Source organism: Oncorhynchus kisutch, linkage group LG6 (genome assembly GCF_002021735.2).
Source record: "Oncorhynchus kisutch isolate 150728-3 linkage group LG6, Okis_V2, whole genome shotgun sequence".
Classification (NCBI taxonomy): domain Eukaryota; kingdom Metazoa; phylum Chordata; class Actinopteri; order Salmoniformes; family Salmonidae; genus Oncorhynchus; species Oncorhynchus kisutch.
Genome location: NC_034179.2, coordinates 16,140,753 through 16,202,913, shown reverse-complemented (window position 1 = coordinate 16,202,913; position 62,161 = coordinate 16,140,753). Strand labels below are relative to the sequence as shown.

At 42.2% G+C, this 62,161-nt stretch overlaps 2 protein-coding genes and 2 long non-coding RNA genes across 4 annotated transcripts; 3 read left to right on the top strand and 1 right to left on the bottom strand.

Annotated features, from left to right (window-relative positions):
- Positions 1–12,378: 12,378 nt before the first annotated feature.
- On the top strand, positions 12,379–29,703 carry LOC109892399 (thrombospondin-4-B-like). The gene is made up of 22 exons (XM_020484900.2): positions 12,379–12,699; positions 19,400–19,597; positions 20,078–20,325; positions 20,850–20,949; positions 21,268–21,350; positions 21,454–21,505; positions 21,744–21,895; positions 22,020–22,157; positions 22,697–22,774; positions 23,065–23,217; positions 23,392–23,496; positions 23,651–23,758; positions 24,152–24,311; positions 25,421–25,539; positions 25,696–25,748; positions 26,101–26,294; positions 26,907–27,085; positions 27,188–27,236; positions 27,350–27,546; positions 28,223–28,395; positions 28,510–28,649; positions 28,846–29,703. Exons 1-22 carry the CDS (start codon positions 12,621–12,623, stop codon positions 28,905–28,907), a joined length of 2,820 nt encoding a protein of 939 aa, XP_020340489.1. The 5' UTR covers positions 12,379–12,620; the 3' UTR covers positions 28,908–29,703.
- Positions 29,704–31,586: 1,883 nt separating this feature from the next.
- LOC109892397 (fructose-1,6-bisphosphatase 1) lies at positions 31,587–49,043 on the top strand. The gene is made up of 8 exons (XM_020484898.2): positions 31,587–31,890; positions 33,493–33,655; positions 33,734–33,826; positions 47,041–47,181; positions 47,596–47,733; positions 47,911–48,030; positions 48,235–48,419; positions 48,818–49,043. Exons 1-8 carry the CDS (start codon positions 31,721–31,723, stop codon positions 48,831–48,833), a joined length of 1,026 nt encoding a protein of 341 aa, XP_020340487.2. The 5' UTR covers positions 31,587–31,720; the 3' UTR covers positions 48,834–49,043.
- A 286-nt stretch (positions 49,044–49,329) lies between these two features.
- On the bottom strand, positions 49,330–53,470 carry LOC116374350 (uncharacterized). The gene is made up of 3 exons (XR_004210195.1): positions 53,320–53,470; positions 51,981–52,101; positions 49,330–51,788 (listed from the first exon to the last, which is right to left on the bottom strand). It is a non-coding gene; the product is annotated as an uncharacterized LOC116374350 (long non-coding RNA).
- LOC109892398 (uncharacterized) lies at positions 49,482–57,256 on the top strand. Its single transcript, XR_002255618.2, has 3 exons — positions 49,482–49,608; positions 54,102–54,327; positions 54,499–57,256. It is a non-coding gene; the product is annotated as an uncharacterized LOC109892398 (long non-coding RNA).
- The last annotated feature ends 4,905 nt before the right edge of the window (positions 57,257–62,161 follow it).

Below are 62,161 nucleotides of genomic sequence, written 5' to 3'. Positions count from 1 at the left end.
AATGTAGAAAATAGTACAAATAAAGAAAAACCTTTGAATGAGTAGTTTTTTTTGTCTGGTACTGTATATCAAAACTCAGACATTTGTATAAGTTAGACCTGATCCTCATTCAATTATCTGTCAGACATGTTTGTGTCAAGCCATTGTGTAACTGCAACATATTCTCATTTAGTCATACATCAGTGGAGGAAAAGGCTACTTCAGTAATGCGAGTGTTGGGAAGTCATTTTCTGTACCGTAAACTGCAACATCTGTTGGACATTTTACAGCTTTTCCATGGGAGGTGAATCGTCAAAGCATCAAAGTGTTTATATGGTAAATAAGTTTACCTTGCTACTTCTGGATTTATTGTGCATGTTGAGACAATATCCAGAACACACTCAGCTACACACACACACACACACCACACCACACCACACCACAGACACATACACACCTACACTCTCTGAAGGTTTTACAGGAATGCAGTGACATCATCAACACCACAATTTATCCGTGTGTAGTTCCCCCCATGTCTCTTTATCACCCCCCCCCCCCCCCCCCCCCAATTCAGACCTTAACTCTTTTATTGTCTCAGTCCTCCTGACTTCCCTTCAGACCTTAAACCTTTTATTGTCTCAGTCCTCCTGACATCCCTTCAGACCTTAAACCTTTTATTGTCTCAGTCCTCCTGACATCCCTTCAGACCTTAAACCTTTTATTGTCTCAGTCCTCCTGACATCCCTTCAGACCTTAAACCTTTTATTGTCTCAGTCCTCCTGACTTACCTTCAGACCTTAAACATTTTATATATTTTTTATTATTTTTACATGTGCTGACATGAAATCAGTCAAGACTTTTACACTTGCAGCTTTCCCATGAACCGAACACTGACCATGTGTAACGCATGCTCCCTTACCCCATTTAACATCTCATATAAAATAACGGGGCTTGGCTGGGCCGGGCCAGGGGAGTGGAGTGCTATTTTACTGCCTGGGGTAAATTGCTCCCATTTGTTCTGAGCCCTGGCCCAACTAAATAGGTTTCTCATCCATCAGCAGGGTGTTTGATGTGAAGGCTCCTGCTGGGGTCACACTGCTAGCTGACAGTGCAACCGCTATTGTACATACTGTTGTTGGAAGAGCACAAAAACACCTGGTTTCTATTCTCAAACAGACACATGCAGACACACATGGCCGCATGATTATACACATATGTTTACACACACAAACACACGGCATGCCTTGTGTTCTGTACTGCACGCTAGGTTGATTGTAATTGGTCAATTTAGGTTAAGTAATGTTATAGAAACAGTTCGGTGGATTTGAAGGGGAGGTCTATGCAGATTCTTATGTTTACATTTGTGTCATTTATCAGATGCTCTTATCCAGAGTGATTTACAGGAGCAATTGGGATAAGTGCCTTGCTCAAGTGCACATCAACATATTTTTCACCTAATCGGCTTGGTGATTCAAACCAGGGATCTGTCGTTAAGGAGCCCAACGTTCTTAACCCCTAGGCAACCTGTCGTCTTCTACAGTGATCCACCCTGTACCCCTCTGTCTCCCTCTCACCCAAAACCAGTTCACACAACAAGGTGGTATAGAGAACCCACTAACTACCCCCCTCCCTAACCAACCCACCACCCTCCCTCCCTGGAAGAAATTCATTCATTTCCTGAACCTCCGCTTCAGAAAGAGTGGGACGTCTGTCTCTCTGTAAAAGGCATTATCTTTCGGCCTCTCTTTCCTGCCAAACAGGAAATAGAGACTCCAGTTTCATACAGCCTGGGCCGAACGAAGGAATGCATTTAAATTGGCATGTCATAACCATGACTTAACATTCAAACAAGGTGACCAGATTACACCAAGCTCCGCTCAAGGAATTGCATGTCCCCAATCGTTTCATTCTGTACAGAACCACCATTTTTTTGGTTTCGTTCCACTGCTCTGACCAGAAAAATAAAGTTCTGAAATGGTTAGAACCCCAAAAAGTACAGGTTTAAATTGTTCCTTTTGAACCTGTGAAATTAACAGTTGTTTACATTTAGCTCATTAAATGACTTCACCAATCAGTGCGGATAGAGCAGGAAAGCTAGCTGTTTACATGCGTGATGGACAGAGAAGTGGAGCCTATGGCGCAAGATGCGAGTGAAATTTTGCGGGTGGGGAGAGATCAAGAGAGGGTTCAGGAGGAGGATTGAAGTGCTGGGCATCTTGTTATGACATGCATTATGTGAATTAGGTCCACATAATTATACCATTTTAATGTCCTTTGAGCTAGCTAGCTAATGTGCTTGTGTGTGCAAAGCAGCACCAGAATTAAAAATACGTCTTAGTTAATAAATCCAATGTCAAACGTGATAATAGCACTGAATTTTTTTTATTCATTCATCTCTATCTAATTCAAAATTTCTCTCCCTATCTTCTGAATCAAGATTGTAATGTCAGTACAGTAGGCTATACTTCAGAGGGGGAGGGGCAGGTAGCCTAAACACACACGGGTAAAGATTTTCAGCTTACAGGCAGACACTGGAAAAAGTTTGTGAGTGACAGAGTGAGGGCTTTGCATAGGTGCTTTGTTGTGGAACTAGAAACAAATGCCTGGAACTTAAAATAACGTTATTAAGCGGTTCCCATGCTTTAAAATAATAGTTATTTTCCAGGAACAGTTTTGTTCCAGGTTCCATTTTTCTTCCCTGAAAAAAGTATTAATCTTCCGGTTTCCGGTTCTGTTCCCTGAACCGGTTCCAACCCCGGGTTCCTTCACTTTTCCTCTCCGTGATCCATTTATTGTAATGAACAATTTACCTCATAATTTATCATAAGAAACAATATGCCTCATTATTTATTATAAGGAACAATATACCTCATCATTTATCATAAGGAACAATGTACCTCATCATTTATCATAAGGAACAATGTACCTCATCATTTATCATAAGGAACAATATACCTCATCATTTATCATAAGGAACAATATACCTCATCATTTATTATTAGTAACATTATAAACCGGGAGGTTTGATCCTTGAATTCTGATTAGCTAAAAGCCATGATATATCAAACAGTATACAATGGGTATGACAAAACATTACTTTTACTGTGCTAATTACGTTGGTAACCAGTTCATAATAGCAATAGGGCACCTCAGGGATTTGTGGTATATAGCCAATATACCATGGCTAAAGGTTGTATCCAGGCACTCCACATTACGTCCTGCATAAGAACAGCCCTTAGCGTTGGGATATTGGCCATAACCACACCTCCTCGGGCCTTATAGCTTAAATATACCTCATAATTTATCATAAGGAACAATATACTTCATAGCACCATCACACACTCATACTACACAAGCGGCCAAAGCACAATAACACACTGTCTGATATGCAACCGTCCTCACTCCCACGCATGGCTTCACACACTATCTATCAACTTCACATTGGGGGAGAAAGTACTTCTGGGAATCCTAGATTCTAGTAAAATCCTTGAATTCAAATAATTTAAGTTTGTGAACTCTATGGGAACAACATCATGTCCCACGCATCCAACCTAATTCCACCCCAACACACAATAGAACCCCTACTACACACACTATAAAACACTGTCCTGAATCCTGAATCCTGAATGATATGTCAAACTGAATATGGTCTACCCTGGGAGACAACCAACACCTCAGTGATACCAGCCTTCAGCATACTGGTGGATGTCATGACAACACACCATTATGACTCTCTAACTCACATCAACACCAAACTTCCCCCACACTAAGTTTCTTTTGATCACAGCAGAGACTGTTCCCAGTCAGCCCACCAAGGTGAACATAGTGATGAAAGAGATTCCTTTGTGTTGCTACTGGGCTGTTCTGGTGTGTGGTTTTCCGCCCGACATGTAACCAAACACGTAAAGACAGTTTTGCCAGATTGTGGACCAATTAACCAGTGTCAAAATGGTGTGTGTGTGTGTGTGTGTGTGTGTGTGTGTGTGTGTGTGTGTGTGTGTGTGTGTGTGTGTGTGTGTGTGTGTGTGTGTGTGTGTGTGTGTGTGTGTGTGTGTGTGTGTGTGTGTGTGTGTGTGTGTGTGTGTGTGTGTGTGTGTGTCTGTGTGTGTGTGTGTGTGTGTCTGTGTCTGTGTGTCTGTGTGTCTGTGTCTGTGTGTATCAGAGCCAGATTGTGAAACCAACGTCATAATAGTTTCCATGTGGCGTCTACTCTCTCCTCCTATTTCCACTCTCTTCCCAGCAGTAGTCAGTCATGTGCCCTGTGGACTGACAAGGACTACAGTGTACTACTGTGCCATTTCCCATTTGAATTCATTGGTGGACTAAACACATCCAGCCCAGACATGCTTGGCTCAATAAGGCATTATTCATCATAGGCTTAGAATGAAAGATGGGATGGAGACGCACACAAATGCATGCACGCACACACACACAAACACACATACACTCTAAGATAATGTACAGTACTGTAAGCAAGTAATGGCAGATAAGCAAAGGTGTGTTTTGTCCTCACATCTTGGGCCAAATACAATTCTTTGATGTAGGCCTTAAAGCTAGAATCCTTCATTGCTACATAATTTTTGGACTTAATGGATATTTACCCATTAATTCTTGAGGAATATAACTTATAAATGCATTGTGAGCTTAGTTCAACTGTCGTACACCACTAGAACCCGAAAAATAAGCTGTTTTCACACAAATATTTGTAATCAACATAAATGTAAACAAAGACGGTATAAAACATTGGTTAAAACTATCATTTTGATATCATGTAGTCCTTGCATCCATGGCTCTCGCTATGAATTTGAGAGTGGCTCCATTTCTCCAGGCCTATCTCTCAGCCTTTTACTGAAACAGAGGTTTGGTGTGCTCTTTGTTATTGTTTCAATTAAGGATTCTAGCTTTAATCTAGCTTTAATCTATGCTAAGCATCTATCAGATGCTTAGCAGGCTCTGCTCACACTTACTGTGGAGGCCAAACCACACGAAATTGCAGGGCGCCAAATTCAAAACAACAGAAATCCCAAGTCAAATGTCTACTATTTGCTGATGATCTGGTGCTTCTGTCCTCAACCAAGGAGGGTCTACAGCAGCACCTAGATCTTCTGCACAGATCTGGGCCCTGACAGTATATCTCAGTAAGACAAAAATAAAATGGTGTTCCAAAAAAGGTCCAGTTGCCAGGACCACAAATACAATTGCACACAAACTATACACACCAAAGCCTAAACATCAGCGCCACAGGTAACTACCACAAAGCTGTGAACGATCTGAGAGACAAGGCAAGAAGGGCCTTCTATGCCATCAAAAGGAACATACCAATTAGGATCTGGCAAAAAAATACTTGAATCAGTTATAGAACCCATTTCCCTTTATGGTTATGAGGTCTGGGTGCCGATGACCAACAAAGATTTCACAAAAAACAACAAACCCCAAATTGAAACTCTGCCTGCAGATTTCTGCTAAAAAATATCCTCCGTATACAACGTAAAACACCAAATAATGCATGCAGAGCAGAATTAGGCTGATACCCGTTAATGATCAAAATCCAGAAAAGAGCCGTTAAATTCTACAACCACCTGAAAGGAAGCGAATCCCAAACCTTCCATAACAAAGCCATCACCTACAGAGAGATGTACCTGGAGAAGAGTCCCCTAAGCAGGCTGGTCCTGGGGCTCTGTTCACAAACACAAACAGACCCCCCAAAAAGATAATTACACATTGGAAAGAATGAACAAAAAACTGAATAAACTAGAATGCTATTTGGCCCTAAACAGAGAGTACACAGTGACGAAATACCTGACCACTGTGATTGACCCAAACTTAAGGAAAGCTTTGGCTATGTATAGACTCAGTGAGCATAGCCTTGCTATTGAAAAAGGCCGCCGTGGGCAGACCTGCCTCTCAAGAGAAGACAGGCTATGTGCACACTGCCCACAAAATGAGGTGGAAACTGAGCTACACTTCCTAACCTCCTGCCCAATGTATGACCATATTAGAGACATGTATTACCCTCAAATTACACAGACCCACAAAGAATTCGAAAACAAATTTTGATAAACTCCCGTATCTACTGGGTGAAATACCACAGTGTGCCATCACAGCAGCAAGATTTGTGACCTGTTGCCACAAGAAAAGGGCAACCAGTGAAGAACAAACACCATTGTAAATACAAACCATATTTATGTTTATTGTTTTCATTTTTATACTTTAACTATTTGCACATCGTTACAACACTGTATATTGACATAATACTACATTTGAAATGTCTTTATTCTTTTGGAACTTTTGTGAGTGTCATGTTTACTCGTAATTTTTTATTGTTTGTTTCACTTTTGTTCATTATCTATTTCACTTTCTTTGGCAATGCAAACATATGTTTCCCATGCCAATAAAGTAACTTAAATTGAAATTGAGAGAGAATGATGGCCAAGAGAGAGAAATACACAGAAAGACAACAAGATGGTAGGAAGACAGAAAGAGAGAGAGAGAGAAAGAGAGCACGAGAGAGAGAGAGGGTGAGGGGGTCGAGGGTGGTGGAAGGTGATGTACGTGCTGAATGGTGCCTGTGTGAAGTTAGTGGAACAGCTGCTGGCTAGTCTGTGGGCTGACTGACTGGATGGGTCCATCTGGTAAGAGCATTACCTGGGTCCTCTTACCACTGAGGGGGCCTCCATTAGCTAGTCTTGGACAATCCTTACTGAGAATTTCAGTGGGCACTAAAAGGCTGTGTTGTTTATTAAATTATACATTTCCCCTCACATGTACTGTAGTTGTTTTGAGAATACCTTGGTAGGTACACCTTGTGCAATAATTACGCTTCCAGGAAAAGTATAATTTCTCCACTTGTCCACAGTGGAGAACATTTTGAGTGATTTCACAGACAACTTCATTGATTGGTAGATAGACTTTATGGCCAAGCAAATGGAAAAGGTGTGGGTATGACAGCATACTAATTATCTAAACTGAGTCCTATTGGTCTCTTACAGGACATAAAGCAATCATGTAGGACCAGACATGTTTCCGGACCATGTAATCAGTGCAGGAAAAACTCTAGGCTATAACTAAAACCCAGAGTTTTTCCTGGTCAGGTCACCTACATATAAAGGATAAATTATCTGTCTGGAATGTGTCCTATCGTTGGCTAAGAGCAGACCTGCCTCAGGTTAGGTAGGTTTATTCTCAGGTTACACTAGCCTTTTTCTTAAACAGCCTCCTAAAATTACAGCTAAAGATGGAATAAATCTGCATCAGTAATACCGAATGCATTACATTTTAAAATCCTAATTTACATACATTGGCTGAGAATATATTTTCCAGTCTTCTTTTGACCCTCAAAAAATTAAGCTTTGTATAATTCATACTTTCGACTGGTACAACCTGGAAAAACTTGGAACCTAAACCGACAGAGTAAGATGGATGAGATCCTCCTCACCATAGCACCTAGGGGCTTAACTCAAGTAAGTCAACTTCTATTCTTACCTGGACTGCCTTAGAAGATCATTCTAGAAACAAATTGGCTCACACGTTTAAAGACAAATACCCACAATCCCATAGGATGTGGGAGGATTATTAAGCCTTTGACTTTAGAGCTGAGTCTAATGACGGAGTAAAGACCAATGTGGAGGCTGTAATTTGGGGTTTGGAGTTGCCTCCCCTCCACTGGACCAGCCTAAGCTCTGATACATGTCTTAGTCTAATTAGAAGATGAATAAACTCTCCTCATGGCTACTGATTACAATTGTGCAACTTCATTCATTTGAGAACATCCCCATCACAACACAACACATCATAACGCAGCACAACGCAACACATAACACAACACATAACAATGCAGCACAACACATCACAGCACAACACATCACAATGCAGCACATCACATCACATCACAGCACATCACAACCCAGCACAGAGTAATGACACTATACAGTACAATAGCAGCAAGACGTACTGTACTATGTGTGTGTATATGTGTGTAGGCTAACGCTTGATAAAAAAGGACATACTGTAGGGATAAGAAAAGGGGTTTAGGGATGAGAAAACCTGAGCTGCACAATTTCACATCTGTCTCCAGTCTAAGAATAGCAGCAGCCTGTCTGTCTCTGGGGTTTGGGTTGATACAAACCCAGTTACACGGTTCAGTCTGAGCTCACCAACCACACTATGACGTGACTCAGTCCAGGGTCTCCAGCAAACGGATGTGGGCTGTCCAATAATTAATTATATGCTTAGCCTATCACACTGGTGCCTTTCGCTGATCCAGAACCTCACTTCTGTGGAAGGCCTTTGTGATAACTCAACCAATCAGAGGAGAGTTTAGTCTGTGGGTGTCCTACAGAATCTCTGCCAACTACTTAGATGGAGTCCACACCAGAAAACACCAAAAGACTGCGAGTGACCACACAAAACACATGTGGTATCTGGGTACAGAAACTGTCTCGCTTTCTCAATGCTGTCTGCTGATGAAGCTTCTATCTTGCTCCTTCTGTTTGTACATTTAAGGAGCAGTTTTGCACTGCTGTAGACATCTTGAACAGACTTCAGTTTAAGACTGAATCAATGAAGAATGCACTCCTGACCACACATCTAGCTTCTTGTTATGCAACACAGTAGCAGTGCAACCTACAACTTCTTATATATACACATTTCCTGGTTTCCTATCTCCATCTGTGCTACCACTCTTAGTCATGAGTTTCTTCAGCGACTAGCTAGGTGTTCACTGCGGGAGTCTGGACTAGCGGAGTACTTGGAAACCACCTCCGGTTTGTTCATGTCTGCCAAATGTGACAAGTAGTTTGGTGCCAGATAGTGTGACGACCTCCGGCCGTGTGTTCCGGACTGTCTTGCGGTATGTTGACACTAGTGACTCTGTTGGGCCCGGTGACTGTGTTGTGCCCAGTAACAGTGTTGGGCCCAGTGACAGTGTCGGGCCCAGTGACAGCGTCGAGCCCAGTGACAGTGTCGGGCCCAGTGACAGTGTTGGCCCCGGTGACAGTGTTGGCCCTGGTGACAGTGTCGGGCCCAGTGACAGTGTTGGCCCCGGTGACAGTGTTGGCCCTGGTGACAGTGTCGGGCCCAGTGACAGTGTTGGCCCCGGTGACAGTGTTGGCCCCGGTGACAGTGTTGGGCCCAGTGACAGTGTCGGGCCCAGTGACAGTGTCGGGCCCAGTGATAGTGTCGGGCCCAGTGACAGTGTCGGGCCCAGTGACAGTGTTGGCCCCGGTGACAGTGTTAAAGCCACAGTCTGAGATCTGGGAATCTATTCAATGATCATTTCAATGAATGATATATAAACATTGATAATTGAAGAAAGAACTTATAAATGCTTCATGAGCTCAGTAAAACTGTCTTATCCCGCCAGAGAGGGCTGCCTTGCTTCTAGCTCTTGGTAAACTATGCAGTATTTCGTTTTTTATGTATTATTTCTTACATTGTCAGTCCAGAATTTCTTTTGTGTTATTACATACAGCCGGAAAGAACTATTGGATATCAGAGCAGCGGTAACTCACCAGCACTACCAGTATTACAACCAGGAATACAACTTTCCCGAAGCGGATCCTTTGTTCACACCCCCAGGGCAATTGAACTGATTCCAGAAGCCAACCAAAAACAACGCCGGCGGAGGAGAGGTACTCGGAGTGGTCTTCTAGTCCGACTTGTGGTGCACACCCCACCCACCACTTCCGAGTATATTACTTGCTAATGTTTACTCTCTGGATAATAAAGTTGACGAGCTCAGGGCAAGGGTTTCTTTCCAGAAATACATCAGGGATCGTAACATACTCTGTTTCACGGAAACATGGCTCTCTCAGGATATACTGTCTGAGTTGGTACATCCAGTTGGGTTCTCAGTTCATCACACAGACAGGAATAAAAAAAGTAGGACTGGGGGTGTGTGTTTCATGATTAACGACTCATGGTGTAATTGTGACAACATACAGGAACTCATGTCCTTTTGTTTACCTGACCTAGAATACCTCACAATCAAATGCAGACTGTATTATCTCCCAAGATAATTTTCTTCGATTATAGTCACGGCCGTGTATATCCCCCCTCAAGCCGATACCACGACCGCCCTCAAAGAACTTCAATGGACTTTATGCAAACTGGAAACCACATATCCTTAGGCTGCATTTATTGTAGCTGGGAATTTTAAAAAAATTTAACAAAGCAAATTTGAGGAAAAGGCTGCCGAAGTTCTATCAACATACCGACTGTAGTACTCGCGCTGCTAAAACACTCGACCACTGTTACTCCAACTTCCGCGATGCCTACAAGGCCTTCCCCCGCCCTCCTTTCGGCAAATCTGACCACGACTCCATGTTGCTCCTCCCTTCCTATAGGCAGAAACTCAAACAGGAAGTACCCGTGATAAGGACTATTCAATGCTGGTCTGACCAATCGAAATCCACACTTCAAGATTGTTTTGATCACGCGGACTGGTATAAGTTCCAGGTAGCTTCAGAGAATAATATCAACGAATACGCTGAGACGGCAAATGGGTTTATCGGGAACTGTATAGGAGATTATGTACCCACTATGACTATTAATACATACCCTAACCAGTTAGTCAGAATTTGTGGGGTTTTGTTTGTCCACCCGCCTCTTGAGGATTAACCACAAATTCTCAATGGGATTAAGGTCTGGGGAGTTTCCTGACCATGGACCCAAAATATCTATGTTTTGTTCCCCGAGCCACTTAGTTATCACTTTTGCTTTATGCAAGGTTCTCCATCATGCTGGAAAAGGCATTGCTCGTCACCAAACTGTTCCTGGATGGTTGGGAGAAGTTGCTCTCGGAGGATGTGTTGGTACCATTCTTTATTCATGGCTGTGTTCTTAGGCAAAAATTGTGAGTGAGCCCACTCCCTTGGCTGAGAAGCAACCCCACACATGAATGGTCTCAGGATGCTTTACTGTTGGCATGACACAGGACTGATGGTAGCGCTCACCTTGTCTTCTAAGGACAAGCTTTTTTCCAGACGCCCCAAACAATCGGAAAGGGCATTCATCAGAGAAAATGACTTTACTCCAGTCCTCAGCAGTCCAATCCCTGTACCTTTTGCAGAATATCAGTCTGTCCCTGATGGTTTTCCTGGAGAGAAGTGGCTCATTGCTGCCCTTCTTGACCCCAGGCCATCCTCCAAAATTCTTCGCCTCACTGTGCGTGCAGATGCACTCACACCTGCCAGCTGCCATTCCTGAGCAAGCTCTGTACTGGTGGTGCCCCGATCCCACAGCTGAATCAACTTTAGGAGACGGTCCTGGCACTTGCTGGACTTTCTTGGGCGCCCTGAAGCCTTCTTCCCAACAATTAAACCACTCTTAAACCACTCTTGATTTAGGTGTAATCTTACTGGCAGGAATATCCTTGCCTGTGAAGACCTTTTTGTGCAAATCAATGATGATGGCATGTATTTCGTTGCAGGTAACTATGGTTGACAGAAGAAGAACAATGATTCCAAGCACCACTCTCATTCTGAAGCTTCCAGTCTGTTATTCAAACTCAATCAGCATGACAGAGTGACCTCCAGCCTTGTCCTCCTCAACACTCACACCTGTGTTAACGAGAGAATCACTGACATGATGTCTGCTGGTCCTTTTGTGGCAGGGCTGAAATGCAGTGGAAATGTTTTTTGGGGGATTCAGTTCATCTGCATGGCAAAGAGGGACTTTGCAATTCATCTGATCACTCTTCATAACATTCTGGAGTATTTGCAAATTGCCATCATTCAAACTGAAGCAGCAGACTTTGTGAAATGTAATATTTGTGTCATTCTCAAAACTTTTGGCCTCCACTGTACAATGTAGAAAATAGTAAAAATGAAGAAAAACCCTTGAATGAGTGGGTGTGTCCAAACTTTTCACAGCTCATTACATTTCTCCAGTCCCATCCCTGAGCTTTATAGCAAAACCAAGTGGCGGGGCTGCCTTTTTCCTGATAAAATGAATTTCGGATTTCAAATTTGGGTTTCAGATCGCTCATTTCCTGTAGATTAAAAGGAAGCCGGGATGCAGGGGAAAGGTGTTACATCTGAAGCCCTGAAAAGCTGAAAGAATCCCTAACAGTGTTTGGGAGGAGGAGGTGTGTGCCAATAAAATGCCTCCTGACTGCCAGGAGACCGACTTTATTGCTGTACTATTAACACACGTTTTTTTCTCTAAAGTCTGAAGAGTGGCACAGATCAAAAAGTTGCACATTGTTTAGTCTGGCTTACTGTAAGTACAGAATGTTCACTGCCCACAATGAGGTTGTGAACCATGGAAGAACCTCTGCATGCATATACACACACACACACACACACACCCACACACACACATTAATGGGAGCCAATATGGTGGAGAATGTTTTGGTCACTCCTCTGCATGTGGCTGTCTGAAGAAAGCTTAAACCATCTCCGGCCCTGCTCCTCCTCCCTCAGTCAGCCTCCTGTCCTCCCCATTCATCCACACACACACACAGACAGCAGCTGTTCCGTGCCTCACTATGACAGCCTAGCCTCACCTCTGTCTCTACTGTGAGCCATACACACCACACACATCCCAGGCAACAAACAGTACAGGAGGACCAAGAGCACTACTCTGCCTGATAAGGATAAGTCACTCCAGAGAAAAAGGTCTGGGAACAGTGAGAGGACAGAATGGGGTTGTGGACGACACTGATCGTGGCTTCGCAACTGATCTTGAACCTGTGTTCGGAAGTGGGAGCCCAGGGCTCAGGTGAGTGTAGCTGACAATGACTTTCTTAAATTATTACTGAATGTGATGCCAATATGATCTTGATGTGGTCATTGAAGTCTATTGAAACCATGCAATTGCACCACAAAGTACTTTTAAGGTATTGCTTTGTAATCACAGGACACAACCGCTAAAAGTACAAATTCAACAATTTGATCTTAGCCAAAGACATACAGATTAAGTTGACATACAAACCGACTGTGATGTCATCTTCAGATGCCTTTTATCAGTCTACTAAAGCTCTCAGCACTCTACCTCAGAGTATTCCAATCGAGAACCATGAAGCTCTGAGGTAATGATTGATCTAACAGACACTGTGATTGAGAATATCACATACATTTTTCCCCAAAAGTTTAAGGTAACAAAATCAGTCAACACAAAAATCTATATTGCTCTTATTTGGATTGAAATCACCATTGTACAGTTGCTTTTTTACTTTGTAAAACGAGAATATCATATTCATTCACACTCAAGCCAATATACACAGAGGGCTAGACAGGACATTTGATACTCTGTTGAGTAAGAATAAATGTTCTGATAAATAGTCCTCTGTGTCCTGTGTGGTAAGAATATTGAAAATACATGCTTCATAAGAATGTTGTGTACTGACTTTAGACTGAGGACGAGTAAGAGGTGATGACTGAGATGTGACCGCTGTATTAATTGAGTGTGTGTGAGTGTGTGTGTGTGTGTGTGTGTGTGTGTGTGTGTGTGTGTGTGTGTGTGTGTGTGTGTGTGTGTGTGTGTGTGTGTGTGTGTGTGTGTGTGTGTGTGTGTGTGTGTGTTTAGTGGGGGGGGGGGGGTCTGGAGTCTGGAGTCTGGATATGATTTAAAGTACCAGCTATAGCACACACATGGGAATAATCACTAATGGTCTGCATGCAATTTTGGAGTCTGAAAACACACACACACACATGCACCACAACACACAGGCCTTTAAATGGCATCTACACTGAGGTACAGGCCATAACTGTCACATTATTTTACAAAATATATTCACAGCTATACTGCACACAGTTGTCGCCGTTGATAAATAGTAAACATTTGACTCACTAGCAGTTCATACAAATATAAATGATTGCCAATTATTGCATGAGGTTTCACTATAAACAAACAAAAGTTTGGACTTATTAAGTAAATTGTCAATCATATGCCTTGTGTTTACAGTACAACTTTGTTATTACTTATAATAATACAATATATACTATTTTGCAGACACTTTTATTCAAACTTACAGTCATGTATGGTATCGAACCCACAACCCTGGCACCACGCTCTACCAGCTGAGCCATACAGGACTTAAATGGATTATTTACCTATTAAGGCACAATATACATATCAGACAACAATAATGCAGTTGTTTATTATCTACTGCATCTAGGTGATTTTACTGTCACTTTATGACTTCAATTGACTTTATGTGGTAGATCATGTCACATGTGTCATACTGTATGTGAGCTTTCAGGTGAATTTAAGGTGAATTTGGTTTTGTGTAGCTTAACAGATCATGATAGGACAAGCGGTGACTCTGGGGATGAAATCTAATCCTTTCTCATGGAACTTTGGGAGGAGATCCTGACATACAGATGGAAGAGAGAGAGAGTGTGTATAGTGTGTCTAAACAGACAGATGAGAATAGAAAAAGCGTTGGTTTGTTTAGACTTTTATTGGTGCACCCCCCCCAGTCCCAGTTTGCAGGCCAAGTCAAGTTGAACCATACAGAGATCTATCTGTTAGTGTTTGCCTAACCTCCCTCCTCAAGTGACGGGGACAATAGTGATGCTGAAGCCTTTCACAAACCAGGCATCAGTGTGTTTGTAAAGGTGAGATTGAGTGCAGGAAACGGCATGAAAAGGAGGCTCCAGTCACGTTTAACCACACACCTTTAAAAGCACCCGTGCTGCTCCCTGGTGAGCTGGAGCAGATTGAGGCCAGGCAGGGGGAACGGGAGGAAAGACTAGAGGCAGGAGAAAATAAGAAAGATGTCTGAAGCTGATAGACACAGATGGAAGCCCACGCACGCGTGCGCACCCACACACACACGCACACACACGTACACACACGCACACACACACTGAGAAGAGAGAAGATGAGAGCAATTTTCTAGAAGCATTTGGGAGCAATTTGGTGCGTGCCTTCATTACACTGTGCCTTGTAGACGGCTGCTAGGACACTTGTGTATTCATGTATGGTCTCAGACTGGCGGGGAGGGATTCAAGGCACATCCTCCCGCGGCCTGCTGTGTCCCGGAGGGACTTTATTGGAATAGAATTGTAACCTTGAGCTTAACCGTCCACTCAAGAGAAAGCTTCTCACTGTAACCAGTGACTGTAATCTGGTTCAGGTTATTAATCAACCTACCAGGTTGTTTATAAACACTACAGGGACAAGATTATCCATAAAATGTGATGTATCGATCACATTTTAACTAATAATGTAGAACTTTGTTCTAAAGTTGTATCCGTACCCATTGGATGCAGTGATCACAATATTGTGGCTATAGCCAGGAAGGCCAAAGTTCCAAAAGCTGGGCCTAAAATTGTGTATAAGAGATCACATAAAAGATTTTGCTGTGACTCTTATGTGGATGATGTTAAAAATATTTGTTGGTCTGATGTGATTAATAAGGAGCATCCAGACACTGCACTTGATGAATTTATGAAATTGCTTCTTCCAATTATTGACAAACATGCACCTGTTAAGAAACTGACTGTTAGAACTGTTGAGGCTCCATGGATTGATGAGGAAATTAAAAACTGAATGGTTGAAAGAGATGAGGCCAAAGGAGTGGCTAATAAGTCTGGCTGCACATCTGACTGGCTGACTTATTGCAAATTGAGAAATGATGAGACTAAACTCAACAACAAAAAATAAGAAACTGTATTATGAAGCCAAGATCCATGATATAAAGAATCATGGGAATTTTTTTTATTATTGTCAGAAAGACTAATTCAACTCCATATTTTATCGAATCAGATGGCTTATTCATCACAAAACCATTTGATGTTGCAAACTATTTTAATGATTACATCATTGGCAAAGTGGGCAAATTTAGGAAGAAAATGCCAAAAACAAACAATGAGCCATCGTATTCATGCATAAAAAAAATTATAATGAAAAAAAAGCATTGCAAGTTTGAATTTTGTAAAGTTAGTGTGGGAGAGGTGGAAACATTATTGTTATCAATCAATAATGACAAACCTCCTGGCATTGACAACTTAGATGGAAAGCTACTGAGGATGGTAGCTTACTCTACAGCCACTCCTATCTGTCATATCTTTAATCTGAGCCGAGAGGAAAGTATTTGTTGTCCGGCCTGGAGGGAAGCCAAATTAATTCCGCTACCCAAGAGTGGTAAAGCAGCCTTTACTGGTTCTAACAGCAGACCTTTAAGCTTGCTGCCAGCTCTTAGCAAACTGTTGGAAAGAATTGTGTTTGACCAAATACAACGCTATTTCTCTGGAAACAAGTGAACAACAGACTTACCGCAGGCTAGTCCTGCAGGCTATAGTTTTGTCTTATCTTGATTATTGTCCAGTCGTGTGGTTGAGTGCTGCAAGGAAAGACATAGTTAAGCTGCAGCTGGCCCAGAACAGAGTGGCACGTCTTGCTCTTCATTGTAATCAGAGGGCTGATATCAATACTATGCATGGCAGTCTCTCTTGTTTAAGAGTTGAGGAGAGACTGACTGCATCCCTTCTTCTTTTTTATAAGAAACAATGTGTTGAAAATCCCAATTTCTTTGCATAGTCAACTTACACACAGCACTGACACACACACACACCAGACATGTCACCAGGGGTCTTTTCACAGTCCCCAAATCCAGAACAAATTCAATAAAGCGTACTGTATTATATAGAGCCATTATTGCATGGAACTCCATTCCATCTCATTTTGCTCAAGTGAACAGCAAACCTGGTTTCAAAAAACAGATAAAGCAACACCTCACGGCACAATGCCTCCCCTATTTTTAAAAATGTTTATTTAACCTTTATTTAACGAGACAAGTCAGTTAGGAACAAATTCTTATTTACAATGACGGCCTACACCGGCCAAACCCGGACGATGCTGGGCCAATTGTGTGCCGCCCTGTGGGACACCCATTCACGGCCAGATGTGATACAGCCTGGATTCTAACCAGGGACTGTAGTGACGGCTCTTGCACTGAGATGCAGTGCCTTAGACAACTGCTCCACTATTTGACCTAGATAGTTTGCGTGTATGTATTGGTATTGATATATAGGCAACCTGTGACGTAAAAAAAAAGATATTTATGTAGTTCTGTCCTTGAGGTATTCTTGCCTATTAATGATTCATGTTTTGTGTGGACCCCGGGAAGAGTGGTTGCTGCTTTTGCAACAGCTAATGGGGATCCTAATAAAATACCAAATACCAAAACTCTTTAGTGGCTTCTACATTCCACTCCCTGAGCACTCAGTACAGTCTATCCATACAGTGCCTTGCGAAAGTATTCGGCCCCCTTGAACTTTGCGACCTTTTGCCACATTTCAGGCTTCAAACATAAAGATATAAAACTTTATTTTTTTGTGAAGAATCAACAACAAGTGGGACACAATCATGAAGTGGAACGACATTTATTGGATATTTCAAACTTTTTAAACAAAAAAAATACAGTTTTATATCTTTATGTTTGAAGCCTGAAATGTGGCAAAAGGTCGCAAAGTTCAAGGGGGCCGAATACTTTCGCAAGGCACTGTATTTGTGTGGTAAAAGTGGTCAAGCAAAAGACCCACTACGTTATTTGCACCGAGAAAACTCATTTTGATCTTGATCTTCCAGCCCATTCTAGTCTACTGATGTAAAGTATTGTCTCGGAACATCAAAACTACTAGCTCAAGATTGATCAAAATACCATACATTCTGATAAAAGGGAAAATGTTTTACCCCAAACTCATACTCTGCCTCATCTGCCTCATCAACAACTAGCCTACTCTCTCGTGACGACCAGCATCTTCTCAGCACTTTGAAACCTCTAGCTCAGCAATCCTCACCAATCAGGTCGATGTGATCAAGTGGACACTACAGGCCAGGCAATGTAACATTTCTCCCCAGCTAGCCAAACTCACTGTGATGTTCCAGCCCAGTTTAGTCTATAAAGTATTGACGTACCCTTTCCCCCCGATACATCCAAAACACTGTCGTGTCTTTACTATCATTAAATGAAGACTTTTAGTTTTTATCAAAGATTCTCTGTAATTAGTATTATGCGATTAAACTGATTAATCATGTAAATGTAATTAACTAGGAAGTTGGGGCACCAAGGAAAATATTCAGATTACAAAGTTATAATTTCCTAATATAACTTTTCAGATATTTTATGTTCGATCAATTAGTCGGCTTGTTGTACTAAAATGTAACAAACAGACCAGTTCGTAGCTGGATTCTTCACCGATCTTTTATACCTTCTCCGGGAACATAAATGTTGTTCGGACCTCAAGTTCTGTGAGGTGGAAGAAATTCCCTTGTTCTCTATGAAACTTCACTCTGTCGCTATACTGTGTGGCCATGAGGCAGGATCTTCCTGGAATTTACGACCTCTCCGACCACAGCAGCCTAGTTGTAAGAGGCAGGGAGAGGGGGATGGGGCTTGCTGTACCCAAAGAGGGCAACGTCATGACAACACCTTGCTCAATAACCATCCTATTCATCTACACGTGTCTTTATTCTCGCTGTACTGAGCAGCAGAACTTTACTTTGTTACTTTACTTCCCCTCAAAGATTACTTTATTTTACTTTAGTTTATGTTTCCTTTTACAGTTATTTTACTCTATTTTATGTTTCCTTTTACAGTTATTTTACTCTATTTTATGTTTCCTTTTACAGTTATTTTACTCTATTTTATGTTTCCTTTTACAGTCATTTTACTCTATTTTATGTTTCCTTTTACAGTTATTTTACTCTATTTTATGTTTCCTTTTACAGTCATTTTACTCTATTTTATGTTTCCTTTTACAGTTATTTTACTCTATTTTATGTTTCCTTTTACAGTTATTTTACTCTATTTTATGTTTCCTTTTACAGTTATTTTACTCTATTTTATGTTTCCTTTTACAGTTATTTTACTCTATTTTATGTTTCCTTTTACAGTCATTTTACTCTATTTTATGTTTCCTTTTACAGTTATTTTACTCTATTTTATGTTTCCTTTTACAGTCATTTTACTCTATTTTATGTTTCCTTTTACAGTTATTTTACTCTATTTTATGTTTCCCTTCACAGGTATTTCACTTTGCTTTATGTTTCCTTTTACAGTCATTTTACTATACTTTATGTTTCCCTTTACATTTATTTTACTATACTTTATGTTTCCCTTTACATTTATTTTACTTTACGGTTCCCTTTACATTAATTTTATCTTACTTTACATTTTCCTTTACATTGATTTTACATTACCCTTTAGAGTTATTTTACTTTACATTACCCTTTAGAGCTAATTTACTTTACATTACCCTTTAGAGTTATTTTACTTTACATTTCCCTTTACATTAATTGTATCTTACTTTACATTTCCCTTTACATTAATTTGACTTTACATTACCATTTACAGTTATTTTACTTTACATTTCCCTTTACATTAATTTTACTATACATGACCCCTTTACAGTTATTTTACTATACATTACCACTTTACAGTTATTATACTTTATTTTTTCCTCTGTAGTGTATGATCTCCTCAATTCCCCGGACTGTCTGCCAGACCTGCTGCAGGGTGGCTTAGTGGAGCAGGGCGTGAATGAGGCTTTCATCCTCACCACCTTCAAGCTGCAGCCCAAGACTGGCACCACAGTGTTCGGCCTGTACAACCCACGGGACAACAGCAAGTACTTTGAGTTCACTGTGCTGGGGAAACTCAACAGAGGTAAGGGGTAGGAAGGAGAGGCAGGGGCGTCATGCCCATTGAAACCGATGGTTTATCTACTTATACTCTGAAAATATAGAATATATTGTTTCTTTTACTCATTATTAATTCAAAGATATCGATTTCTGGCCACCATTTCCCCTCAAAGAAATGAGGTGCACAACGGGGAGAGGGATGCATAATACATTGGTCTTGCTGAATGCACTTTTCTGTACTATGTCAAATTAAATAACATTTGAATTGTCACATGCTTCGTAAACAACAGGTGTAGACTAACAGTGAAAAGAGTCTTAGTTCTCTCTCCCTTTTAATTTGTGTTTAAAAATCATTATTTTCGCTCTCTGCTTCTACATTATTCATGTATTAATTTCATTGACGCATTTGCTGTGATTCCCTTTTCATCACATGTCCTTTTCCTTTAACTATCAAGTTCTTCTCATCTCTCTCTCTCCCTCTAATTCTTCCCTTCCTCTCTCCCAGCCGTGCTGCGTTACTTGAGGAGTGATCGGAGGATGAGCTCCGTGACCTTCAACAACATCCCGCTGGCAGACGGTCAGCGCCACCGCCTCCTTTTCCACCTGAAGGGCATGCAGCAGGGACCTGGGGGGGTGGAGCTACACCTGGACTGCAGGCTGGTGGAGACGGTCCGGGATCTCCCCTCCGTGTTTCAGGGTCTGCCTGCAGGCTACGGTGTGGTGGAGCTGAAGAGCATGCAGGGCAAAGCAGAGGTGATGTTATTAGATATGTTTCAAATGGCAGCCTATTGCTTTTATAGAGCACTTATTTAGACCATTGTCAAATTGGGTGCAGTTCAAATGTAGTGCATCATATGGAATAGAGTTATTATTTACTCATAGATCCAGACAAAATCACAGAACCTTCAACCGAGGATTGGTTGTCAGTCTGTTTCCATTTAAGCCATTTGACCAGAGCTACCCAGACACTCCCCAAACCATTGCTTTTGTTGACTTTGTACTCAGGGAAACTATGAGTGATGTCACTTATTTTCTCCTAGATCCTCCTTCCAAATTCAAATGACCCTAACCCCCTAGCCTGCGTGCCAGATAGTCTGTTTCTGCTTTGGCCAAATGCTTGTCCATCGGAAATTAGAGTTGGCTACAGCAGGTAAAAATTGGGAAATCGGGAAACAAATTTGGTAACCACCTTGTCCTAATCTAATCAAACCCATCCATCAGCATTCAGCACTGATTCCAACTAATGTGTCCCTGTTGTTGGACTTCTTCATAAACAGGAAGAGCTGGAGGAGCTGAAACTAGTGGTGGGAGACACGTTTGAGAACGTAGCTTCTCTTCAAAACTGCCACCAACAAGGAGACTCAGTGCAGACTCTGGGTAAGAGTTTATGACAAAAAAACAAACAAAAATAAACCAACTCCTATTCCTGTGTGTTCCCTAGTACTGTTTAGTTTACACAGACAAAAACACTGAGGAAAGTCTTTTTCTTGAACGTCGCCCAAATGTTTTTCAAGAAGCAAATAAATGGTGATATATATATAGATATATATATCTATATATATATATATGTGTCTCTACTTTCGAATTCACATAAAAACAACAGTTACTGTAGATTGATGTTAAACAATAACCCCTCCCCCCCTCGAGTCTGTTGGTATGACGAATGTTCTTTTCCAATGCTGCTCTCCCGTGCAGGGGTCAACACAAAGCAGCTGTCCAATCAAATGCTTGATCTCACAAAGGTGATAAACGAGCTGAAAGATGTCCTCATTCAGCAGGTAACTATAGTGCTCAAGCTCATCTGGGAGCTATTAATAAACTGTACCTCCTGACCCACTGAGTCCATAAAAACTCAAAACATGTATATGTTGCTTTCTAAAGGTCAAAGAGACATCTTTTCTCAGAAACACCATCTCTGAGTGCCAGGCTTGTGGTAAGAACATCCACCATCACCATTATATTACAAATGATGTATTAAAGTTATGTTATATGTTGTTTATAGATTGGGCAAATAGCTTTTTCCTGACCATGAGGAAAATCACTGGGTCCTAGTAATAAAACTAGTTTGAAGTATGTTCGCTTATAACACATTCATTACTAATACATGAGAAACCACTGGTATTGTGGAAGCGAGTGTCATAAAAATATATTTCCTCTGGGTGTCTTTGAAGGACTGGGTGGAAGCGAAGTCATGAAGCAGAAGTGTGCCCCTGGCGTTTGTTTCCGCGGTGACATGTGTATTGAGACAGAGGACGGGGTTGAGTGTGGACCCTGCCCTGACGGATACACAGGGGACGGCTTCAGCTGTGATGATGTGGACGAGGTAGGGTGTGTTTGTGTGTGTATGTTATATTCAGGTGCATGTGTGTTTACTGTATGTATTTATATGGTTGTAATAATTCTGAAACACTAACCCAGAGTCTTCTTTCATCTCTCTCTCTCTCCAGTGTCAATTTAACCCATGCTTCCCCGGGGTGAAATGTGTGAACACGGCTCCAGGGTTCCGCTGTGACGCCTGTCCTCTGGGCTACTCTGGTCTGGCTGTGGAAGGGGTGGGAGTGGTCTACGCACAGACAAACAAACAGGTCAGTCAACATAACCAACATCACCAAATACAGTCAAGTTCACCAGGTCAGTCAGCATCACCAAATACAGTCAAGGTCTCCAGATCAGTCAACATCACCAGCATCATTAAATACAGTCAAGGTCACCAGGTCATTCAGCATCACCAAATACAGTCAAGGTCTCCAGGTCAGTCAACAACAACAAATACAGTCAAGGTCTCCAGGTCAGTCAACATCACCAAATACAGTCAAGGTCTCCAGGTCAGTCAACATCCCCAAGTACAGTCAAGGTCTCCAGGTCAGTCAACATCACCAAATACAGTCAAGGTCTCCATTTTAATTGGGTAAAAGAAAAAGCTGCACACTCTAGTTTTCTGTTGTAATAATTTATTCACCAACGTTTCGACAGGAAGGTTTAAATTCAGTCAATGGACAATTCAAGAAGATTAATTTATACCCACCCGGTGACATTGTTATTAGGATAACTAATCATGGAACACCTTTTTAAGATATGTATCATAATAATCATCTCCAGTTTTGTACTTTATACGGTCTCTTAGGTCTGTGATGACATTGACGAGTGCAAAGAACCCAACAATGGACAGTGCACCGCCAACTCTCTCTGTCACAACTCTGCGGTAAGGCCTGAGTGTCTGTCTGTCTGATAGCCTGGTGGTCGACTAGATCGGTTTGTTGCTTCAGCCAACTCCTGACCTTCGTTTCCTTCAACAGAAATTGCTTGAAGCACAAACAGATCTGGCACCAGGCTAGTATCTGATAGCCTGGAATAAAAAACAGAATATTGCTCAATTTAAACAATAATGCAAGGAGGGAACAATGTTAACTGGATTCCAAATCTCTGACTGCCTGCTACAAGTACTACATTCCTATGTCTCTCATTGCCTATTACCCTACATTATCCCTGTAGGGTTCATATGTCTGTGGGGGCTGTAAGACAGGCTACACAGGGGACCAGGTGAAGGGCTGTAAGCCAGAGAGGAGCTGTGGTAACAGTTTGACCAACCCCTGTGATGTCAACGCCCAGTGTTTCCAAGAAAGAGACGGCTCCATCACCTGTCAGGTGGGGTCCTAAGGATCACAAACTGGCCTCCATTGACAGAACTCTCCCTCACACACACAAACACAGATACGCACATACACACACGCACGCAGTCATACACATGCAAACACACACACGCAAAAACACACAAACACGCACTGCCTCTTAAGTGTTCTCTCTTCTTTCTCCTGTCAGTGTGGGATTGGCTGGGCTGGTAATGGCTACCTATGTGGAAAGGATACAGACATTGATGGATACCCTGATGAGAAACTTAAGTGCAAGGATATGCTATGTAAAAAGGTAACCATGACAACACAAGAAATACAGCTATCCTGGGATAAACAACCCCCCCCCCCCTCCTCTCCCTTTTCCCCTCCCTCCATCTTCTTTTTATGGTGTGTCTGTTAAGGTGATAACCATAAATCGGTCAATAAATAAATCTGTCTGTTTTCAGGATAACTGCATGCGCGTTCCTAACTCTGGCCAAGAGGATGCTGACAAGGACGGACAAGGAGACGCTTGTGACACCGACGCTGATGGTGACGGTATTCTGAATGAACAGGTAGACCTTATACCTTCACACACACACACACACACACACACACACACACACACACACACACACACACATTAAATTAAATGCATTTATAAAGACCTTTTTACATCAGCAGATGTCACAAAATGCTTATTTAGAAACCCTGCCTAAAACTCCAAACAGCACGCAATGCAGATGTAGAACCACGGTGGCTCGGAAAAACTCCCTAGAAAGGCAGGAACCTAGTAAGAAACCTAGAGAGGAACCAGGCTCTGAGGGGTGGCCAGTCCTCTTCTGGCTGTGCTGTGCTGAGAATTTGAAGGAGCATACTTAAGTTCACACAGGACACCGGTTAAGACAGGAGATTTCACCAGATCAGACAGACTGACCCTATTCCCTCTGTGCCCCTCTCCCGTGCAGGATAACTGCTGGCTGAAGCCTAACGTGGACCAGAGGAACAGTGACAAGGACAGCCATGGTGACGCCTGTGACAACTGTCGCACGGTGGAGAACCCTGATCAGAGGGACACTGACAGTGATGGGAAAGGAGACGCCTGCGATGATGACATGGATGGAGATGGTACGTACAGCGACACATCACTACCACATAGCTACAGTCCGTCACAGTAGTATGTTCCAACAGCCGCTTGTCTAGAATCCTTGAACATACAGTACCACCAAGCACCAACCCTACCCTGACCCAATGATTTATATACTAGATGATTGACAGGGGGTGCTGTTTTGAAGCCGCCGCACTTCCATCTTGGCATTCCCCCACTAGCGTAAAAAAAGGTTTTGGAAGCTATAGAAATTCATTACTTCATTTCCACGTTAATTATATTACATGTGTAGTGGAATGTGAGCTAAACATGAAAAATATCTATTAAAAAAAATTGTTACTGTCCCCACAATTATATATATTTTCAAATACATGTAATTTTGTCCTTGACACATTTAATTTAAATACTGTAGCGTTCCATTCATTCCTATGGAGGACTGCTTCTTCTCCTCTCACTAGCCAGTACATAGAGTAGCATCAACAATCCAGGGTTTATATACATAATTGCCATGACCCCACTACTAAAATTACCTCTCAAGTTAACAGAAACATACAGTATGCCTTTATCATCCTCACTCTTTAATAATGTAGATGACTGTCTGGGTTTCTTTTTATAGACCCTGTCTACAGACGGCTTGACCTTTATGCTACAACCACAGTACTGTTGCTTTCCAGAGATAAATGAGAAATGACACACACATGGCCTACCATATTTCAACAGTTCACTCAGATGACAAATGCAACAGTGCCTCCTTGTGGCACCACTATTGAACTATTAGAAACAGCATATCAATGGAAATAGACTCAACCACATGCAGTTTGCTTTTAAATCCCAATGCATTGATTCAACGTCATTGGTTAAGCCTTCAAATCATACAAATCATGTTTAATGACTTTCTCATGGGCCACACTTAAAGTTCACTTTTTGCATGTATCCAACCGAGATCCACACATGTTCTAAATGTGAACTATCTATCGCTGGTGTTCATACGTCACAAAGCAGTGCTCCTGAAGGAGTCCACTTGAAGCTGAAGCACTCATGTATTTCACCAACACTTCTGCAGAGTGGTGGGATACTATTGGTCAGATAACTTTACAAACTCAAACTTTGTAATTGAATTGGTCTCCAGGCTTGAAGAACTTCCTTGACAACTGCCAGCAGGTGGTGAACCGGGACCAGTTGGACCGGGATGGAGACGGAGTGGGAGATGCCTGTGACAGCTGCCCTGATATCCCTAATCCTAACCAGGTTAGACTGCTTCCACAGGCCTCCTTTAGGGTTCTGAGACCTGTTCAGTTTACAGATATAAAATGGGATACGGAGCAACTGAACTGTCCTACCCTGTAATATATATTATACTGACTGGTCAAAAAGTGTCTTAACAAATCTGTGCTCTAATTTTAGTCCGACATTGACCATGACCTGGTTGGGGATTCTTGTGACACAAATCAAGACAGGTACAAGAAAAACATATTTTAAAAGTATCTGACCTGAGAAAACGTATGCTCTTAAAATATCCACTTCATGATTTAATTTATTTTAATCAATTCATAATTGCAGTAGTCAATATATCCCTTTATTTGGACAAATATTCCTATTTTACTGTATATTTTAGTATACAGTGCATAAAGTAGGTTGCCAGTCCAATGTTACTTAACTGCCAGCCATTCCCTACTAGCCTGAGTCCCAGATCTGTTTATGATGTCAACTCCATTGCTGTAAGCAACACTCAGGCTAAATCCATTCATGTGATGACCTGAACCTATCTTTTCTGTCCCTCCTCCCTGTGTGTCATCCCCTGGTCTGTAGTGATGGCGATGGTCACCAGGACACCAAGGACAACTGTCCCAACGTGATCAACAGCTCCCAGCTGGACACAGACAAAGACGGCCTGGGGGATGAGTGTGACGATGATGATGACAACGACAACATCCCTGACTTCCTGCTACCAGGACCCGACAACTGCAGACTGGTGCCCAACCCCGACCAGCTGGATGAGAACAGTCAGTCTTTAATATTTCTTTCAAATAATTTACTTTACTGCTTCAAACAAATTGCAGAGCAACGGGACAATCTGAATGTGAATTCTTGAGTCATCACCTAAAACCTATTGCCTGGTGATCCAGTCTGTTTGTGCTTTGGCCAACACCTCTCTGTGTTAGTTTGTGTCCTGCCAAACAGACAGTAAATGGTGTGACAACTATAGAAGAGTTGACTACACCAACAGTATGGGATCAGACTACATTTTAAGTGAAAGTAAAACACAAGAAAGTGAGCACCTATGCATTAACAAGGTTCTCTATCAAATTACATTTTATTTGTCACATGCTTCGTAAAACAACAGGTGTAAATAACAGTGAAATGCTTACTTCACAATGACATCTGCAAAAAAAATAACTGTAGCTTAATTGGTCTACTACTGTATCATTCATCACCATTGATATTCAACCAATTTGTGGCAGGTAGCCTAGTGGTTAACCCTATAGCTCCTGTATGTTGCTCTGGATAAGAGTGTCTGCTAAATGACTCAAATGTAACTCTCCACTCTACCAGTGTATTGTCTATGCTTAGAACCTTAATGGGCATCATTTCCTTTGTGTATTCTCTCCTTCCAGGTGATGGTGTTGGAGATGTGTGTGAGTCAGACTTTGACCAGGACAAGGTGATAGACAGGATAGACAACTGTCCAGAGAACGCTGAGGTCACTCTGACAGACTTCAGAGCCTATCAGACGGTGGTGCTGGACCCGGAGGGCGATGCCCAGATTGACCCCAACTGGGTGGTACTTAATCAGGTCAGATGGTCATTTACTGGATGGACTTACAACACAGTAAGTTCTACATGGCAGAAATGCTTTGACTTTGTCAACATGACTGACATTTAATCTCTCAAACAGGGAATGGAGATTGTTCAGACTATGAACAGTGACCCTGGACTTGCTGTGGGTAAGAAAGACTTCCAAATCGTTATCAGGTATCGAACCATGTTATCTCAAATGGTATTGTATCAAGTCGTATCCTATTTTATCGCAACATTTTTGTTGTGCATTGCTCCCTAGGTTACACTGCGTTCAGTGGAGTGGACTTTGAGGGGACATTCCATGTTAACACGGTGACTGACGATGACTACGCAGGCTTCATCTTTGGCTACCAGGACTCCTCCTCCTTCTACGTGGTCATGTGGAAACAGACTGAGCAGACCTACTGGCAGGCGACACCCTTTAGAGCAGTGGCCGAGCCTGGCATCCAGCTCAAGGTGTGTGTGTGTGTGTGTGTGTGTGTGTGTGTGTGTGTGTGTGTGTGTGTGTGTGTGTGTGTGTGTGTGTGTGTGTGTGTGTGTGTGTGTGTGTGTGTGTGTGTGTGTGTGTGAGATTGTGTTTTTGAAGTAAGTACAAAAAGACAAAGATAGATAGATTTGGTTTAGGGTGTCTCTTGATTGTACAATTCACACACATGTGTACTATGGAGAGCCACCCAAAACACAATCTGTCTTGAGCAGACCTACTAGCTGGCCACACCCTTCAGAGCAGTGGCTGAGCCTGGCATCCAGCTCAAGGTGTGTTTGTATGATTGTATGTGAGATTGTGTTTTTGAAGTAAGTACGAAAAATAAAGATAGATTATATTTAGGGTGGCTCTGTACAATTTAACACACACACACGTGTGCTATGGACAGCACAGGAGGTTGGTGGCACCTTAATTGGGGAGGACGGGCCTGTGGTAATGGCTGGAGCGGAATGGGTGGAATGATATCATGACATCCATGTGGTTGATACCATTCCATTTGCTCCATTCCTGCCATTATTATGAGCCGTCCTCCCCTCAGCAGCCTCCACTGATGGAGAGCCACCCTAAGCCAAATCTGTCTTTGTTTCTTTGTACTTACTTCTTAATTACCTTCTCTCCCTCGCCATCTCCTCTCTCCCTCCCCAGGCTGTGAAGTCTAAGTCAGGTCCAGGAGAGCACCTGAGGAACTCCCTGTGGCACACAGGGGACACCAACGACCAGGTGCGTCTGCTGTGGAAGGACCCCAGGAACGTGGGCTGGAAGGACAAGGTATCCTACCGTTGGTACCTGCAGCACCGACCCCAGGTCGGATACATCAGGTGAGACAGCTGAGAGAAAAATAGAGAGAGAGAGAGTGTGTGTGTGATGTCATGGCTACATCTAATACACAATGGTTTACAACAATGGCTAATGTCTGTTGGGTGTTTGGACAGGGCCCGTTTCTATGAGGGGACAGAGCTGGTGGCTGACTCTGGTGTGACCATCGACACCACCATGAGAGGAGGCCGACTGGGCGTGTTCTGTTTCTCTCAGGAAAACATAATCTGGTCCAACCTAAAGTACCGTTGCAATGGTAAGCAGCATGCTTTATTTGAGTGTCGCAGCGGTCTTAGGCACTGCATCTCAGTGCTGGATAAAAACAAACAAAATTAACAATTGTTTTGAACTCAAATTAGTCAAATTCATCAACCAAAGTGGCAACCTTAATTTAACTGACTCTTGGTAGAACTTGACTTTGACCCTTAACCTCTGACCTCTAACCTACACAGATACCATCCCTGGGGACTTCCAGGAGTTCAGCATGCAGCATGGCGTCGTCGACGGTCTCTAAGCATACAGAGAAAAACTGAAAGAGAGACCGTTTCTCCAGATGTGTTTGGAATGTACTGTATGTGGTGTGTGCGTTTGTACACAGTGGCAATACTGTATGTATGTGGTCTGTTTCCATGTCTACCCACTTCCCCAACAAAAATGGAATCAACTTGTCTTCATGGGTGTTATAATCAGTGTCCTCAGTGGTTTAAATTAGGACCACTAGAGTAAAATAAAATTCACATTTCACATTTCAAACTTAAGATTTTATTATTTGAGCTCATTTTGCAATAACATCCACAAACAGAAACATCAGCCATTGATATAAGCTTCCTTCTCTCTCCCTCTCTCAGAGCTTTGATTCTCAGTGTGTACCAGCCCCACACAATGTCATCACACAATATAGACATGAGAGCAAACACAGGAGATGAATCAGACCATGGGGACTTGGTCATGCCTGAGCATATTCCATTGTCTTATACCCTGGTACCAGATCTGTTTGTGCTGTCTTGTCCTGTTGGAAAGACAGCACAAACAGATCTGGGACCAGGCCAATTGTCTTGGCCCTGTGACCTCAATCCTCCCCAGAGGCCTAGTCTTGACCAAGAGTTTTGTTATCAGTGAATATCCCGGCTCCTTAAAACAACTCTCTAGAGGCCAACAGAAAGCGATTTGAAAATGATTCCCAAATAAACTCCACTCTTCTGCCTGGTTTAAGTCTTAGACTTAGGTGTTTGTAAGTTTGAAATGTTGATTCTTTTATAAGTATAATGCTATCAACAAAGGAATTTCAAATAAAAAAATGTGATAAGAGATATTGTATTGTGTTTTTTTGGTCTTATTTATCAGCCTTATTGAATGTGTTTCTCCAGATTTTCATCAGCCAGTCTCTCAGTTCATGTGGCTGAAAGAATAAAGAGCAGTGAGGAAACAAGAATATTGACCTGTTAACCTAGTATTATTATTATTGCCGGTGACCATGTGGCACGGGCATCCATAAGGTATGCTAATATATTTTAAAAAACAAATCTAATCTCATTCCATAGTCACCCTCATATTTTGGTCATGCCTCCGAGCGAGTTGGTAGGGGCGAGGTGGTGGTTTGGGATGTGTGACAAGTTATTTGGCTATAGAACTTCAGTGATAACAAAGTCCTGAGGGACATTATGTGGCCTAATGTGGGAATGTATATTGATAGGCCTTCACCAAATGTGTCACTTAAGATCCTAAAAAGACTATTCAGGAAAAAGTTTAAAATGGATTTAAGATTGTATTTTTAAGGTTTATTTAATAGATTGACTTTCTATCATTGAAAAAAGTTTCATCCCAGTATTCCTGCTCGTACATTCTTGCTCTTGCTGTACAACCCTTTTCATGAAACTCAAAACTACACAAGAATATATTTATTCTGAAGGCTTTGTCAACAACAGAAAAAGCAACACAAAGGAGGTTTGAAAACAGTTCAGATACTCCACTAGAATCTGGTCTTTGATCCTTGCACGCTATTGGCTCTCAGCCGTCACCTGCTGAGAGCCAACTCTTGTTGCGAAAGCCCCTCAGACATTTTTTCCAAACTTGCGTAATAAAACCATGTAACCCTACCCAAATAAACTGATCTTACCTGACTGTGTTAGTCATTAGCTTTCATCATTGCTTTTCACACACAGGGTTTGTGTCTGAATTGAAATGGCAACCTATTCCCTATATAGTACACTACTTTTGATCATGGCCCATACAGCTCAAAAGTAGAGCACTTATGTAGGAATTAGGGTACCATTTCAGACACACAAGGATAAACATCTTTAAAAAGTGGAGCAGCGACAAAAAGAACACATTGGATTGACCTATGACCTGTACTTTAGACTCAGCTTTTCTCAGGAACATGCACAGAATGCATGCTTACCTTACAGAGCTGATAGCCAGCAGCTCATAAAATAGTTATTGATATTATAATATTATTGATTCATATTTTCAATAATAAATTATTTATGATAATCTAGGCTATTATACCAATATGCTGATCTCTATGTATTTTCATCATGACAGATTTTGCACCTGGTTTCTGTGTAGTATCTCTGGTACATTTCATCACTTGTCAGACTGGTTTCCCAACACTAAATGACATAAGACCCCACCAGACACCAGAGACACTGAATATCTGAAACCAGCTACAGAATGGTTTCTCTCATAACATTTGTACATGTATTGGATTCATAGCCTGTCATTATATTGTAGGCTAGGCCTAAAACTAGTTCTCTCATTCAAAATTGATCTAACTGCACACTATCCGCATTCTCCATTTTATCTATTTATGGATCATGTAGGCCTATCCAATGGATGGCCTATATAGCATGCTGACAAGTCTCGTTCCATTTCAGCCAGCATCATCCCTTTACTACTTAATTGTTCACTAATCTGAAAGCCAAATGCCAAATGTGGATAGGTGAAAGCAACCATATTGAATGGCCATTGGCCAGGTGCAGCCATCAACATATTGCTTACCAGTCCTTTCAGATGTGAAATCCCCCCCAAACGGGTTAAGGAGAGAATGGGTGGAGTAAATGGACAGTTTGGAACCAAGTCAACATTTTTGCTAACCTGTTTATACCTCTCAGCCAGTGCTCAACCACGCCCCTCCCGGTGAAAGGCCAACTGTGATTGGTTCAAACACCTGCACACCCTTTAGTTCAAACACCTGCACATCCTCTCAACTCTTTAGTTCTATTTTAACTTTAGGGTGAGGTTTTGAGGAACTCATCTGTTCCGGTCCCCCAATCAGCAGGAATAGGTCGCGCAGCAAACAAGCTCAAAGAACCAGTACAGTTCGTCACCATGTCCGAACGATGCGCGTTCGATACTAATGTCGTTACCCTCACGAGATTCGTGCTGGAGGAGGGAAGGAAGGCGAAGGGAACGGGAGAACTGACCACCCTCCTCAACTCTATCTGCACAGCCGTTAAAGCTATCTCCACCGCTGTCAGAAAAGCTGGGATAGCCAACCTGTAAGTTTATGTGTATGCATGTGAAAGTCTTGGTGTCCATTTAATTGGTCCTGTGTTGCTCAGTTGGTAGCGCATGGCGCGTGTAACCCCAGGGTTGTTGGTTCGGTCCTCACAGGGTAAAGTAGGAAAATGTATGTACATTAAATGACAATGTAAAATGGCGACAGATTAACATGAGAATATTTATTAAAAAGCCACATGGATTTTAATATTTTTTTTCCACCAGAGATGTTTCCATCAAATTGACTTGTTGCGGATAAAAGGCTGTCCATGACGACGTAGTGTACATAAAATACATATTGCGGTTGAATTGCCATATAAGCTACCCAAAAATAGTGGTAAACTCCTTAATGTGCAAATATTGATATAACCATCCTATCTAAATAAATGTGGAGTCACGTGATATGTTGTGGTCCTCCCACGACAACTCGGGAAAGCATGCAGTTGATTTAACTTCACAGGGCGGTGAATGGAAAAGGGGATGAGCTTGATGCTCCTTTCCAATAAATAGAGGGTCTTATTCTGGTGGCATGATGGTGAGTGCTTGGCTGCCGTTTTACAAATAAAAATAATATTGCTCTTCTCTATAATAATCTCATAATGTAGGTAGCCTACCTACACTGTATCAGCGAGCTGTTGGTTAAAGCACATGAGCCAACACCAGAATGGACACATTTTCTATATAATGAAACAGTTTTTTATGTGATGGACAGAGTTTAAAATGTGATGGACAGCCATTTAACTAATTTGTATTATTGGTACATGGGAATTTAAAGGCAAAGTTATTTGTATGTGCATTACGTCATCACGCACAGCATTTTAAACAGTTTGTTTTAATGGAAATAACATCTGAGATTTTTGAATATTTGCATAAAAATCTGTCACATTGGATGGAGAACTAGCTAGTGATATGGTCTGTCAGTGATCAGTTTTGTCGCATCATGATGCTGCAGAAAATGTGAGTTGTGGATTCTTATCCCCTCTGTGCTGTATGGTAATCACAAAGCACTGGCAATAAGTGAATGATTATATCAATAGCAGGGACCGTCCAACCAACCAACCATATGCCGGGTAGGGAGACTAAATCAAATATTTACCTAGTCGGATATTATGCATGAGTCTGACAGTCCAGCTAATCAGGTAATACTGTTGTCAACTTCGACTCGGGTCAATGTCCATCCGATTCTTTCTTTGGACTCAATGTTGTTTTCATAAATGCAAGCCAGAGCTATTGTAATGCAATAGGCTACTCCCAAAACATTCATTTCCTCTTGAGACATGTCTATTGTCTTCATTAGGAGGAAGTGTAGGCCTATTACCTATTTATTAGGAATTTAATGTCCTCCATTGTCAGGAGTTTCCTTGATTGACAGTCAATGATGGCCAAAAGATGGTATCACTCTCTGTGCCCTGTGAGTTGAACCAGACACTGCATGCCCACTATCACAGAGCCACCCTAGAAACACTTTACCCTTGTCCCTCCCTCCTTCCAATTGTGACAAATAGGCCTACTATGGTGATATTACTACTCACATGTCTGCCCCCTTCCCATCTCTCTATCCCTTCCTTCTTTCTCTCTCCTCTTCTCTCCCTCCCCTCCAGCTATGGCATTGCTGGGAGCACCAATGTGACTGGTGACCAGGTGAAGAAGCTGGATGTTCTGTCCAATGACTTGGTCATCAACATGATCAAGTCCTCTTTCACCTCCTGTGTCCTGGTGTCAGAGGAGAATGAGAGGGCCCTCATTGTGGAGCCAGAGAAACGGGTAGGGGTGTGTGTGGTCCAGATTGAAGTTGAGATATGTCTTGTAACATCAATGTGACAACATCCTCTTGTTTCACAGGGAAAATATATTGTGTGCTTCGACCCACTGGATGGCTCGTCAAACATTGACTGTCTTGTATCAATTGGAACAATTTTTGCCATCTACAGAAAGGTTGGTGACTCTTTTGATATTATTCCTCTACGAAGCCCTTAGGCCCAAGGCAAAAAAAATGTACTAAGTTGTTCAAATGAAATATTGTTGTTCAAACAAGTTACTAAGTCGTTTGAACAGGTGATCTCGTTTGAATGACTCAGCTGTATAAGGAAATAAGCAAACAGGAAACCACTCACCCAGAGGTGGCGCTCCTAGTGGCCAGAGACTTTAATGCAGGGAAACTTAAATCAGTTCTACCTCATTTACATCAACATGTTTAACTTCACTAGGGCAGGGGCACTATTTTCACCTCTGGATGAAAAGCTTGCCCAAAGTAAACTACCTGCTACTCAGGCCCAGAAGCTAGGATATGCATATAATTGGTAGATTTGGATAGAAGATAGTTTATAGTTTCCAAAACTGTTAACATAATGTCTGTCAGTATAACAGATCTGATTTGGCGAAAACCTGAGAAAAATCTAACCAGGAAGTGGGATTTTTTTATGTTTCTAGTTATTCTATTGAATGCCATTACAGTATCCATTGACTTAGGACTCAAATTGAACTTCCTATTGCTTCCACTAGATGTCAACAGTCTTTAAGAATTGTTTCAGGCTTGTATTCTGAAAAACAAGAGAGTAGACCACTCTGAATGAGTGGACCCTACAGTGTCCCAGAGGTTTTTCATGCGCGCGACAGAGTGCGCCTTTCTTGTTTACCTTTTATATTGACAACGTTATTGTCCGGTTGAAATATTATCAATTAAGCTAAAAACAACCTGAGGATTGATTATAAACATCGTTGGACATGTTTCTACGAACTTCACGGATACTATTTGGATTGTTCGTCCGCCTGTTGTGACTGTGTTTGAGCCTGTGGATTACTGAACTAAACGCTCTAACAAAAAAGGTTTTTGGATATAAACAGGGACTTTATTGAACAAAACAAACATTTATTGAGTAAATGGGAGTCATGTGAGTGCAATCATATGAAGATCATCAAAGGTAAGTGATACATTTTATCGCAATTTCTGACTTGTGTAACTCCTCTACTTGGCTGGTAACTGTTTGTAATGATTTGTCTGCTGGGCGCTGTTCTCAGTTTGCGGACGACAGTACAGTGGTAGGCTTGATTACCAACAACGACGAGACTGCCTACAGGGAGGAGGTGAAGGGCCTCGGAGTGTGGTGTCAGGAAAATAACCTCGCACTCAACGTCAACAAAACAAAGGAGATGATTGTGGACTTCAGGAAACAGCAGAGGGAGCACCCCCCTATCCACATCGACGGGACAGTAGTGGAGAGGGTAGTAAGTTTTAAGTTCCTCGGCGTACACATCACGGACAAACTGAATTGGTCCACCCACACAGACAGCGTTGTGAAGAAGGCGCAGCAGCGCCTCTTCAACCTCAGGAGGCTGAAGAAATTTGGCTTGTCACCAAAAGCACTCACAAACTTCTACAGATGCACAATCGAGAGCATCCTGTCGGGCTGTATCACCGCCTGGTACGGCAACTGCTCCGCCCACAACCATAAGGCTCTCCAGAGGGTAGTGAGGTCTGCACAACGCATCACCGGGGGCAAACTACCTGCCTTCCAGGACACCTACACCACCCGATGTCACAGGAAGGCCATAAAGATCATCAAGGACAACAACCACCCGAGCCACTGCCTGTTCACCCCGCTATCATCCAGAAGGCGAAGTCAGTACAGGTGCATCAAAGCAGGGACCGAGAGACTGAAAAACAGCTTCTATTTCAAGGCCATCAGACTGTTACAGCCACCGCTAACATTGACTGGCTGCTGCCAACATACTGACTCAACTCTAGCCACTTTAATAATTGAAATTGATGTAAAAATGTTCGCATTGAGCTAAAGGGTAGAGCCGCCGCCTTCAAGGTGCGGGACTCTAACCCGGAAGTTTATAAGAAATCATGCTATGCCCTGCGACGAACCATCAAACAGGCAAAGCGTCAATACAGGGAAAAGCGTCAGTACTACACTGGTTCCAACGCTTGTCTTGTGTGGCAGGGCTTGCAAACTATTAGACTACAAAGGGAAGCACAGCCGCGAGCTACCCAGTGAAACGAGCCTACCAGACAAGCTAAATCACTTCTAAGCTTGCTTCGAGGCAAGCAACACGGAGGCATGCATGAGAGCATCAGCTTTCCTTACGACAGTGATCATGCTCTCCGTAGCCAATGTGAGTAACACCTTTTAAACAGGCCAACATTCACAAGGTTGCGGGGCCAGATGGATTACCAGGATGTGTGCTCCGGGCATTTGCTGACCAACTGGCAGGTGTCTTCACTGACATTTTCAACATGTCCCTGATTTAGTCTGTAATACCAACATGTTTCAAGCAGACCACCATAGTCCCTGTGCTCAAGAACACGAAGGCAACCTGCCTAAATGACCACAGACCCGAGGCACTCACGTCCGTAGCCTTGAAGTGCTTTGAAAGGCTGGTCATGGCTCACATCGACACCATTATCCCAGAAACCCTAGACCCACTCCAATTTGCATACAGCCCAAACAGATCTACAGATGATGCAACCTCTATTGCACTCCATACTGCCCTTTCCCACCTGGACAAAAGGAACACCTATGTGAGAATGCTATTCATTGACTACAGCTCAGCGCTCAACACCATAGTACCCTCAAAGCTCATCACTAAGCTAAGGACCCTGGGACAAAATGCATCCCTATCCAACCTGGATCCTGGACTTCCTGACGGGCCGCCCCCAGGTGGTGAGGGTAGGTAACAACACATCTGCCACGCTGATCCTCAACACTGGAGCCCCCGGGGGTGCGTGCTCAGTCCTCTCCTGTACTCCTTGTTCACCCACAACTGCATGGCTAGGCACGACTCCAACACCATCCAGTAAGTTTGCAGATGACACAACAGTGTTAGGCCTGATCACCGACAACGACGAGACAGCCTATAGGGAGGAGATCAGAGACCTGGCCGGGGAGTGCCAGAATAACAACCTATCCCTCAACGTAACCAAGACTAAGGAGATGATTGTGGACTACAGGAAAAGGAGGACCGAGCACAACCCCATTCTCATCGACGGGGCTATAGTGGAGCAGGTTGAGAACTTCAAGTTCCTTGGTGTCCACATCACCAACAAACTAGAATGGTCCAAACACACCAAGACAGTTGTGAAGAGGGCACGACAAAGCCTATTCCCCCTCAGGGAAATGAAAAGATTTTGGAATGGGTCCTCAGATCTTCAAAAGGTTGTACAGCTGAAACTGGTTGCATCACTGCCTGGAACGGCAATTGCTCGGCCCCCAAACGCAAGGCACTACATATCTACATGTACGTACTACCTCAATCAGCCCGACTTACCGGTGTCTGTATGCAGCCTCGCTACTGTTATAGCCTCGCTATTGTTTCTTTTTCACTGTCTTTAACTTTTTTTTATTTCTTTACTTACCTATTGTTCACATAATACCTTTTTTGAACTGTTGGTTAGAGCCTGTAAGTAAGCATTTCACTAAGTTTGTTGTATTCGGCGCACGTAACAAACTTTTGATTTGATTTATTTGGTATTTTCTCTAAGCATAACTTGTTACGCAGCTTGTCAGACCGTGTAATGGTTGCTGCAGCCGTTCATTTGTATTTATACAACTTTAAACATAATACATTCTCAACAGATTTCACAACACATCACTGATTCCATGATTATTCATTGACTGTTCTTTGATAACCTAAAGCAGGGCTGCTTCTGAATGCCATAACTTTTAAGTGAGGAGCAGAGCGTAATTCGAGCAGATCCCTCTCCTGCTCCAATTTTGCTCTGGTACTGCTCAGCCACAATTTATCACTCTTCTTTATCGCTTCTTACTGGGACCCTATCCACAGTAGCCTATATCTAGTTTACAGCAGTGGTGTAAAGTACTTAAGTAAAAAATACTTTAAAGTAGTTTTTGGGGGTATCTGTACTTTACTTTCCTATTTATATTTTTATATATTTACTCGTTACATTTTGAATGCTTAGCAGGACAGGAAAATTGTCTAATTCACACACTTATCAAGAGAACATCCTACTGCATCTGATCTGGCGGACTCACTAAAGACATGCTTCGTTTGTAAATGGTGTGTTGGCGCATGCCCCTGGTTATCCATAAATAAATACAAGAAAATTATGCCTTCTGGTTTGCTTAATATAAGGAATTTGAAATGTATACTTTTACTTTCGATACTTAAGTATATTTAAAACAATGCTTAGACTTTTACTCAAGTAGAATTTTGCTGGGTGACTTTCACCTCTACTTGAGTCATTTTCTATTAAGGTATCATTTCTTTTACTCAAGTATGACAATTGGGTACTTTTTCCACCACTGGTTTACAGTGCCTTCAGAAGGTAAATCAGACCCCTTAACTTTTTCCACATTTTGTTACTTTACGGCCTTATTCTAAAATGTCTTACATTTATTTTCCTCAATCTACACAATGATAAAGCAAAACAGGTTTTTAGAAATGTTTTTTTGTTGTAAATTAGCAAACTAAGTATTCAGACCCTTTTACTCAGTACTTTGAAGCACATTTGGTAGCCATTACAGCGATGTGTCTTGGGTATGACGCTACAAGCTTGGCACACATGTATTTGGGGAGCTTCTCCCATTCTTCTCTGCAGAACCTCTTAAGCTTGATGTCTTGGCTGTGTGCTTAGGGTCGTTGTCCTGTTGGAAGGTGAACCTTCGGCCCAGTCTGAGGTCCTGAGCACTCTGGAGCAAGTTTTCATCAAGGATCTCTCTGTACTTTGCTCCGTTCATCTTTGCCTCGATCCTGACTATTCACCCAGTCCCTGCCGCTGAAAAACATCCCCACAGCTTGATTCTGCCACCACCATGCTTCACCGTAGGGATGGTGCCAGGTTTCCTCCAGATGTGACGCTTGGCATTCAGTCGAGTTCAATTTCGGTTTCATCAGACCAGAGAATCTTGTTTCTAATTGTCTGATAGTCTTTTAGGTGCCTTTTGGCAAACTCCAAGCGGGCTGTCATGTACCTTTTTTTTTACTGAGTGGCTTCCGTCTGGCCACTCTACCATAAAGGCCTGATTGGTGGAGTGCCTCAGATGGTTGTCCTTCTGGAAGGTTCCCCCATCTCCACAGAGGAACTCTAGAGCTCTGTTAGTGACCAGCGGGTTCTTGGTCACCTCTCTGACCAAGGCCCTTCTCCCCCGATTGCTCAAGCTCTAGGAAGAGTCTTGGTGGTTCCAAACCTCATCCATTTAAGAATGACGGACAATTCCTTTGACCTCATGGCTTGGTCTTTGCTCTTACATGCACTGTCAACTGTGGGGCCTTTTTATATAGACGTGTGTGTGCCTTTTTCAAATCATGTCCAATCAATTGAATTTACCACAGGTGGACTCCAAGTTGTAGAAACATCTCAAGGATGATCAATGTAAACAGGATGTACCTGAGCTTTTTTTTGTCTCATAGCAAAGGGTCTGAATACTGATGTAAATAAAGGTATTTCAGTTTTTATAAAAAATTTGCTTTGTCATTATGGGGTAGATTGCAGAGTTTTTAATACATTTTATTATTTTACAATAAGGCTGGAATTTTAAATCTGGAAAAAGTTGAGGCCTAAAGACACGGTATACTCTACTTTCTAACATTAGGATATGTAGTTTCTATTTGGAAGGACTTCAAATATATAAACAAATGTTTTAGGTAGGCACTACATAGGCTACTGTCAAATGTATTTGAGTTTTCCTTGGAATAGAATCACCATAAACAAATGTAATTAAGCTAAAATATCAGAAATACATTTACATTGGAGTCATTTATCAGACGCTCTTATCCAGAGTTACTTAGTGCATTCATCTCAATGAAGTAACTCGGCGAAGTCAGAGCAAGAAAGAGGGAAAAGAGTCAAGTGCAAGTGTTAGTTCACAAAATTATTTGTTTGTGTGGGGGTTTGACATCGGAGGGGTTGAGTGCTTGTTTCTTGAGGAGGGGAGTGACTCAGGCCATTTTGAAGTCAGAGGGGATGCAGCCAGTGGTCAGGGATGAGTTGATGAGTGACGTGCGGAATGGAAGGTCTCCAGAGATGGTCTGAAGGAGGGGTTAGGGTCGAGCGTGCAGGTTGTCGGGCAACCGGACCTCACTAGTCGTAAGATTTCTTCTGGCGTGAGAGGGGAGGAGAAAAAGGTCAAGGCGTAGGGTAGTTATGTATGAGTGGGACCAGTTGATTTCAGTAGGCTGAGTGAATAAAGAGCGGATGAAAAGAAGGTTGATGACAAAGTGGTTGACAAAGTTGTCGGTGGGGGGGGGTGTAGGATTAAGGAAGGAGGGAGGAGAAGGTGAAGAGTTTCCTAGGGTTGGAGGCAGAAGCTTGAAATTTAGATTGTATCTGCTGCTAAAGCCACTTTCTATCAGAGGAAGAGAAGGATGATAGGTCTTCCGGAAGTTTAGTTTAGTTTTCCTCAGCTGACTGCAGCCCTGTTCTTTTAAGGTTGCACGGAGGAAAGGGGGAAGTGCGAGTTATAGGCTGTGGAAAGGGAGGATGGTAGGCTTGACGAGGTAGAACCAGAAGGGAGAGATTTAACAAAAGGGAGAGATAAGAGAGAAGATTATGATGGCGGATGAGATTAGTAGGCGAACAGCCTCAAGTAAAGATGAGGTCAAGCGTATTGCCTGCCTTGTGAGTGTAAAGGGTGCGGTCAAAAGAGGCAAGGAGGGAAAGAAATGAATCGAAGGCAGACGTCGGGAGGTTGAAGTTGCACAGTACAAAGAGCGCTGAGCCAACGTCAGGAAATGAGCTTATCAAGGTGTGAAGCTTATTGATGAACTCTCCAAGGGAACCTGGTGGGCGATGGATGTCCACTCAAGCTTAACATTGTTGTCAAGTGACAGTAACCGCATGGAATTCAAATAAGGAGAAGGACAGGTGAGGGAGTGAAGAGAATCTCCATTTAGGAGAAATCAGCAGCACTGTGCCACCACGGCAATGAACCGATGCTCTCAGACTGAGAGAACTTTCCGGTGAAGAGAGCAGCTGGAGTAGCAGTGTTCTCTGGGGTGATCCATGTCAACGTCAGAGCCAAAAAGTCGAGGGACTTAAGGGCAGTATAGGCTGAGATTAACTCTGGGTTCTTGACCACAGCAGCGTTTGGAACTGCTGGTCTGAAGAACAATAATTCGACGTGGGTTGTGCATGCATGGTACACTAAATTAGAAGGGGTTGCAGCCAAGGGGTGGGGAGCGTCTGTAAAGCCTGCAGGGAGAGGAGCGAGCAGGGATAGAAAACGCACATAGTTGCCAAAGCTACAAAATAACTAAATGAGAAAATAACTGTAAGATACACAAGTGGTTGGGAGCCTTCCTTTCTTTCCTTCTTGGAATAACTCTGCATATGTCACCAATTGCCTTTCCAAAAAGAATATATTTTTTTGTTGTAGGGAATTTTGAGGGGGCATATCTTTTACGTAATGGTGGCGCTCTAAACATGGTTAAAATCCCATAGGAACACAGCCATTTTAAAAGCGCAGGGCTTGTGCAACGTTCCATGACTACATTTTTTTGTCTTACAGGAATGATATACATACATATGAGGAGAAAGCTGAAGTCGTAACCTTTTCACGGATGTAATATGATCTTGTCTGATTTCGAGTTTGTCCACTAGATCACATGACGTGACTTGGCCACTTGAAACCAGATACGTCTGTCTGGTTTGATCTGGTTTGGGTAGTACTTCACTGTGCGAAAATAACAAGCATACAGGTGAGGTAAACATCAATATTGTTCCCATTGGAAACGAGTGAAAGTTAGTTAGTTTGATGGATGGATGCGTTCAAGGTAATGTCATGTTAAATGGATTACATTATGACGACCACCAGGGTGTACCCTTTCTGTGCATACAACATGTTTGTACTTTTGGTGACTTGATAGTCAGTCTGATTTGCTCATGTATTATTTATAGATTTTCTGTAAAACAGTATATTGAATTTGTGGAGAGCGTGGGAAATGCACAATACACATGTGAAACTTGTTGGTGCCTGCTTCTGTGAACAAATCACTTGACCGCTGCAGTTTGAGATTTATTCCCTTTTATTTATGAAAAGAAGCTGATACTAGCCTTTATTATTTAAGATGTATTTATTATAGTCTAGTTAATAAATCAATGTATGTTTCTATTAAAATACATTTTACAGTAGTCTTTGTATTGCTTACCAAAAACATCTGTTAATACATTTGAAGTCCTTAAAAAAAAAGACATATCCTGATGTTAGAAAGTAGAATATAAACACAACAGGCAACAATTTCATCGATTTTTACTAAGTTACAGTTCATATAAGAAAAACAGTCAATGTAAATAAATTCATTCAGCCCTAATCTATTGATTTTTACATGACTGGAAAAACAGATATGCATCTGTTGGTCACAGATCCGAAAACCAGTCCGTCTCTGGTGTGACCACCATTTGCCTCATGCAGCGCAACATATCTCCTTTGCATAGAGTTAATCAGGTTGTTGATTGTGCCATGCTGTCCCACTCCTCTTCAATGGCTGTGCGACATTGGTGGGAACTGGAACACACTGTTGATGCAGAGCATCCCAAGCGTGCTCAATGGGTGACAGCCACTGCTTGATTCGTATGCAGGCCATGGAAGAACTGGGTCATGTTTCAGCTTCCAGGAATTGTGTACAGATCCTTGTGACATGGGGCAGTGCATTATCATGGTGATGGTGGCAGATGAATGGCACGACAATGGACCTCAGGATCGCGTCACGGTATCTCTGTGCATTCAAATTTACATTGATAAAATGCAATTGTGTTCGTTGTCTGTTGCTTATGCCTGCCCATACCATAAACCCACCATGGGGCACTCTGTTCACAATGTTGACATCAGCAAACTGTTCGCCCACACAATGCCATACACATGGTCTGCGGTTGTGAGGCCGGTTGGACATACTGCCAAATTTTCTAAAATGACACTGGAGGTGGCTTATGGTAGAGCAATTAATGGTAAATTCTCTGGCAACAGCTCTGGTGGACATTCCTGCAGTCAGGATGCCAATTGCACGCTCCCTCAACTTGAGACATCTCAACTTGAGACATCTGTGGTGTTGTGTGATACAACTGCATATTTTTTATTGTCCCCAGCACAAGGTGCACCTGTGTAATGACGGTGCTGTTTTATCAGCTTAAAATTGAAAAGCTGAAATGTCTTGTCAATAAGTATTTAATTCCTTTGTTATGGCAAGTCTCCAAGTTCAGGAGTAAAAATGTGCTTAGCAAGTAACATACTAAGTTGCATGGACTCACTGTGTGTAATAATAGTGTTAAAATGATTTTTGAATGCTACCACATCACTGTACCCCACACATACAATTACCTATAAGGTCCCTCAGTCGAGAAGTGAATTTCAAACACAGATTCAACAACAAAGACCAGAGGTTTTCCAATGCTTCGCAAACAAGGGCACCTATTGGTAGATGGGAAAAAAAAATGGAGACAAAGCAAACATTAAATATCTCTTTGAGCGTGGTGAAGTTATGAATTACACTTTGGATGGTGTATCAATACACCCAGTCAAAGAAACTCCAAAAATGTGGCTAAGAAATTAATTATATCCTGAATACAAAGCATTAGGTTTGGGGCAAACATGACATTATCACTGAGTACCACTCCTCATATTTTCAAGCATGGTGGTGGCTGCATCGTGTTACAGGTATGCTTGTCATCGGTAAGGACTTATATATATTTATAATAAAAAGAAGCGGAATAGAGCTAAGCACATGCAAATCCTAGAGGAAAACCTGGTTCAGTCTGCTTTATAACAGACACTGGGAGACACTCACCTTTCAGCAGCACAATAACCTAAAACACAAGGTCCCAAGACGACATTGAATGTTCCCGAGTGGCCTAGTTACATTTGACTTAAATTGTCTTGAAAATCTATTGCAGACTTAAATGGCTGTGTAGCAATGATTCACAACCAACTTGACAGAGCATGAAGAATTTAAAAGAATGTGCAAATATTGTACAATCCAGGTGTGCAAAGCTCTTAGACTTACCCAGAAAGACTCACAGCTGTAATCGCAGCTAAAGGTGGTTCTAACATGTATTGCCTCAGGAGTGTGAATACTTATGTAAATTAGATTTCTGTATTTAAATTTCAATACATTTGAGCACATTTCTAAAAACAGATTTTCACTTTTGCCTCTTAAGGATCCGCCCCTTTTTTTCAATTTCTGTCTAAAATGACATACCCAAATCTAACTGCCTGTAGCTCAAGACCTGAAGCAGGGATATGCATATTCTTGTTACCATTTGAAAGGAAACACTTTGAAGCTTGTGGAAATGTGAAATTAATGTAGGAGATTAACGCATTAGATCTGGTAAAAGATAATACAAAGAAAAAAACATTAAAAAATATATATTTTTTAAATTGTACCATCTTTGAAATGCAAGAGAAAGGGCATAATGAATTATTCTAGCCCCTGCGCAATTTATACTTTGGTGACTAGATGGCAGCACTGTATGTGGAAAGTTATCGAGTGATCCAGTGAAATCTTACATATCTATTTTAAATGTTGTTTCAAGACTAACCAAATGTGCCTAATTTGGTGTGTTAATAATTGCGTACTCTCCTCAAACAATAGCATGGTATTATTTCACTGTAATAGCTACTGTAAAATGGACAGTGCAGCTAGATTAACAAGAATTTAAGCTTTCTGCCCATAACAGATATATCTGTGTCCTGGGATTTTGTTTTGTTTCTTACAACCTCATGCTATCACATTAGCTCAACCGTCCTGCGGATGGGACATCCTGAAGAAGATTTGTCGGGGGGGGGTTTATTGTGTACATTTTGTCAATTTTGAATTCAGGCTGTAACACAACTGTGGAATAAGTCAAAGGATATGAAAACCTTCTGAGGGCACTATATATTATGTAGGCTACAACCTTCTCTGTCTAACGTCTATTGCATTTGCACAAGCAGGATGCAGTCCCTACACTTTGGGAATATTTTGTGTGATGATGTAGGCCAGTCTTTATAGTTGCTGCCATATCTTAGTTCCTGGTAAAATAACACTACTTGACTGCCTGTCTGTCTCCTGTGCAGCTTAGCCAATGTTTGTAATTAAGATGAAAAAATAACATTCAATCACTAATTGGACTGCATGTCTGTGTCTTGCTGCATTCCACCTCTGGGCAGCCGAACGTTCATGTATCCAGACCGGTAAAAGGAGTCTGACAATAGGCAAGTTAATTTTGCATTGCCTGATACCATATATGCTGATATTGTGGCGAGAGGAAATGGCTGCATATAACTCAACAGCTAAGAAGAACATGAAATCGATAGACTGCCTGTCTGTCGTGTTTATGTTTGCAATACTGACAACATTTTGTATGAATGCTTCGATAATGTATTTTGTATAAAGCCCCACTTACATGCTATGGCACTCAGAAACAGCCCTATTTTAGGCTATCAAATAACTGTCAATGAACAATCCTATCAATGGATGGAATCAGTGAATGAATGGCTGCAGCACCCATTACACGGTCTGACAATCTGTATAACAATTGAGGCCTAATTAGACAAAATAACAATTACTCCCCTTTGAACGACTTGTGTTCAAACAAGAATTCCAAGAGGCACATTATAAAAAATGGAAAAAAAGAAATTGCCTTGGGCTTCAGGGCTTTCTAAAATTTATTAAATTGTTTATTTTCCCTCATCAATCTACACACAATACCCCATAATGACAAAGCAAAGACAGGTTTTTAGAAATGTTTGCCAATTTATACAAAAAATTACAGAAATATTACATTTACATAAGTATTCAGTACTTTGTTGAAGCACATTGGCAGTGATTACAGCTTTGAGTCTTCTTGGGTATGACGCTACAAGCTTGGCACATCTGTATTTGGGGAGTTTCTCCCATTCTCTGCAGATCATCTCAAGCTCTGTCAGGTTGGATGGGGAGCTTTGCTGCACAGCTATTTTCAGGTCTCTCCAGAGATGTTCGATCGGGCTCTGGCTGGGCCACTCAAGGACATTCAGAAACTTGTCCTGAAGCCACTCCTGCGTTGTCTTGGCTGTGTGCTTAGGGACGTTGTTGTGTTGGAAGGTGAACCTTCGCCCCAGTCTGAGGTACTGAGCGCTGTAGAGCAAGATTTCATCAAGGATCTCTCTCTGTACTTTGCTCCATTCATCTTTGCCTCGATCCTGACTAGTCTCCCAGTCCCTGCCACTGAAAAACATCCTCACAGCATGATGCTGCCACCACCATACTTCACCGTAGGGCTGGTGCATGGTTTCATCCAGACGTGACGCTTGGCATTCAGGCCAAAGAGCTCAATCTTGATTTCATCAGACCAGAGAATCTTGTTTCTCATGGTCTGAGAGTCTTTAGGTGCCTTTTGGCAAACTCCAAGCAGGCTGTCGTGTCTTTTTACTGAGGAGCAGCTTCTGTCTGGCCACTCCTACCATAAAGGCATGATTGGTGGAGTGCTGCAGAGATGGATGTCCTTCTAGAGTTTATCCCATCTCCACAGAGGAACTCTAGAGCCCTGTCAGAGTGACCATCGGGTTCTTGGTGACCTCTCTGACCTAGGCCCTTCTCCCCCGATTGCTCAGTTTGGCCGGGCGGCCAGCTCTAGGAAGAGTCTTGGTGGTTCCAAACTTCTTCCATGAAAGAATGATGGAGGCCACTGAATTCTTGGGGACCTTCAATGCTGCAGAATGTTTTCGGTACCCTTCCCCAGTTCTGTACCTCCACACAATCCTGTCTCTGAGCTTTACGGACAATTCCTTCGACCTCATGGCTTGGTTTTTGCTCTGACATGCACTGTCAACTGTGGGACTTTTTATAAAGACCTGTGTACCTTTCCAAATCATGTCCAAACAATTGAATTTTCCACAGGTGGAATCCAAGTTTGCAAAAATGTCTAAACCTGTTTTCACTTTGTCATTATGGGGTATTCTTTGTAGATTGCTGAGGATTTTTTACAAATGTATCCATTTAGAATAAGGCTGTAACATTACAAAATGTGGAAAAAGTAAAGGGGTCTGAATACTTTCCGAAGGCATTCTATATTCTGTCTCGGATGTTCCGTAACAGTTCCACACATTTGTTTCGTTCTTATACGGAAACAAAGTGTCTGTCAGATTAGTGTGCCAGTTTCTACTGTAGTTAGTTACTGTTTCACTGTTCTTCTGTTATGTTTGGTAACAACTATCCACGTGTTTGTCTCCCAGACAACAGATGATGAGCCCAATGAGAAGGACGCGCTGCAGTCTGGACGTCACATTGTTGCTGCCGGTTATGCCCTCTACGGCAGTGCCACCATGATGGTGCTCTCCACAGGTCAAGGGGTCAACTGCTTCATGCTCGACCCTGTAAGTTTCAAATCAAACCTAGGGGTGAACTGCTTCATGCTCAACCCTGTAAAATCCAAATCGAACTTTTAAAAAATGTAAAAGTGCATTTTTGAAATAGCAACACTACAGTAAAACTATATCAAATGGAATATAACCAAATAAGAAACCGCAGTAAAAGAACATGTAAACACGTCTAAATCAAATAGTCGATGAAGAGACACAGGCGAGGTGCCCTTCATTGATTTATAGTTCATCCATGAGGTGCTCTTTGATCTTACATTTAATTACTATAGAACAAAAAATAAGGTGATGCTGGATGGTAAACAAAGCCTTTGTGCAAACAAACTTCCAGAAGTAATCAAGACAGTCACATGTAGTGGGAAAAAAGTCAATGAAGTTGCTGAGTCAGGTCCCTGTTCTGTATGTTTTTAGTCTATCGGGGAGTTTATCCTGACAGATAAGGACGTGAAGATCAAGAAGAGGGGGAAGATCTACAGTCTGAACGAAGGCTACGCTCAGCACTTCTACCCAGACATCACAGAATACCTGAAGAAGAAGAAATATCCAGAGGTAATTTACTAACTATACACCTGAAAGGGCTTAAACTATAATTCTGCACCACTAACTCACTCTTTAGGTACTATGAAGTGACCAATGCAGTTAATGAAATATGCCTCGTGGTTGTCTGACTTACTTTTAAATGCACCTATTGTAAGTCGCACTGGATACATTGCTTTTTGTTTCCAGGATGGGAGTGCCCCCTATGGTGGGCGTTATGTTGGCTCCATGGTGGCTGATGTGCACAGGACTTTGGTCTACGGAGGAATCTTCTTATACCCTGCCAATGTCAAGAGCCCCAAGGGCAAGGTGAGTGAGACAGAGCTCTTCAGGTCATATAAACGTTATATATGTATTTTTTTCAAAGTAGATATATGTTACATACAAGTAACCAGAAGTAGAGTGCTGGCTGTGCTCAAACAATCAATGATAGAAGGTAGAATGAACTAGACCATTTCTCGATATATATTGAAGTGACTAACCATTGTCTCTCTTTCACTCCATCCGGTGTAGCTGAGGCTACTGTATGAGTGCAACCCCATGTCTTTCATCATCGAGCAGGCTGGAGGCATGGCCACCACGGGGGAGATGAATGTCCTGGACATCAAGCCAGAGAACATCCACCAGCGAGTTCCTGTGGTCCTGGGCTCCCCTGAAGACGTCCAGGAGTACGTCGCCATCTACAAGAAGACACGCATGTGAGGCTGCGCTGGAGCCTTCTCTGGATCCACCATGACCTGCTTGTCCTCAAGGGTCGACCTTTGACCTGAGCTAGTAATCTTTGTATCATATGAATGGAGCTGTGTATATACAGTGTATCGATCGATCGATCGATCGATCGATCGATCGATCGATCGATCGATCGATCGATCTATCGTTTAGAAGTTGAGGTGATTGGTTGATCAGATAATTGGGGCAGTGCTTTTCTCTGGCTGATCCTTTTGAACAAGCGGAGTAGTATTTTACCTCCATCTGACCAACCAGATCTGGGACCAGAGATACTTCAGGGGGAGAAAGTAGGGAGGAGACTTTCAATGACCTGGGCCTATGTCTTAATAGTTTAAAAGTTTCTTTCCCTATTTGTTTCTCCTTCTAGAACTGTGCTGATCTAGCAAGACAGGATAGGGGAGAGGAGTCCAATTTAGATGATTGGAATGCAACCCTTCAGCGTCTTACTGTTTGGATCCCTGAACTGAGAGACCCCTCATGGACAAATATTAGGCCTACCTCAGCCTTATGATGTAGTATATTGTAGGGTTGTTGTGTCATTTCCACTGGTGGACCTAAAATATATTTTGAATAAAACCCAATGTTAAAATCCCTCCACTTGTTGTCCATGTTGTGTTGCTGACCCACTAGCAGAAGGTGACGTAGTACTCCTTCATAGGCATACAGCATATTACAGTGTGTCAAACCATGAGAAGCTGGTTTCTAATATTATCAACACCAGGTGGTGTAGTGGTATTTCTTTGCTTCAGTTGTCAATCCAAAAACAATCTCAGACGATACTAATTTGTGGTGGGTGCAAAAGGAAACAGCAGGTTATAAAGAACAAAAAAATGTAGAGTAGGCCTACTCATGTAATAACAATTATACCACAGCTGTGTATGTTGTCAATCATGTACATTTGTTTAATTGTTTTATGTTGTACATTTACAGCAATTTTGTTCAGGAAAGTTAAACAAACTAAAAATATATATTTTTAAAGAAGTGAAACTGATGACTAAAAGTGGATGTTTCTTGTCTTGACAATGCTTGGCATGTGATTGTAAATTACACAATATGACACATACATCACTCTGCTCCATCAGCTGACCGAACCCATGCCGCGTCATCCTGGGGCCTAGGTGATGGGGGTTGTGGTCATACAGAACCGCGTTTGGGAAGGTAAAAGAGGAAAACCTTTTCTAATCAAGTAAGAGGAACTATGACATGGTAGAAGAGCAGGAAGACAGCGTGTGCTCTCTTGTGTTCTTAGTGATTAGTCATGTAGCTGAACAAGCAGAAACAATACCCTGTGACAAGCAATCATCACAGCGCTGCTGAAAGTAGGCCTGACTGGACAATGCCTATCGTAGTCATGGAAGCCTATTATCAGCCTATGAATGTGTGATGATAGGGGAAAAGTATTCAAAAAATAGGGGTCCTGTTACCAAGGTGTTATTGATCTTGCTATACAATAGGTTTACGAGTTACTTAGTACCCTACTTGACGATAAGATCTAATCCTATCTACTCTCAGGTGCTTTCTTGTACAACATTACAATACATGTTTGTTCTTTGTGTTGCAAAGGTAAGGCTAGTATTTATCAAGTGCCATTCGCTGGCAAGCAAGACTAGCATAAGAAGGTTTGTAAATGGTGAGGATGGGAGAGGGAGAGTGTATTGGGTAAGAAGAGGAAAAACACCTAGAGTAGCATAACCTTTTCCCCTTACTCATTTCCCCTAGACAAGACGTTGTCAGTCAATCGCACAACATCACGAAAACCACAAAATACCAGTTCTGTTTTGCTATTACAAATACATCCAAACAAACCGTATAGATTGAATTAGTCTTACGTTTCTCTCACTCCTTACTCACAAAGTAAGCAGCAACCACTCCCCCATGGTCAACTTTGTTACCCAAACAGCTCACCATTCATGAAGCACCCACAATGTTTCCCATTCAATGTATTCTGGAGCTCCATGGGGACAACACTCCATTCATATGAATGAGAGATTATGCTCTACTGTATTTGAACTGAATACATTTAAGAACAAAGAGGCCGCATAAGTATCAGTGTCCTGCATAGAAAACAGGTTATTAATCAAAGGCTGTTGCTCTGGCTCTTAGCTGTAATGCCTTTCCTAGATCCATAATGTACTGGAGCCAAAAATGTTTTTAAAGTGTTCAATTATCATTGCTACACATTTGTGACTTTCTCAACATTATAAATGTGTGTGTGTCTGTGTGTATGGACGTGTTTAACTATACTTTAACTATAAGACTAGTAAACAAACACACATTTGTCCAACTGGGGCCATTTTGTTAGTCCCCACATGGAAAAAGGCTATTTCTAGGGCGTTTGTGGTTAAGGTAACGAATTAGGGATTAAAGGTTAGGTTTAGGGTTCGATTTAGAGTTAGGGAAACTAGGATTTGGAATGGGGATTAATTGTGTCCCCCCACAAGATTAGTTAAACAAGAGAGAGAGAGAATGTGTCATAGAACAGAATGTCCTACAAATCCTCCCACGACCATGAGGCATAACAGTCTCTAGATTGGAAGGCTCTTGTCCCTGCATGACCGTACAGCACCTTTACTCAACAAACACTAGCTGCAGATAAAGAATAGTACAGAGGAAACCCTTTCTCTCCAACTCATGTTTTCGCTGCTTTTCACATACAAACTCAGACATTTCAGAGCTCTAGTCTTCCTCAATGTCTTATCACTCTCAGTGGCTGTTGGTGTCAGCTTCACACATAAGGCTCCATTTAAAAATAGACTGTACCTCATGGGTATCATGTGTCTATAACAGTGCTGTAAACAAACAAACTGTAAGCACAAACTGACTTCTTATGTGACAGAGAATGTAGTCTTGTTGATCTTGACCTCATTAAGTAATGCTTCAAATAAACTGAACACTGATGGACAAGGAAGGTCTCTTAATTAACATACTGTTGATTGTGTTAGCAAAGTCACACAAGCTCATGTAGTGAGTGAGAGAGGCTTCATGGCCATAGGGGGCACAGGGGCACGTAACCCACATAGTCCTTTTAAATGTTTTTTTTTAATGGATTGGGACCTGCGCCACTTCCTGTGTGAGGTAGGGTTGTACTCTACGGATGTTGTAGAGCAACCTGCAGTAGCGGGTCACTGCTTTGATGTTTGCAGAGAACGACAGGGTGTTGTCCTGGGTCACGCCAAGGTTCTTTGCACTTTGGGAGGGTGACAGTGTGGAGTTGTCAACTGGGATGGAGAGGGCTTTGAGCTGGCAGGCCTTTCCCGGGAGGAAGAGTAGTTCCGTCTTGTCGAGGTTGAGCTTGAGGTGGTGGGCTGACACCCAAGCTGAGATATGCATGTCACCACCTGGGTGTCAGAAGGGGGGAAGGAGAAAAGTAGTTGAGTATTATCCGCATGGCAATGATAGGAGAGACGTGAGGATATGACAGAGCCGAGGGACTTGGTGTTTAGAGAGAAGAGGATAGGGCCTAGAACCGAGCCCTGGGGGACACCGGTAGTGAAAGTACGTGGTGCAGACACAGATCCTCTCCATGTCACCTGGTAGGAGCGGCCTGTCGGGTAGGATGCAATCCAAGAGTGTGCAGCGCCCTAGACGCCCAGCTCTGAGAGGGTGGAGAAGAGGATCTGGTGGTCCACGGTGTCAAAGGCAGCGATAGATCTAGGAGGATGAGAACAGAGGAGAGAGAGACAGCTTTGGCAGTGCGGAGAGCCTCTGTGACACAGAAAAGAGTAGTCTCGGTTGAGTGACCTGTCTTGAAGCCTGACTGGTTAGGGTCAAGAAGATCGTTCTGAGAGAGATAACATGAAAGTTGATCAGAGACAGCACGCTCAAGTGTTTTGGAAATAAAAACAAAGAAGGGATATACAGGTCTGTAGTTTTTGACGTCAGATGAGTCGAGTGTTGGTTTCTTGAGGAGGGGAGCAACTCGGGCCATTTTGAAGTCAGAGGGGACGGCGATCTGTCACTCAAATCACTTTGAGAAACAGAGCCTTCTAATTAGCCTTCTTACCTAATGAAAGCCTGTATAGTTTACATAACAAAACAATAACTTTACATTCAATATTATTTAGATAATCAAATAGTTTAGGCCTAATTAAAACTTAAATAAACCATTCCCAGAATGTAATATTGGCTGCAAAAATAGGCCACATTTATTTAGTATGCTACTCAAACTTTTACAAGCCGCACCAGTTTACATGGCCTGCATATGGTCTAATGAACAAATTCCTGAATTAAGGAAATAATTTACTGATAAGAATGATCTAAAATAAATAGGCCTACCTGCTTGCACTTTGTTTGCTTGCACTTTGTGCAGGCTGTGTAACCATTTACAGCATGGTTGTTGTTGCAAACTGGGGATTTCACTCGCACAGCACGTTTCCACGATGATACTGTAACCTATACCCTTATCATAACATTTATTTAAAAAAATGCCAAATACAATAGGTGTAGACTTTACCGTAAAATGCTTGCTCATGAGCTCTTCCCAACGATGGATAGTTAAAACATAATACAAAATAGAAATAATAACACAAGGAATAAAATACACAAGCATTAAAAGTATATACAGGGAGTATCAGCACCAGATGAATGTGCAGGGATACGAGGTATTTGAGGTAGATATGTACATTAAGGCAGGGTAAAGTGGCTAGGCAACAAGACAGATAATAATAAGAGTTAAAATAAAGAACAGAGTAGCAGCAGCATATGATGTGTGTGTGTGTGTGTGTGCTGTGTCGGTATGCATGTGTCTTATGTGTGTGGGTTTTTTGTGTGAGTATCAGTGTAGTGTACAGTATAGCTCCACTACAGCCCTGTCAATGTAGATGTGGCATGCTCTCCCTTCTTTATTCAAAATCAGTTCCTTCGTCTTACCGATATTGAGGGAGAGGTTGTTGTCCCACAACACTCCCAAGTCTCTGACGTCCTCCCTGAAGGCTGTCTCATCGCCGTTGGTGATCAGGCCTACCACCGTCGTGTCATAAGCAAACTTTATGATGTGTTGGAGTCGTGCGTGTCTGCTCAGTCGTGGGTCAACAGGGAGTACAAGAGGGGACTAAGCACACACCCCTGTGGGGCCCCGTGTTGAGGGTCAGCGTGGCATAGGTGTCCTTGCCTACCCTCACCACCTGGGGCTAGCCAGTCAGGAAGCCCAGGATCCAGTTGCAGAGGGAAGTGTTCAGTCCAGTAAAAGCAATTTACAGTTTATCTTCCCCCAAAAATATGTCTTGTGGGTTACATACGTTTCCCAAACTCAGGATGCACCCAAGTTGATCACAAGGAGTGCCATTTGCACTGTAAAATGTCTTCTCCTTTGAGTCATAGAAATGGTAATGATAGCTATATGATACTAGAGATGTGTTGTGCTATTTTTATGATTTGGAAGGAAAATTGTTTATAAATGTTAGGCAATATGGTGGAAGCTGCATGATGCACGGAAGTACTGTAATTGTCATATTTTATAGTGTTTGATCATCATTCAGATACACAAACATTCCAACCTATAATCAGGGATTTTTTTATATGCATATTTCCTGTAGACTACACATCTCCAGAAAAGACACTATAGAATACTTTAGCATCATAACTCAGAACAGTAAAGCAAATACAATTCACTACCACTTAATCTACAATATTCCTTTTCACAAACATTACAGGCTAGATAGACTGCTGGATTTCATCTTCAATGCGGTCACCCCCTATCTGTATGTGGAGGAGGTGTGTGAGTTCGCCATCCCAGAACCCCTGTGTGCCCAGTACAAGAGACCTGACAAGTAGGAAGCCATCGCTGGATTTGTGTCCTCCTTCAGCAATCTAGGGTGAAAGTGAAGACTCTGGGCTCAATAGGTTCTTGCACCATAGTCACCGGAAGAGATGGCGTATGTAAGTTTCCAATGCACTGACTAGTTGTTCCATCTTTAAACATCTGTTTATGACCAAGATGATTAATTTAGAGGTGATGCACACATATACACACAAATACATACTCATAAACCTCACACTAAACGAACCTCTCTCTCTTCTCTGTGTCTCTCATGCCCATCCTCGTCCTAGGCCTGTGTGACCACACCAAGGTGTTCAAAGATGGCAGATGCCTGCTGACAGATGACAGTTTTGTCCTGGTGGGCTCCTTCTTGTCCTTCTTCGTCCCTCTCACCATAATGGTGGTAAGCTCAGTTGTTCTCTTCTGGTGTTACTAGCAGAGATGGAAAAGGAAGTGACACTCACCATCAGCGCCCTGCAGACTGACGCTACCATCTGCCTGGACCAGCTGTTCCGGCCCAAGTGAAGTGCCACCCTGACCCTGGGCTTCTTCCTTCGGGTTCTCACTCTCCTGCTCTTCTTCAGGCGTTCACTAAGCCGTGACACAGGAGGGGTTGGCAGGGCAGAAGGCCTCCCAGATTCTGGTCATGGTCTTCTTCCTGATCATGGTCATGTTTTGTCCCTTCGTCGGGGGGGGGGGGGGGGGGGGCTGCTGAGAGTGTTTGTGTTGGTGGCTACCTCTCCTCAGCCTCTGGTATACACTCTGGTCAAAATACAGTGCAGCAGCATTCTCCTGCTACATAAGCTGTCAGTGGTCAGTTCTGGTCTACTCAAGGTGGTGGCTCTCCCATAGACACCAATGCGGCAGCAGCTGGGGCTGGTCTACTTAGCTCATTTGACCTCCACTGACACAGAAAACATTTGTATGTGTCACTTCCTTTTCCATCTCTGCTAGTAACACCAGAAGAGAACAACTGAGCCAATGCTAAAGTATCAGCAACAGCCAAGGGGGCACGCGGAGATACGTTTCCCACCAAAACATTCATACACCTAGCTGGGTACCAGTCTGTTTAGCTAACGTTCCACTACTTGTACTCTGTGTCATGTTTCAATTTTGTTTTGCAATGACACAGAGTTCAAGGAGTGGAATGTTGGCAAAACAGACACCATATACAAATCAACTGTATATTTGTATATATGTCATAAGGCGCTGCTGCGCCTTCTTCACCACGCTGTCTGTGTGGTTGGACCAATTCAGTTTGTCCGTGATGTGTACGCCGAGGAAGTCCTCCTCCCTGTAGGCCGTCTCGTCGTTGTTGGTAATCAAGCCTACCACTGTAGTGTCGTCTGCAAACTTGATGATTGAGTTGGAGGCGTGCATGGCCATGCAGTCGTGGGTGAACATGGAGTACAGGAGAGGGCTCAGAACACACCCTTGTGGGGCCCCAGTGTTGAGGATCAGTGGGGTGGAGATGTTGTTACCTACCCTCACCACCTGGGGGCGGCCCGTCAGGAAGTCCAGTACCCAGTTGCACAGGGCGGGGGTCGAGACCCTGGGTCTCGAGCTTGATGACGAGTTTGGAGGGTACCATGGTGTTAAATGCTGAGCTGTAGTCGATGAACAGCATTCTCACATAGGTATTCCTATGTGTCTCAAGACCCCACCAATACACATTTCTGAATGTTATACTGCATCATGGAAAACACTAGATCCAAAAATAGCTCTGTTTGTTCGGCTAATGACAACAACAAAAATAACATACATATTTATTTACGTACTGTATGTGCACAATCATATCCAGCCATCAACTTTGTCTTGAGAAAATGACTTGAGGCATATTATTTCTCAAGTTCCTCGTTGGGGAACTTGTTGCACCTTCTGGTAACCTGTGGGGAAAAGTATACATTTAATAGGCCACTCAGTTTATAATGACATCTATTTCACATTAAATCAATGATAGTGTATAATATTGAATACAAACGCACACTAGGGACTTCCATACAGCAAAGGTTTTCTGCAGCAGTGCCGGTGGGCTAGTCTGGCAGTGCCAGCGACCACTGCAGAGTTTTCTGAGCAAAAAAATAAACATTTAAAAACTTTTTTCCCCATTGTTGGACATAAAAGACTATAAAAACACCAGGAAATCTTCTCCAAGTGATTTTAATTGAAGAAATCTGTTCCCAAGTATTCTCACGCATAATAGAGACGTGATCGTATATAAATGTAAGCAAGGTTTGAAATTATCTGTTTTGGCTTCTTGTGGTCAATTTGCAGTCTACAAATGATTTGTTCTTGTGTTTCAGCCTCTCCACCATCCGCTCAAGAACAAATCGGCCCACGGCTGAATCTAGTTGATGATCCCTGTCCTAATCTCTGGATTTCACATGATCGGGAATACAGATATGCAGCTGTTGGTCACAGATACCTTAAAAAAAAATAGGGGTGTGGATCAGAAACCAGTCAGTATCTGGTGTGACCACCATTTGCCTCATGCAGCACGACACATCTTCTTCGCATAGAGTTGATCAGACTGTTGATTGTTGCCTGTGAATGTTGTCCCACTCCTCTTCAATGGCTGTGCTAAATTGCTGAATATTGGCAGATACCTTTACGTGTCGTACACATTGATACAGAGCATCCCAAACATGCTCAATGGGTGACATGTCTGGTGAGTATACAGGCCATGGAAGAACTGGGACATTTTCAGCTTACAGGAATTGTGTACAGATCCTTGCGACATGGGGTTGTGCATTATCATGCTGAAACACGAGTTGATGGCATGACAATGCGCCTCAGGATCTCATCACGGTATCTCTGTGCGATCAAATTGCCATCAATAAAATGCAATTGTGTTTGTTTTCCATAGCTTTTACCTGCCTATACCATAACCCCACTGCCACCATGGGGAACTCTGTTCACAATGTTGACATCAGCAAACCACTCGCCCACACAAGGCCATACACGCTGTCTGCCATCTGTCCTTTACAGTTGAAACCGGGATTCATCTGTGAAGAGCACACTTCTCCAGTGTGCCAGTGGCCATCAAAGGTGAGCATTTGCCCACTGAAGTAGGTTATGACGCCGAACTGCAGTCATGTCAAGACCCTGGTCAGGACGAGGAGCACGCAGATGAGTTTCCCTAAGACGGTTTCTTTGATTGTGCAAACCCACAGTTTCATCAGCTGTCCGGGTGGCTGGTCTCAGACGATCCCGCAGGTGAAGAAGCCGGATGTGGAGGTCCTGGGCTGGCGTGGTTACATGTGGTTGTGAGGCCGGTTGGACGTACTGCCTAATTCTCTAAAACGACGTTGGAGGCGGCTTATGGTAGAGAAATTAACATTCAACTCTCTGGCAACAGCTCTGGTGGACATTCCTGCAGTCGGCATGCCAATTGCACGCTCACCCAAAACTTGAGACATTTGTCGCATTTTGTTGTGTGACAAAACTGCACATTTTAAAGTAGCCTTTTATTGTCCCCAGCACATGGTGGACCTGTGTAATGATCATGCTGTTTGATCAGCTTCTTGATTTGCCAAACCTGTCAGGTGGATGGATTATCTTGGCAAATGAGAAATACGCTTTTCGTGCCTATGGAACATTTCTGGGATATTTTATTTCATCTCATGAAACATGGGACCAACACTTGACATGTTTGGTTTAAATTTTTGTTCAATATAGATAGCTATACTATTGACATTGCAAACATAATTTGTAAGCAGTTAGGGAAATACTATTGACATTACTTGAAACAGCAAACCTATCAAAATGAATTAGAATATATTCTCAAACTTCTTAAAGCACTGGTTTATACCTCATTTATCCCATGTAGCAACAGCTATATCAGAGAGTATCTTTAGCTATACAGAGTTACAATACCCTATCAGTTACCAAGTGATAAATACAAAACAAACCACATACAGTATCTGTCTGAGTTATACAGTTATGAGGATACAGTATCTGTTATATAACTGATTTATCTGTTTGCTCTTGTCAACTATAATGGAACTCAGCAAGTTTGTTGTCGTTTTGTTTTTCACAACTTTCTCACTGTCTTTTGGAGTGTATGTCTGTGTCTGCCTGAGTGCCCGTGTTTCATAGCGAGTCATGCTGGGTCTTCCACGGAATGGGTGCCTTTTGCGTCCCGTTTATATTTTCATTTAAGTAGAAATTGTGAACCAATATTGAATTTTAAAAGCCTGTTTCACCATCATTGTAAAGCCCTAGTTATTGATAAAGTCCATTTTGATGATTATTATTTCTTTAAATATGATTAGTGATTAATTCATGTCTGTCACTCATTTTAAGGTCAACCCTGTTATGTGAACTGAATTTTCATTTTAATATGGTGAAACTATTCCTTTTGAAATATTTATTTCAAAATAAATTATTGAACATCTCAATAGTTAAATCATAGTGTAAAAACAGGTGAACTGGTTCTCCTATTTTTGGCAATTTTCTGGTGTTTTCTGCTAGAAAAAGAAGCAGGTTAAGCATAACACTTCAACCCTATCGACAGGCTAGAAATGTTAACAATTGCATTTTTTTTGTGAAGCTTGCATTTAATTGCCAATCACTGTTGCACACAACAATTATTTTTTTAAATGCTTACTTACGAGCCCTTTCCCAAAAACACATAAAAATTGAATTGTATCCATAAAATAACTAGGCTGTATACAGGATATACAGGCTATATACAAGGTGTACCGAGTCAGTGTACTGGGTTACGAGGTAGTTGGGGTAATTGATTGAGGTAACATGTGCATTTGGTTTGGTTGGGTGATTGATTGAATGTCTGTAGGGGGTGAAAAGCAGAAAGTCCGGGTAGCTGTTTAATTAACTGATCAGCAGTCTTATGGCTGTTCAGGGGCATTCTGGTCCCAGACTTGGCTCTCCAGTACTGCAACCATCCGGGAACAGAGAGAACAGACTGTGGCTGGAGTCTTTGACAATTTTTCCGACAGCGTCTGGTATAGAACTTCTATATGGCAGGGAGCTCGGCCCTAGTGATGTACTGGGCCATACGTACTACCCTCTGTAGCACCTTACGGACGGACGCAGAGCAGTTGCCATACCAAGCAGTTATACAGCCAGTCAAGATACTCTCAATGATGCAGTTGTATAACTTTTTGAGGATCTGAGGGCCCATGACAAATCTTTTCAGCCTCCTGAGGGGGAAGAGGTGATGTGGACACCGAGGAAATATAAGCTAACGACACGCTCCACTACACCCTTGTCGATGTGAATGGGGGTGTGTTCGGCCCTCCATTTCCTGTAGTCCACGATCAGCTCCCTTGTCTTGCTGACTTTGAGGGAGAGGTTGTTGTCCTGGCACCACACTGCCAGGTCTCTGACCTTCTCCCAATAGGCTGTCTCATCGTCGTTGGTGATCAGGCCTACCACCGTCGTTTCGTAGGCAAATTTAAAGATGTTGGGAGTCGTGGGTGAATAGGAGGGAACTATGCACACACACCCATATCCTTTATTTCATTTAAGGAGCTAAGAGCTTCTCCATTATGGGACAGTTTCTACATGCATCCAATCCAGACCTCAGAAATCTTCCTGACACGATATGAGTCCAGGGAGATATTTGACATTTTAGCAGACATTCTTATCCATAGTGACTTACAGCAGTGAGTGCATGTATTTTCATACTTTTTTTTCGTACTGGACCCCCATGTAAATCAAGCCCACAACCCTAGCATTGCAAGTGCCATGCTTTACCAATCTCCTTCACATGTAGGTGACGTATCTAAGCATACATTTGCACCACATTCAGTAGTAGGCTATAAAAGGTATGGAAAGGCAAACATCATTTTATTTAATCCAAGTTGCTATTTCCAAAGCACATCTTTGCTATTTCTGCAGCATAGCAAATCCAAATCCATTTTTTGTTGTTGTAAAGATGCAACTTAGGCCAATCTTTGTGAAAATAGTATTTTATTTATTTAACAGAAAATAAGTTGCACACCCTCAATACCCCTGCCTGCCCTGTTTGTTATGGACGATGGATGCAGATTTGGTTGTCAGCAGCGGTTCCTCGCAGTCCAGACCCAACGTTAACTGTCACCTTAAGGCTTGATATGTGGTACAAAAGAAAACCTGAAGGGAATTTTGTTATTTGTTAGCTAGCGAAGTCTACAAGTTAGGCTTGATGTTGGGGTATAAGCTATCTAGCTAGCAAGCCCTACTTGCTGCAGGTCAAATTAGCAAACATTATAGTTAATAAGATAAATAAAACATCTCAAATTAGCTACTTGCTTTAGAGTCAACTTTTTTGAGGTATTTGCTGAACAGCTTCTCAATTTATTGTTTCTCCATTTGTCAGTTCCACCACACACCATTTACACACTCATTTATGGTGCCCAAATTCAGAAATGACAGTTGGAACTCCACAGCAGAAAATATGTGATTCCTAAATTTAATATTTCTCAAATTATTGAGCATGTCCTCAAAACTCAAATAAGCATCAAAAATTGACCTTATTTAGCATATCAAGATCCTGATATGGACCTCAGTTAAGAGCATATGCATTGTATGTGCTGAGAAAATACAGTGTTTTCTCATCAATCTACACACAACACCCCATAATGACAAAGAAAAAACGTTGTTTGAAATGTTTGCACATTTATTAACAAATAACTGAAACATAACATTTACATAAGTATTCAGACCCTTTACTCAGTACTTTGTTGAGCACCTTTGGCAGTGATTACAACCTCAAGTCTTCTTGGGTATGACGCTACAAGCTTGGCACACCTGTGTTTGGAGAGTGTCTCCCATTCTTCTCTGCAGATCTTCTCCAGCTCTGTCAGGTTGGATGGGGGGGCGTTGCTGCACAGCTATTTTCAGGTCTCTCCAGATATGTTCAATCGGGTTAAAGTCCGGGCTCTGACTGGGCCACTCAAGGACATTTAGAGACTTGTCCTGAAGACACTCTTGGCTTTGTCTTGGCTGTGTGCTTAGGGTCGTTGTCCTGTTGGAAGGTGAACCTTCGCCCAAGTCTGAGGTCCTGAGCACTTTGGAGCAGGTTTTCATCAAGGATCTCTCTGTACTTTGCTCCGTTCACCTTTTCCTCGATCCTGACTAGTCTCCCAGTCCCAGCCGCTGAAAAACATCCCCACAGCATTATGGTGCCACCACCATGCATCACCGTAGGAATGGTGCCAGGTTTCCTCCAGACGTGACACTTGGCATTCAGGCCGAAGAGTTCAATCTTGGTTTCATCAGACCAGAGAATTTTATTTCATGCAAAGATTTTGCATGGTAGAAAAAGATGGATTTCATATTTGTCAAATTTTTGAGCATGTGCGGAAAACTTAGAAATGTATCAGAAATCGTCCTTATTTTCAGTGTATGAAAAGCATATCAAGATCCGGATATGGACTTCAGCCAAGAGGAGCATATCTGGAATCAATATAGCTTCATATCTTAAATATGATGAGAAAATAAAGATGTGCTATAGTCAGTATTTGTCAACATGAAGAAAGAAAATAGGATGTCGCATATCTCAGGCGATTGAATGAGTCCATATCTGGCCATATTCGGAGTACTCCCAATATCATATATGTCTAAAAGACACATCTGGATCCACAAAACTGAAAAACATGCATTGGAAATGGTCTGTATTCTGAATAATTGCAGAAAAAAATGAGTAACTCGCAAAATGTTTTATTGACTTTTTCTAGCAATGAGAGCTACTTTAAAAGAATAAAATGTGGAGAGCTACGGAAAAGAATTATAGCTTTCAAATGGGCACATTCTTCTCTCCCCTGCAACTCATCCCCGGGTGTTCAGTGTACAAGAGAAAACAGTGCATTATGTTTTCTGTCAATGCCTGGTAAAACAATGGTTAATAAACAACTTATTTTATTTAACCTTTATTTAACTAGGCAAGTCCAGTTAAGAACAAATTCTTATTTACAATGACTGCCTACACCGGCCAAACCCAGACGA

Excerpts from the sequence above, each read along its gene's own strand:
- LOC109892399 (XM_020484900.2), top strand. The coding sequence starts at position 12,621 with ATGGGGTTGTGGACGACACTGATCGTGGCTTCGCAACTGATCTTGAAC. Across the intron at positions 20,950-21,267 it reads AGACTCAGTGCAGACTCTGG|GGGTCAACACAAAGCAGCTG; the intron begins GTAAGAGTTTAT and ends TCTCCCGTGCAG. Across the intron at positions 21,351-21,453 it reads AAGATGTCCTCATTCAGCAG|GTCAAAGAGACATCTTTTCT; the intron begins GTAACTATAGTG and ends TGCTTTCTAAAG.
- LOC109892397 (XM_020484898.2), top strand. The coding sequence starts at position 31,721 with ATGTCCGAACGATGCGCGTTCGATACTAATGTCGTTACCCTCACGAGA. Across the intron at positions 31,891-33,492 it reads AAAGCTGGGATAGCCAACCT|CTATGGCATTGCTGGGAGCA; the intron begins GTAAGTTTATGT and ends CCTCCCCTCCAG. Across the intron at positions 33,827-47,040 it reads TTTTTGCCATCTACAGAAAG|ACAACAGATGATGAGCCCAA; the intron begins GTTGGTGACTCT and ends TTTGTCTCCCAG.